The sequence below is a fragment of the Pygocentrus nattereri genome, chromosome 13 (genome assembly GCF_015220715.1).
Source record: "Pygocentrus nattereri isolate fPygNat1 chromosome 13, fPygNat1.pri, whole genome shotgun sequence".
Taxonomy (NCBI): Eukaryota; Metazoa; Chordata; class Actinopteri; order Characiformes; family Serrasalmidae; genus Pygocentrus; species Pygocentrus nattereri.
In genome coordinates, this window is record NC_051223.1 from 11549413 (window position 1) to 11621501 (window position 72089).

The 72089-nt window shown below is 40.4% G+C and overlaps 3 protein-coding genes across 7 annotated transcripts; 1 reads left to right on the plus strand and 2 right to left on the minus strand.

Moving 5' to 3' along the window:
- Nucleotides 1-1530: 1530 nt before the first annotated feature.
- Nucleotides 1531-26135, minus strand: tmem273 (transmembrane protein 273). Of its 2 annotated transcripts, XM_037544395.1 has the most exons (7): nucleotides 25982-26135; nucleotides 14730-14883; nucleotides 14145-14192; nucleotides 3106-3159; nucleotides 2116-2232; nucleotides 2003-2033; nucleotides 1531-1898 (listed from the first exon to the last, which is right to left on the minus strand). In XM_037544395.1, exons 2-7 carry the CDS (start codon nucleotides 14788-14790, stop codon nucleotides 1871-1873), a joined length of 339 nt encoding a protein of 112 aa, XP_037400292.1. In that variant the 5' UTR covers nucleotides 14791-14883; nucleotides 25982-26135; the 3' UTR covers nucleotides 1531-1870. The 2 variants fall into 2 exon arrangements, with proteins under 2 accessions (XP_037400292.1, XP_017569832.1); XM_017714343.2 differs by lacking the exon at nucleotides 25982-26135 and having other exon boundaries at nucleotides 14730-16133.
- A 10-nt stretch (nucleotides 26136-26145) lies between these two features.
- Nucleotides 26146-34522, plus strand: LOC108437316. Of its 4 annotated transcripts, none has more exons than XM_017714341.2 (3): nucleotides 26146-26502; nucleotides 26643-26729; nucleotides 28173-34522. In XM_017714341.2, exon 3 carries the CDS (start codon nucleotides 28259-28261, stop codon nucleotides 33971-33973), a length of 5715 nt encoding a protein of 1904 aa, XP_017569830.2. In that variant the 5' UTR covers nucleotides 26146-26502; nucleotides 26643-26729; nucleotides 28173-28258; the 3' UTR covers nucleotides 33974-34522. The 4 variants fall into 4 exon arrangements, with proteins under 4 accessions (XP_017569830.2, XP_017569829.2, XP_017569831.2 ...); XM_017714340.2 differs by having other exon boundaries at nucleotides 26646-26729; XM_017714342.2 differs by lacking the exon at nucleotides 26643-26729.
- Nucleotides 34523-35822: 1300 nt separating this feature from the next.
- Nucleotides 35823-40109, minus strand: LOC108437308 (bone morphogenetic protein 4-like). The gene is made up of 6 exons (XM_017714323.2): nucleotides 39891-40109; nucleotides 38771-38935; nucleotides 37923-38050; nucleotides 37218-37334; nucleotides 36417-36591; nucleotides 35823-36253 (listed from the first exon to the last, which is right to left on the minus strand). Exons 1-6 carry the CDS (start codon nucleotides 39988-39990, stop codon nucleotides 35823-35825), a joined length of 1116 nt encoding a protein of 371 aa, XP_017569812.1. The 5' UTR covers nucleotides 39991-40109.
- Nucleotides 40110-72089: the final 31980 nt, after the last annotated feature.

Below are 72089 nucleotides of genomic sequence, written 5' to 3' on the forward strand. Positions count from 1 at the left end.
ACATGCTAAATTGCCCCTGGATGTGTGTGAGTGAGTGACTGTGTCTGTCTGTCTGCCCTGCGATGGACTGGCGACCTGTCCAGGGTGTATCCTGCCTTCTGCCCAATGACTGCTGGGATATGCTCCAGCACCCCCCGCGACCCTGATGGAGAAGCGGCTTGGAAAATGAATGGATGGATGGATGGATGACGTCCCAACTTTATTGGAAATGGGGTTGTAGTTCTAATATTAAGGTCTTCTAAATGGACTTTTAAAATTCTATTTCTTACCTCCACTTGAGTAAAAGTTCTAAAGTATTTACCTTCAAATGTACTTAAATATCAAAGTAAAAGTACTTAAAGATTATTAACTTGCTTTAAACTCAGGATCACACATTTAGTTTAGTTAAATCCTTTACTATACTGATCTGTAGGCCTCTGTTCATAAACATAAACCAGCCCAAACTAATTTACTTTAAAATGAAATGGTGTTTGTATAAATTCAGAAAAAAGCCGCGTCAGTCACGACTTCATATGTGGACATATTTCTATATTGTGCTCTTTTTACACAAAGTTAGGTTAGTTCATCATTTATGTTGAACAGACTCTCCCGAAATTTTATGCTGCTGCGCTGACGTTGAACCGTGTGCTGCACTGGGTCGGTATGACCAACAGGTCAAAACAAGCTCTAAACAAAGTGACCGCTGTGCCCTGATTGGTGCTCTTGCTTTGCACTTCTTTCGTTTTGACATGTTACGTTTTTATATACACAGAAACCAAAGGAATTAAAGATTTCTCAGAGTGGAGGTGTAGTGGAGGAAAAAGGAAGATGTTTGACTTTGAAATGTAGTGGAAGTAAAAAGTCACCCAGAATGGAAAAACTTCAGTACAGATACACAAAAAAAACTACTTAAGTACAGAAACTAATTACATTTACTTAGTTACAGTCCACCACTGATACACATATATACTTACAAACATGCACACACATTCAGCTTCTTTCTACCAAAAAGTATGTGTGTCAATAGTAACTAGGTAATATTGCATGCAGTACAGAATAACGTGCCTCCAAGGGCTCCCCATCAACCACCCCCATCAGCCACCACTACCTTCATCCCGAAGTTTACCTTATACAGATCACTGCACCACTACTGGAAAACTTTCATCAAAGTTGTGTTTTTTTTCTGCATCATTTTCTGCATCAAATCTTCCATTAATGCAGTGATGCAACACACTGTTACACAGCTTGAAATCACCCATAAAACATTGTATGATATGCTATTCACAGCAGCTGTGATTGTCTCATTTGGGTGACAGAACAATGATATTACTCACATAATTCACAGGTTACAGTCATAATAACTGGGTGTTGTGGACATAGTTATGTACAGTTGGCAATACAGCCTGGATCACATCCCTTTAGAGCCTGTATCATAACAGTTTGAGTAATTGGATACACAATATTAAGGACTTTTTTTATCACAAATAAGACCAGAACATTTCAAATTTGGTTTAACTCAGGTCGATAACAAAAGGCTTCACCTCTGCCGTGTGAGCTTCTTCATGACATCATCTTTATTTACAGAGGGTCAATTCAGAGGAAAAAATCTCCCGGCACATTCCCACTCAAGTCAAATCCAGCAGAAACATAAAATGGGAACCTCTCAATCAAACGACCCAACATTCTTTATTAAACAGCCAATACATTCAGTGGCTAATCGCACCAAAAAGATTAAGTAAATAAGTCCCTTTCACAGGACTTTTCCAAAACGTGGAATGGTAGAAAGCTTCAGTCTCCATGGGTTTACTAAAACCTCAGAACGAGAGTCACATAATGTGCCCTGAGCTGTGGGTTGTCCTTTCTGAGACTGATTGGCTGCAGTAGATTTGCTTCATCTCCTGCTTTCCAGCTCAGTGCATCTGGAAGGTAAATGGAAAAGCTGTTAGATCATTTTTACATTACTGTAATCAGCATTAGGATCATGTAGACGTGTTGAACAAGACCTTTATATATGCACCCTTACTGCATGGTAGATGGCCTTCTCATTGAATCCTCTGGAAGGTAAGAAATTCCGATGTTAGGACTGAGAATGGTTCTGATAGGTAACGTGTTGTTAATGGCTTGTAATTAACTCACCTGATGGTTCGTTGTCAAGCATGTGTCGTCTAATCATGCAGAGTTTTATCGCGATGAAGCATGCGGCGAGAAACAAGCCAATCCCTGTTCCTATTACGGCATATTTCACTTCTGAGGCTCAAGGAAAATGTTGAACATGTCAAGAAAGATATGAGCAACAACAATAGGTCACTGAACATATACAGCACCGAGTAACCACCCGTCATTTTAATATCAGGTCAAAACAGCCACTGAGTACACATTGTTCATTTTCAGTGCCAGAAATTAGACATTTCATAGCAGAAGCCTCAACAGTAAATCTGCTCTCCACTGTGTTGGTCAGTGAGTCTTTGTTTCTTCTCAGGAAACTCACTCTCAGCTCCTTAAAGAATCTGCAGACACGCCTCCAAAGCTCAGTTTTAGAATCTGGTTGATGATTTTCTGAAGTAATCAAACCCATTCAGCGGTGCTGAGGTCTGGACTCTGGGGTGGTCAGTACATCGTTCAGCTTCTTTGTTTGATGTGTCAATCTCCTTTTCTCAGTGAAGTTCTTCTTGTACAGCTACACACCCTTTGAGACCCACAGCGCTGAGTCGTCTTCTCACAGTGGAAGGATGGACAGAAACACCTGTGGATGTTTTCAGATCTGAAGCAGCTTGATTTTCTCCTTTCAGAGATCAAAGCTTTTTAAGTGCTCTTTATCTGATGGGGCAGTTTTGGGGTCGGCCGGCTCTTCCAGGTGATTGTTAGAGAGCCACATTTTTTCTGTTTCTCCATTTAACTCCAGCTTCAGAATTGTCTCCTTCATTATGTCAATGGCTTGTCTTATATGTAAGCTACTTTATAATTTCTCCTGGAAAAATGTAGACCTTGTACTTAAAGGCTGTTTTTTTACTGGAAATGAAATCAATTAGGGTGGTCTTTGACTTTTGCTCAGTCCTGTATATGAACATGACTGTAATGATTACTACTAGTGGAATAGAATTTTGGACTGATAACAGTTTTGTTTACCTGGTTCATCTCCAGAAGATCCACCATCCCCTCGTACACACCTCAACAATGTGTCTGTAAAAGCCCATATCCACACATTATTCAGCATTTTAGTAAAGTCATTTAAAGTATTTACTTGACCACTGTTTATTTTGACCCTATTTCATGTTGCTTTATGTACATCTTTATCTACAGCAGGAGTGTCAAACCCAACCATTAAAAGGACTATAATAAAACATCTCAACAAATCTGTGGGCCAGAGAATACCTATGAATTGAACATTTTGCAATAACCTGAACTGGTTTCTTCAAAATTTGACAAAACATCAACAGCAAAATGCAAGTAGTTGTGTTTAAAGAATAATCAAAGAATATACCACTGTTGTCGGGACAAAACCTCATATCTCCAAAATGATACATTTACAGGATAAAGGAAAAACATACTTCACTTTTAATGCAAGTCAAAGGAACCAGATGTCTTCTCAAGCAACTGTGGGCCATTTCTTCTGGTCCATTTAATCATTAAAAATTATACACACTGCAAAGGACAACAGGCATTTTCAATCTACGCCCAAACATGAAAAATGGCAAAAATGGAGATACAAGGTTTTGTTCCGACAGCAGCTACAAGCAAAGAAGACGATTTGCAAAAACAGATATCCAATAATACAGTAATTAACGATGGATAACTGTATATAACTGATTAGTCTATGACTGTGAAGCAACAGCTAATGAATGTCTTATGAACTATTTTTATTATGATCACTAATAATATTTTGTCAAACCAATTGAATGCAGATTTGATTGTTGTCTCTGGTCAGCCGCCTCTGTTTAGATGTTCTGAGTCTCTGAACCAGAGATGTGCTTCAGCACAGTGATTATCTCTGCTAGTAAAATAACTACATGCAGCATTTAGTGTTTCTAGGTTTTTTTGTCTTCTTTGTGGTTTCTGGTGGTTTATGGGTTATGACACATCCATCTGCTTGGCGTGAGGTGAGAACATTTGGTAGAGAACTAAGCTGAGCTTAGATGCTCATGAATGTGGTGCATCCTGTTTAGATCTTACAGACCTTAAACCTGAACCTGCTATAACTGGCCTGTATCTGAGCTCATGCTCAACGGGTAAAAGCAACTCCTGGGCTTGTATGAAGGGCTGAGGGGGACTGAATTTTTTACGCATTGCTTGTGACCCTGTTGCTTACGCTGCTGTCACTCATTTCAACCACAGAAACAGGAAGTGGTCTTATTTTCATGCAGAGAGGAAGGGAGATAAGATCTCTGATATGTTGTTCTACTTAACGGCTCTTCTCTCCTCTTACATGCTGCTGCTGCTGCCCTAATTTAATCCCTTTATAGCCAAGAGTCACATGTCGATTTTAGTTGTGTTTGCTTTAGTTCACCATCACAACACCAAACACGGTCCTGACAATTACTGGAAATTCTAACGTGTGTCTGTTCTATTGTTGAACATGACTGACATGGTTATGTCAGTGTTGTGTAGCAGGCCTCAAGTAAAGTTTAACATATTTCTGATTTTCGTTAGATTGCGTTAGGTATATTACATGATTATCTAACATTTTTCTAGTTTTTGCCTACTTACTTTTAAGCCAGGGGCTCTTATTCTATGATTCTGCAGATCATTTTGTTTGTTTCAAAAAAGAATGAAAAACTGGCTGCCAGAGGAATAAGACACTTTCAGTAGATGAAATAACTTAACAGATATATAAAAAGAAAGCTCCGACAGTATGTATGACATATATGCTCACTGACCATGTGATATAAACACATATATAATACAAACATGCATTTACTATATATATATATATATATATATATATATAATATGAACTCTTTGATTGTATATGCAATATATATTACATATACACTCAGTAACTATATATATCACTGCTGTTGGAAGAAAACCTTATATCTCCAAAATGGTAACTTGACAGGAGAAAGAAAAAACTTTCTTTACTTTTAATGTAAGTCTACAGAACCAGACTGGGGCAGTCGTGGGCTGGAGGTTAGGGAACTGGCCCTGTGTCCGGAAGGTTGCTGGTTTGATCCCCAGCACCATGACAGGTGTCCTTGAGCAAGACACCTAACCCAATTGCTCCCCATGCACCGTGGATAGGGCTGCCCACTGCCCCAGGCAAGTGTGCTCCCTGCCCCCTAGTGTGTGTGTATTCACTAGTGTGTATGTGGTGTTTCACTTCACGAATGGGTTAAATGCGGAGGTGGAATTTCCCTGTTTGTGGGATTAAAAAAAAAGTATCACTTACTTTACCAAGTCATTTTGGGCCATTTATTCTAGTCCATTCATCATGAAATTTACACATAGTGTAAAGAGCAATAGATATTTTCAAATTCTTTCAAAAATTGAAAAACGACAAAAATGTAGATACGAGGTTTTCTTCTGATGGCAGTGATATGATATATACGATATAGTGTATATATGACATATACGCTCACTGACTGTATATATGGTAAATACAAAACATACACTCATTGACTATATATATGATATATGATGTTTACACTCACTGACTGTATAATTGATATGTATGATATACACACATATGTGCAGCCACTGTTGCTCTCAATAAATGTCACTGATGAAAACGGAAAACTTTTCACTTTGTGGAAATCATATTATATTCATATTCAGATTCAGCATTTAAAATACTGTTATTGAAAGTGACACCTGTATTCTGATTAAGGTTATTCTGTCCATAGGAAAATATGCTGTTTTCCATGGTATGGCAAATGCAACTGACTGTGATTAATTATGGAATAATGTGATTAGTAGTGATTTTAAACATTTGGCAGCTCTATTTAAAATACATTCAACACTATAACCTTCGCTTTATGTGCATATTGTGCTTTTTGAAGCGATGTGTAAAGCTTAAGCCCAACAAACCTCACAAACTCAATGCATGTGCATCTTTAATAATAGACTGCATACAGTTTGCCTGGCCAGCTGACTTGCTCATTGTGGTTTGCCTAAATCCACATCATGTTTAACACTCCACCTCTTCCTTGCCCTGCAGGAGCCACTTGTGTAGCGCAATGTTGTGCAATGCACTTCCGAGTTGTGGGGTAATGCCGACAAGAGCGTTTTAAAAATAACATTAAAGCATGGTGTGAGTATCTTTACTTGTGAGGCTCTGTCTGGCTATTTTCAGTCCCAGCTGCCCTCTGTCTGCTTTCTTTAGTTTTCTGCCTTATCTACAGTAAGTCAAATGCCCAATAAAGAATATTTGCCCTAAAACAAACTCTATATCTCCTTAGCAGTATCACTATCTTGCTACAAATTGAAATACTATTTCTATTCTAGTCTATTGTTGAGGCATTTAACTGGGCATGGGCAGTTTAAAAGCCTTGCTCTACTTTACAATTCATCTCTACAAATGAGCCCATTCCAGCCATTCATGAGATCAGCAGTTTGGGCCATAAATATCAAAAACTCAGAAAAATCAACTCTATGAAAATGTTAATTTCTCAAAGCTGTCTTATAGGATTTTGGTAGTATGTTAGCGCTAAGCTAAAGGTAATTCACTTTAATATTTTTTGACCATCTGGATTCAACATGGACATGTGAAGAGTTCCATATATCCATATGAAGGATTTCAACGTTTCATTTTAAGCTTGTATTGACACTGTCGGGACAAACCTCATTTCACCAACTTTACAGGAGAAAGACAATAGATTCCTAACTTTGAATGGAAGTCAATGGAACATAATTATTTTCTAAAAAAATTTGGAGCAGTTCTGTTGGTCTATTTATATATGTATTTACAGAGTTTTTCAGTAGAGAGTCCTGACATAGAGCTGCCGCCATTGTTTTCCATTCCTAACAACTAACCAGAACCTGCTTAGACTACAGCTCATATTCAGTGATGTATCTAGAACGTCCAGTAGGACTCGAGTGACTTTTTTCTCATGGAATTGGTCCCCACCCGTTATAAATCCAAAAATGAGTGGTTGATTCCTCTGTGACTGTCTAATGATGTTGTTAGTCAGTATAATGTGTGAGGTCTTCAGTCCAGCTCCTGAAGTCCTAACCAATGGGAGAGCAGCTTGGCTATAGTACAACCTAAGGGTACCTCACTATATGAGATGTTATGCTTTGAATCATGAGCAGTTTCTCGACTTCATGCTTTTGCAGGTTTGTAAAGCTAAATCTCCTCTGACCAAAAACACAGCAGGCTTTTATGTAATGCGAACATTTTAACCTGGACTTTGTGTTCTTGAGGCTTGGCAGTGGTTTGAACCCTCTGAGGTTGTGCTGGGTGGTATTTATCTGTTCATAAAGTCATAAAGAGTTTTTGTTTTTGTTTTTAGCTACTACTCTGTGCTTCAACAAATGGTCTGCTTTTTGCGATTGTTGAGCTCCTGGCATTGTTCCTTCATGACAATATTTAAGAGTTTATGTTACTAAATCGTTTATTCTGATATTTCAGACTCACTGACTCTTCTTTGGTCCTCATTTTGAGACCCAACGGCTACAAACTCCACATGCAAAAGACATCAACTCAAGACTTCTTGATCGGGGCTGCCCAAAGTGAGGCCCATGGGCCCAAAGTTGGCCCAGAAGGATATTTGTTTTAGCCCCCGAAGATCCCCCAAACTCCCTCACACTTCACTGTAGGGTGGTCTTCCTGAGTTCCTAAACCTACATAAGGCCTTCATGACAACTGACGTAGGTCCACATAAATACTTATTCCAATAAGTGTTATTGATCACCAGAGGTGGGCAGTAACTTGTTGCTTTCACTGATATAGATGTACTTCAGTAAAACACTGATGGATTTGTACTCTGAGGTTTTTGAAATCATAATATTTTACTCTTACTCAAGTATATCAGTGAGTAAAGGAATCCACTTTTTATTCAGTTACATATTATATATCTGTTTTGTTGGTGACGGCATCTGAGCTGCTTAATTGTTGGTCACATCTCCATTTTTAGATCTTTAGCATTTTATTTTAGACCAAAATAATCAGAAAAAAAAAATCGAGAGTCTAGCAAACTTTAATTCATATAATAAGAGATGCTGGATTTACAACTAGAATTTATTTATAGTTATTCTGTACACGTCTAAATAAGAGAGTTCTTCAGGGGTTCCTCATTAATGAAAATGGTTCTATATAGAATCATTAACAGTCAAAGAACCATTTGCATCATCAGGGCCGGCCCTTCCATTAGGCGATATAGGCAAATGCTAGGGTCTAGACCGTCTGTCCAGGGGGGCGCTCGCATGCATGTTTTTTAAATTTTTTTATTTTACAAATGAACAATTAATAAATATGAAAAGAAGCAAAGTCCACATAATCATAACTTCATTGTTTAATAATATTAGTCAAATTAATAATGATTATAATAACAACACACAACATCTATCACCCGCACCCCCCCCCCCCCCCCCCCCCCCCCCCGCGTGCTCTGCGCACCTCGTTACTGTTTCTCTGTGAGGAAAAAGACAACGCCACAGAGTGAAAGGCGGCAAAAAAACAGAGGTAATATAATATGGTGAATTAACCATGTGTATGTTGTACAGTAAAAGTTCCCTTCAGAAAAATAGTTACTAGCTAGCAACTGATAGCATCAGTTACCCCCTTCCCTAAACTCATTAAAGAAATTTGAAAAGACCCCCCCCCCCATTTTGACTAAATAAGCAGGTCTTAATCCTCGTTGATTAGAGACTCTCTACAATAAGCAGAAAGTTGTTCTCTGCACTACTTTAAGTAAAAGAGTTTTAAAATATTTTTTGTGCAACACCTTTATATTTATTTATTGTTATACGGTTATATTTATAATTCATTTACTTTTTATTTGTTTCTTTAATACTGATTTTACTGTTTTACTGTTCGTTCTAAAATAATAAAAAAAAAACTCAAAAACATAAAGCTTTGCAGTTTCTGTGTGAGTGTATAAACCCAATGATTGATGATGTAGGGGGCACCAACAAAATCTTGCCTAGGTCACCACATTGGTCAGGGCCGGCTCTGTGCATCATGAAAGGGTTCTTCAGACTGATGCAGAATGTGCTGTATGGTTCTGTATAACACCAAAAAGTGGTTGGCAACTGTGACAATGTCAAGTTGGTAAAAATAAAAGAACCCTAGAACCCCTTTAAAAAAGGTCTATACAGAACCATATACACCATCACTAATGTGATGCAAAGAAACTTTTAACCAGGCAAATGGTTCTTTAAATGTGTTCATAGTTCTTTTATAGAAACATTTTCTTTGCCAAACAACCCTAGAAGAACCATCTTTTAAGAGTGTTGAGTAGTTTATTTATTTATTTATTTTTTTGACACAGTTCTTTGGTACCTCTACGCAAGTTGCCTCTTGGGAAAATATCTTTATTTTATTATTTTTTTATTCATTATTATTCATTATTTTAACGAAGAATCAATACTTTTGCTTGAGTCTGCATTAAGGCTCCTCTACCCAACTCTGCTTATTGTTTAATCAGCTTTGATGTCAGGTTGAGACAACATTTCATGACCTTTGAAGTCAAGACCTTTGAAGTCAAGTGAGTGCAGGCTGTCACGACATTTTCTGTGGTGAAATGTCACAGACTTTGTAGCTCAGTGTGTGTCAGTGATATAACGTTGATAAATGACAAAGCAAACCATTTTCTGTCATTTGCGAGCTTCATTATAACATTTATAAGACACTGCGGTGAACAACCAGTAAACTACCATTTGAGCTATTTCATTATTTTTGGAATTTCATGGTTTGAGCCATGTTAAACCAGCCATTAGGGGTGTACTTTGTGTACTTCTGGTGCCTGTCCCAAGCCCGGATAAATGGTGAGGGTTGCGTCAGGAAGGGCATCCAGATCACAAATATGATTGCCATACCGGATTGGTCGAGGCCCAGGTTAACAACGACCGTCTCCGGTGCTGTTGACCAGCAGGGTGCTAGTGGAAATTGGACTACTGTTGGTCGAAGACCATCAAAGAGGAGAGGAGGAAGGCGGGTTAGACGGCAGCGAGAGAGAAGGAAAGGCAGGAGTGTGGAGGTTAGAGTAGGGACTCTGAACATAGGGACAATGACTGGTAAAGGCAGAGAGCTTGCAAGCATGATAGAGAGAAGGAAGGTAGATATTCTGTGTGTCCAGGAGGCCAGATGGAAAGGAAGCAAGGCCAGGAACATTGGAGGTGGATTCAAACTGTTCTATCATGGTGTAGAGAGGAAGAGAAATAGGGATAATCGTAAAGGTTGTGAAAAGTGTTCTGGTAAAGAGAGTGTCAGACAGGATCATGAGCCTGAAGTTGGATGTTGATGGTGTAATTTTGAATGTGGTCAGTTCATATGCACCATAGAATGGTTGTCAGTTAGAGGAGAAAGAGGAATTTTGGAGAAAGATGGATGAAGTGGTAGATGGTGTCCCTAGAGAGGAGAGATTGGTGCAGACTTCAATGGACATGTTGGTGAAGGGAACAGAGGGGATGAAGAGGTGCTGGGTATGTATGGTGTGACAGAAATGTGCAGATTTTGCAAAGAGAATGGAAATGGCTGTGGTGAACATGTATTTTCAGAACAGGGAAGAACACAGGGTGACATACAAGAGTGGAGGAAGGTGCACACAGGTGGATTATATCCTTAGCAGGAGATGCCACCTAAAGGAGATTGGAGATTGTAAAGTGGTGCCAGGGGAAAGTGTAGCAAGGCAGCATAGATTGGTTGTCTGCAGAATGAGATTAGAAACAAAGAAGAGGAAGAGAGTGAAGACAGAGCCAAAGATTAGATGGTGGAAGCTGAAGGAGGAGGATGGTTGCAGGCAGTTCAGGGAAAAATTGCAACAGGCCCTTAGGGGCAGTGAGGAGCTACCTGAGGACTGGGAAACTACAGCTAAGGTGGTGAGAGAAACTGGCAAAAATGTGTTGGGTGTTTCATCTGGTCAGAGGAAAGAAGACAAGGAAAGTTGGTGGTGGAATGAGGAAGTTCAGGAGAGTATTCAGAAGAAGAATGCAGCTAAGAAAAAGTGGGATAACCAGAGAGATGATGGAAGTAGGCAGGAGTACTGTGAGGCTAGTCGCATAGCAAAAAGAATGGTGGCAAAGGCAAAGGCTCAGGCCTATGATGAGCTGTATGAGAGGCTGGACAGTAAAGAAGGAGTAAAGGACTTGTATCATTTGGCTAAACAGAGAAATAGAGCTGGAAAGGATGTACAGCAGGTTAGGCTGATAAAGGATAGAGAGGGAAATGTACTAATGAGTGAACAGAGAGTGATGAGTAGATGGAAGGAATACTTTGAAGAACTAATGAATGAGGAGAATGAGAGAGAGAGGAGGACAACGGGGGAGAGATAGTGGATCAGGAAGTGCAGAGAATTAATAAGGTGGAAGTGAGGGCAGCTTTAAAAAGGATGAAGAATGGAAAGGCAGTTGGTCCAGAAGACATATCTGTGGAGGTATGGAGATGTTTAGGAGAGAAGGCAGTGGACTTTTTAACCAGGTTGTTTAACAAAATCCTGGAGAGTGAGAGGATGCCTGATGAGTGGAGAAGCATTGTACTGGTCCCCATTTTTAAGAACAAGGGTGATGTGCAGAGCTGCAGTAACTACAGAGGTATGAAGTTGATGAGCCACACCATGAAGGCATGGGAAAGAGTTGTTGAAGCAAGGCTAAGGTGAGAGGTTCAGATCAGTGAGCAGCAGTTTGGTTTCATGCCCAGAAAGAGTACCACAGATGCAATTTTTGCGTTGAGAGTGTTGGTAGAGAAGTACAGAGAAGGTCAGAAGGAGCTACATTGTGTCTTTGTGGATCTAGAGAAAGCATATGATAGGGTGCCAAGAGAGAAACTCTGGTACTGTATGAGGAAGTCAGGTGTAGCTGAAAAGTATGTTAGGGTGGTGCAGGGCATGTATGAGGATAGTGAGACAGTGATGAGGTGTGCAGTTGGAGTGACAAATGGTTTCAAGGTGAAGGTAGGGTTACATCAGGGATCAGCTTTGAGCCCCTTCTTGTTTGCAATGGTGATGGAAAGGTTGACAGATGAGGTTAGGCAGGAGGCTCCATGGACCATGATGTTTGCAGATGACATTGTAATCTGTGGTGAGAGTAGAGAGCAGGTGCAAGAGAATCTGGAGAGGTGGAGGTTTGCACTGGAGAGGAGAGGAATGAAGGTCAGGAGAGACAAGACAGAATATATGTGTGTGAATGAGAGGGAGGCAGGTGGAAAGGTGAAGATGCAAGGAGTAGAGGTCGTAAAGGTGGATGACTTCAAATATCTTGGGTCAACCATCCAAAGCAATGGACAGTGTAGAAAAGAGGTAAAGAAGAGGGTGCAGGCAGGATGGAGTGGGTGGAGACGGGTGTCAGGGCTGATGTGTGACAGAAGGATAGCAGCAAGAGTGAAAGGGAAGTTTTACAAGACAGTAGTGCGTCCTGCTATGATGTATGGTTTGGAGACTGTGGCTCTGTTTAAAAGACAGGAGGCTGAGCTGGAGGTGGCGGAGATGAAGATGCTGAGATTTTCATTGGGAGTGACAAGGATGGACAAGATTAGAAATGAGCAGGTCAGAGGGACAGTGAAGGTGGAGCAGTTTGGAGATAAAGCCAGAGAGGCCAGGTTGAGATGGTTTGGACATGTTTTGATGGGGAATAGTGGATATATTGGTCAAAGAATGTTGGAGATGGAGCTGCCGAGTATAAGGAGAAGAGGTAGACCTCAGAGAAGGTTTATGGATATAGTGAAGGTGGACCATCTCCATGATGGTTGGTGTAAAAGTAGAGGAGGCAGTAGATAGGGCAAGATGGAGGCAGATGCTCCGCTGTGGTGACCCCTAAAGGGAGCAGCCGAAAGAAGAAGATGGTTTGAGCCATATTGAAGATTTTACCACCAATGGCTGATTTTGGTGCAGCTGCAAGTTATATATTTTCACAAGAAAGGTGGCTGACTAATATCTAGATATCTAGATAGGTATTCTGTGAAATTTTAGTGCTGACTAATATCTAGATATCTAGATAGGTATTCTGTAAAATGAAAGTACTGACTAATATCTAGATAGGTATTTTGTAAAATTACAGTGCTGACCAATATCTAGATAGGGATTCTGTATAATTACACTGCTGACTAATATCTAGATAGATATACTGTAGAAGTACAGTGCTGACTAATATCTAGATAGGTATTCTGTAAAATTACAGTGCTGACTAATATCTAGATATCTAGTTAGGTATTCTGTAAAATTACAGTGCTGACTAATATTTAGATATCTAGTTGAGTATTCTGTAAAATTACAGTGCTGACTAATATTTAGACATCTAGTTGGGTTTTCTGTAAAATTACAGTGCTGACTAATATGTAGGTAGCTAGATAGATATTCTGTAAAATTACAGTGCTGACTAATATATAAATAGGTATTCTGTAAAATTACAATGCTGACTAATATTTAGATATCTAGATAGATATTCTGTAAAATTATAGTGCTGACTAATATAGTGATTTTTGCTTATGCAGCAAATACAAATCCCAACATGAACGATCTGAATCTTATGCAACCATTTATTAGCTAATGTACACTCTTAAAAATGATGGTTCTTCATGGGTTCTTTAGTAACAAAAATGGTTCTATATGGAACCATGAACACTTAAAAAACCCTTTGCATGATTAGCCCCTTAACATTCCATAACATTTAATTTATTACACACTAAAGCTTATTATTCAGTAACTACAGTGACTTTCATGCAAGCTAATGGAGCTGTTCTTAGGTGTGTAATGAAACATTGGGCCCACTGGCACACCCATAGCTTATTAAAATGTTAAAGGGTTCTTTACATTGTGAAATGATTCTTTAGATTGATAGAGAATGTCTTGTGCATTGTTCTATATAGAATATTTTTGAAAAGGGTTTTTTTGATTGTGATGCTGTCATCCTTTTTCGTGCTCTATGAAACCATTTTTAAAAGATCTTACATAGAACCATTCTCAATTAATCTGAGGAACCAGTTCACCAGGCAAAGAATGTGTTCAAAGGTGATGGACAATAAGTCCACTAACATGCATGTTTTTTAAACTGCCAAGGCAAACTAGTTTACTTACATTCATGTAGCTGTCCAGCATCTACATGGAATAGGTGAGTATTATGGCCTGTAAAATTCCACCTCCATAATAAGATTCAAGATCATTCATAGCATGGAATGACATAAGTATAGGTGAAGCATGCCTTAGTTTCAAAGCACTTAATGACCAAAGGCATAAAGTGAGGTCTTTTTTTATTTTGGCTCTCCAGAAATACGATATTTATTGAAAATAATATACTTTTTCAAAATAAAACATAAAGACTTTTATTTTGAAAAGTGTTTCTCAGTAAAATGGCATTGTAATCCACCTTAATATCATGTAAAACATGAATATTTTATAAATGTTGATTAAACATTCATGAACATGTTATGTAAGTGTTTATGTAAAATGTTATAAATGTGTTATGTAGACATCATTCAAGTAAAGTGAGTTAGACAGATATGTACATGATCAATATCCAACATCAGCATTGGCTCATGTCCCCCAAATCGCTACATCCCCAGAGCAGACCAGACATCTCAGCTTACCCAGCTGAAATGAGCAGAAACATGTGCTCTTAACTATGAAACAAGCAAGATAGAGCAGAAGTTGATAATTACTCACCAACCGTGAAGAGAAATATAAGAGTAAAGCGATGTCTTTGCTTTTCAGGTGTTAGAAACATACTTCAGCCTCTCTTCTTCTTGGGTGGTGTTACGTGTCTGAAATTGTGTCTTCAGAAATGGAGACATTTCCTGTGCTAGCAGTGTCATGGTTTCTAGATAAGATACACAGATATCGGTTGTGTGTTGTCATAGCGTTACACATTTAGCTGTAAACAAAAACCTTATAAAGGAGAAGTTGCTATTGTAGGACGTTTGTCACTCACGCCAGATCACTTACTGTAATAATGTCTCACTGTAATAATCTCTTACTGTAACAATCTCTCACTGTAGTAATCTCTCAGTGTAATAACCTCTCACTGTAATAATCAATTATTCTAATAATGTCTCACTGTGATAATCTCTCACTGTAATAATCATTTACTGTAATAATGTCTCACTGTAATAATCTCTTACTGTAATAATCTCTCACTGTAGTAATCTCTCAGTGTAATAACCTCTAACTGTAATAATCTCTTACTGTAATCTCTTACTGTAATAATCACTTACTGTAATAATTTCTCACGGTAATAAACTCTTACTGTAATCTCTCACTGTAATAATCACTTACTGTAATAATCACTTACTGTAATAATCTCTCACTGTAATAATCTCTTACTGTAATCTCTCACTGTAATAATATCTCACTGTAATAATATCTCACTGTAATAATCTCTTACTGTAATCACTCACTGTAATATCATTTACTGTAATAATCTCTCACTGTAATAATCACTTACTGTAATAATCTCTCACTGTAATAATCTCTTACTGTAATCTCTCACTGTAATAATATCTCACTGTAATAATCTCTCACTGTAATAATCTCTTACTGTAATCAGTCACTGTAATATCATTTACTGTAATAATCTCTCACTGTAATAATCTCTGACTGTAATAATCTCTTACTGTAATTTCTCACTGTAATAATAACTTACTGTAATAATCTCTCACTGTAATGATTATTCCAGTAACACTTTCATATTGTGAGTTGAATTGTGTTGGTGATTTTGACTGATAGTTTGTGAGTAAACAGTCCACTCTTTAAAATGATGTTCTTTCTGGGGTCCTTAGGAAAGAAAATGGTTCTGTATAGATCCATGAACTCTTAAAGAACCTTTGGCAAATTAAATGGTTTTTTGTAAACATTCTTCAGATTGACAGAAAATGTTCATTATAGAAGCTTTTTTTGAAAAGACACTCTTAAAAATGATCATCCTCCATGGGTTCTTTAGAAAGGAATATGGTTCTTCATGGTGGCATGAACACTCAACGAATGATTTGCATGGTTACATGGTTCTTTGCATCATGAGACAGTTCTTCAGATTGATGGAGAGTGTTTATTATAGAACCTCGTGAAAAGGGTTCTATTTAGCACCTAAAATGTTCTTCTATTATGACAATCATAACAATAGAAGAACCCTTTTGGTTCTATATAGAACCTTTTACAAAAAGGTTCAATACAGAACTGTATATGGGTATTTCACTGCACAGTGCCATCTTTTTAAAGAGTATACATGTACCGTGGACCATGCTGCGTCCACTCACTACAAACATCATCCAGCTTTTGTATGGAGAACCTTAAAGAAGGACTTCATTCACTTCACTGGTGGATCTGCACACAGGGAATGCTGGGGGTGACCTGCCGAACAGATGACAGGCAGACAGATGAGCTGTTCTGAATGCTCAGTGTATGTGTGCTTTCGCTTGGTGGTTAGCTTGAGTAACTGGAACCCAGAGAGATCGTGGAGGGGAACATGATTTTGATTAAGCTGAGTGGCAAGAGAACTGCATCAGTCTTGTGACTGGTGAGGATGCTACTTCGCCATCTCTGTGAGCTATGAGAATCTGGGTGTTGTTCATGTGAGCTTTTGAAAACTTCATTCATTTTAACTTTTTTACTGTTATTATTTTATATCATTTATATATGTGATTTAGTAATTGTTCTACTTTTTTCAGTAATTTGTGGCATTTCTCTTTGTGTATGCTTTGTCCTGCTGTTGGCTTGTTACCCACTCGCTCAGCACAACACTGAAAATTAATCCCATGCCATAAGATGTTGTGGCAGCTCCCGGGGGTCCAGCAGGGGTCCAGTGGGAGTGCAGATCTCTACCTGCAATAAGCAAATAAAATAATACACAAAAGTGGCAAAAGAATCAAATATCTATAAGCATGCACTGTTACACACTTAGTGAGACTTGCACAAAGGTAAAATTATAAAATATTGACCACACTTATGAGTGTGAAACATTTTATTAACCCTCTGGGGTTGACAGACCTGCCAGTGTGTCAAATTGGATGTTTCTCAATGTTTCTATTAATGTCTTTGTGATGATCCACCTCAGAAATCCAGTTCAAATCCTTCCTGAATCCATTGTATCTCATCCTGAGATCATACGAGGCTCACATCCGGAGTTATGAGCCTATGAAGAGGGGCTGAGATACATGTCACCTGCCTCTCACTGTGTGGAGCTGGTGGATTTGTGTGTCTGTCTACATTCTGTGTGAAACTGACCGACGGACACTCAGAAAATCACTAAGGACTGACCGTCACGCTGGAAACCCTTCATTCTTCACTCAGAAGCTGCAGCGGGTTTGGAACGTAGTAATGAGGAAACATTTATAAGTTAATGTTTTATTCATACATTGCACAACTTTTGTGAATGTAAGACTTTGGTGAACACATTTGACACAATGAAACAATTCATCCACATTTGCAAAGCTGGGGTTTGATGAGAGATATTAAGAATTTGTGAAACTAGACTTCTGAAAACCAGATTCTTCTGAACATTTTGATATATAATATCAAATGTAATGTATCATGTCATATCTAAGTGCCTTTAAAGGCACTTTACTGGACCTTCATGAGGAGATGACCAGTCATCAATTGCAAATGGGAGTACTTTGTGCTTCTCAGTTTGGCTTGTAGCTTACGCTGATCTAAAATGCCTCAGGTTCTTCGTGACTCACTCATCACCACACTGTGACTTGCAACCCACAGTGTGACAACTGCTGCTGCTTTAGTTATTTTTGTTTCAGTAATCTCTAACCTTCTACTTCTACTTCTGCCAAAAGGCTTCTGTGTTTTTGGGCCATCTGGTTTACTCTGCCAGCTTTAGGATGGTCACCATTTTAACGGAGTGGCTACAGTTAAAACAATGGACTTTAAATGATCTACTGTTACCATTCCAGTACTGCTCAGTAAACTATCAAGTTTGTGCAGTTGCCATTAGCAAGAGGGTGTGTTATATGTCCATTTGCTTTGCTATGCAAGCACTGAAAAAAAAAGTTTGGACGATTCATCAATCCATGCTCTACCCACAAATATGTCCTTTGAGACAAGCTTTATAGAAAACTGATAAAATCCCAACCTAAAAAGAAAATGGTAGAAAATGATTCTATATAGGTTTATATCACAATACCTACATTAAGAGCTGGTTATTCATTCAGCCTAATGAGAAACTGTAGAACAGACTCAGTTTATATCACAATACCTACATTTAGAGCCGGTTATTCATTCAGCCTAATGAGAAACTGTAGAACAGACTCAGTTTATATCACAATACCTACATTTAGAGTCGGTTATTCATTCAGCCTAATGAGAAACTGTAGAACAGACTCAGTTTATATCACAATACCTACATTTAGAGCCGGTTATTCATTCAGCCTAATGAGAAACTGTAGAACAGACTCAGTTTATATCACAATACCTACATTTAGAGTCGGTTATTCATTCAGCCTAATGAGAAACTGTAGAACAGACTTCAAATTAGCAAAAGTTAGCAGCATTACTTGTTTATCTTCACTCAATAAGGTGTCATTAACTGAGCCGCTAATGTGTGCAGCTCTTGTTAATTGCAAAGGCCAAGGTTGGGACAATGGTACAGCTTTGTATCCCAGCTGCTTTGCATACTTTGGCCCTTCCACAAAGCCTGCAGGGTCTAAAAAAGACTGGCTACTGGAGGGAGGGCTGATAAAGGAAGGCAAAGTGGCTCTAACGCATGTTTGGGATATTTCTGAGCTGTTACCACCGATTAGAGCTGACAGGCTGCATGGTGTTTTGGTACTGATAGATAAATAATGTCAAAATCAGCTGTTATTCTGCATGGAAACTGTAGGCAGATCAAGGCATTAATAATAATTAAGTGCATGTCATTCTGATTCATTGCTTCTCTTACATAACTCAACAATTCTGGCTATTAATACTCACAATGAACAGCATTACATTTATGGCATTTGGCTGAATTCTATTGGAGTCACATGTTTAATCACCTAAAAGTGTGGATATCTGTTTAGTTTGTCCAGCAGTGATCCCATGTCACTCAGTATTCCGTGTCTTTTACTATTACATAAACATTTTGCTTGCCAGTTGCACTTGTGGAGTTCTAAGAATTGGCGTGGTGAGTTGCCAGGTCTGAGCCACATGTCGCAGCGTCTGGAGGCGCAGCTGGCGTCTAAATCTAAGTTATTCTCCGTATGCCCAGGGCTCCATTCAGCCATTTAGCACGCACATCCATCTGCAGATATTGGTTCATCAAAACTCGATAGAATAACTGAGTCACACGATGGTTTGTTTACGTCTACATCTGCTGAAGAGAGCCAAGCAGGGCTCATGCATTCGAGCTCCTGTTTCTGTTTGTATCACAGTTGGCTGTGATTAATCTGTCTGCCTGTCAAAGCAAGAGGAAGAAAACATAAGTGGGTATTTTGATTTTGTATGATGTAGACACTTTTCTGTGTTAGAAGTGACCACAGTGGCCTTAAAATAACTTGAGCAGAGTAACTGAGAGGTGCTGTGGTCCCACTAGACCATCTAATAGCTCTCATGCTTCTAGAATCTGCTATTGTAGTTTATAATCCAAGCAACATTTTAGCAAAATATTATCATTTTGAAGAGCATGTAACATTTTTTCTAGTGATGGTAGAAATCTGATAGAGGGTTATTAGGTTGACAAAATGCTGGCTGGGATATTGTGGTACAGCAAATCATGACTATTACAGCTAGGCCTTCAATTTGGGCTGTAAATGTAAAATGTAAAAACTCTCTATTATAATGCTACCTTCAGCTAGCGACCCTATGGGATACCGTAACTTGGAACTAAGCTAACTAAGCTCTAGCTATGTGCTTTGGTGGTTCTAGATTAAATCCAGACATTTGGAGATTCTAAAAGACATTCCATGTGTTACTTAAAGCTTATGAGGGAAATTTGATATTATATTTTTCCTTGTAGCAGTTACACATTGAGTCTTTCAGTAGTGAGCTCTGGTACAGAGCTGCTGCCGCTGTTTTCAATTTCTACCAACCCAATAAATCAGACTTCCTCTCTTCTGTGTTGTATCTAGAACTTCCAGAAGGCCTAGAGTGACCTTTCTTCACACAACATTTGTCCTGTCCACTGGAAATTCTGTCACTTCCTAACTATGCTGGTGCTTAATCTTAATCAGCTCCTGAAGTCCTAACCAATAGGAGAGCTCACTCAGCTACATCTATCTGAATACCACCAAGAAAATCAATTCCTGATTGGCCAGTTTTTGGCTGAATTTCAAGAGTGTATCACTTTTGTTTCTATAATAATGAAACATGAGAAATAATGTAATTATATAATTTAGATCCAAGCAAGATTCTACTGAATAAAACATTGTTAACAAATTTTCAAGTTGCCAGAAATCTTTAGACCTTCTCTGAAGGCCTAGAAGGCCCGGTGCATTCCCCTCTGGGATATCAGAGGGAGAAAAGGAACAAATTCAACTAATTTCTTTAATAAATGTAGCCTGATAAAGTCAAATAACTGCTCATAGTGCCACAAGCAAAGCAGTTCATGTGATAATAATGACCACATGAAAACAGTAGCCAGTGTTATCATGAACACAGTGAGGCTTTTAAAGGTTAGTTGGCAAATAGTTTTCAGTATTGGTATCAGAAAGAAAAGTGGGGTCACACTATATCAACAAACCTGACAAAATCTTTGAGACATAAAATATTTTTTATTTCAAAATAGAATTAGAAATGTATTTTATTTTTATCTTATAAAAGCATCATATGGAACAACATAGAGAACATGATCCAGATCCTTTGAAGCATATATTCACATGCATAATGCCAGACATGCTTAAGTGCCCAGTAACTGTGTCCTTAGTTCACCTTGGAAGTGAATTAGTGTATCAGATTTATCTGGCTAGAATCTCTTTTCAGCCTCATGTAGTTTAACACTTTAGAAAGAGCTAGTAAGTATGAAAGGGCAAATCACTGATTTATTAAGCACTTCAAATGCAACTAATTATGCCTCAATACACCAAATGGGCATAAGAAGGAATCTCACACCAATCTTTTGGCCAGTCATATGACTGTTCCAGGTTGTTACTGTGAGAAATGTTAGGTAGTTCAATGTTCAGTCTCAAATACTGAATGATTTAATGTTTTTACTCATTTAAGAACCAGCACAACCTTTGTTGGTAAAAACATTTGGAGGCTGCATACATACAGACTTCATAACACATGAATAAGCATTGAACATTATATTTGCTGAATATTCATGAAGAGCACGCTCCATTTATAACACCGTTATATGCATCACTCCCATGTTGTTGCACTTATAGTGCAGGTCTAGCTAAGAGCACCACATATCAGTTCTAAAGAAGATTTGGTATTTGTGGTTCATACATATGGTATTAAATAGTACAGTGCTGCTGTAAAGCTTGTGCATGTGTTATGATGTGTGTAGCCTAACAATTTAAAAACTGGGATAAATTGTTGTCATTATTTGCACTATGAATATATTGTTGCTTTAGAACAAAATCATCCCAAGAAGTAACTTTAAAGAAGAAGGAAAACATTTTTATGCAATTTTAATGACTGTTGCCATTCATCTTGGAAATTTGACACCATAGAAGTGGCAGTTGGCAATTTTAAATTATGTACAAAAATAATAATGTAGATGCATAGTTTGGCATTTTCTTATATAAATATATATATATATACGCTCACTAATTACATATATATATATATATATATATATATATATATATATATATATATATATATATAGTACTGTGCTAAAGTTTTAGGCATCTAAGCAAATTTTTAAACAATCTACATCAGCAGTGAGTTTATCACAATATCCATTAGAATAAAGTCATATTCATAATTCAAATAAACATAAAAATAATAAAAAAGTAACAAGAATTTCTTGGGTCCATATTTTTTCCTTGACACCTTCACAACCACCACAGAGACTTGTTAATATCATCAATTACATCATGAGCACAATTTGCTGAAGCACTGATTGGTCAAACCAGGAGTTGCTTTTTAATTACATATAATACTGTTATACTGGGCTTCCTCGAGGAGAGGTTTGAAAATGGTTAAACAAACACACTAACATCCAGAAAATCACTATTTTATATATATATATATATATATATATATATATATATATATATATATATATAAAATCATTATTAATTAATATTCTATTATATATAATAAATAAATAAACACAAATAAATAGATTTTGAAAATATGTCTTGGATGCCTTTCACAGTATTGTACAACCCCAATTCCAATGAAGTTGGGACACTGTGTAAAACATAAATAAAAACAGAATACGATAATTTGCAAATCCTTTTCAAGCTATATTCAATTGAATACACTACAAAGACAAGATATTTAATGTTCAAACGGATAAACTTTATTGTTTTTTGCAAATATTCACTCATTTTGAATTTGATGACTGCAACATGTTCCAAAGAAGTTGGGACTGGGCCAACAAAAGACTGGGAAAGTTGAGGAATGCTCAAAAAACACCTGTTTGGAACATTCCACTGGTGAACAGGTTAATTGGAAACAGGTGAGTGTCATGATTGGGTATAAAGGGAGCATCCCTGAAAGGCTCAGTCGCTCACAAGCAAGGATGGGGCGAGGTTCACCACTTTGTGAAAAACTGCGTTAGCATATAGTCCAACAGTTTAAGAGCAACGTTTCTCAATGTACATTTCAATGTCTGCACTGCATTAAAAACTGACATTATTCTGTAACTGATATTACCACATGGGCTCAGGAACACTTCAGAAAACCACTGTCTGTGAACACAGTTCGTCGCTCCATCTACAAGTGCAAGTTAAAACTCTGCCATGCAAAGCGAAAGCCATAAATCAACAACACCCTGAAACGCCGCCGGCTTCTCTGGGCCCGAGCTCATCTGAGATGGACTGACGCAAAGTGGAAAAGTGTCCTGTGGTCTGACGAGTCCACATTTCAAATTATTTTTGGAAATCATGGACGTCGTGACCTCCGGGCCAAAGAGTAAAAGGACTGTCTGGATTGTTATCAGCGCAAAGTTCAAAAGCCAGCATCTCTGATGGTATGGGGGTGTGTTAGTGCCCATGGCATGGGTAACTTGCACATCAAGGCACCATTAATGCTGAAAGGTACATACAGGTTTTGGAGCAACACATGCTGCCATCGAAGCAACATCTTTTTCAGGGACATCCCTGCTTATTTCAGCAAGACAATACCAAGCCACATTCTGCACGTGTTACAACAGCGTGGCTTCGTAATGAAAGAGTGCGGGTACTAGACTGGCCTGCCTGCAGTCCAGACCGGTCTCCCATTGAAAATGTGTGGCGCATTATGAAGCGCAAAATACGACAATGGAGACCCCGGAATGTTGAGCAACTGAAGTTGTACATCAAGCAAGAATGGGAAAGAATTACACCTACAAAGCTTCAACAATTAGTGTCCTCTGTTCAAAAACATTATTGAATGTTGTTAAAAGGAAAGGTGATGTAACACAGTGGTAAACATGCCCGTGTCCCAACTTCTTTGTCAAATTCAAAATGAGTGAATATTTGCAAAAACAATAAAGTTTATCCGTTTGAGCATTAAATATCTTGTCTTTGTAGTGTATTCAGTTGAATATAGGTTGAAAAGGATTGGCAAATCATTGTATTTTGTTTTTATTTATGTTTTACACAACGTCCCAACTTCACCGGAATTGGGGTTGTATATATGAATATATTTCAGACAGAGTTTAAGCAATTTTTTGTATTCATTTTGGACAGTTTCTTTAGGTACATTCATCATGAAATTTTGACACAAAATGAGTGGCAGCTGGCATTTTCAAATTTTGTTAAATGACCAAAATGGTCATTGCTTTAATCTTTGCCAGGCTTTAATCTTTTCATGATCTGTTGTTAGCTGCTACAGGACAATATGATCATTTATTCTTTTCAAATGGTCAGTGTTCCTGATTTGCTCTTGCGTAGTTACTGGGTTACTAAGAAACCATAATCCTGATGTGGTAATCAATAAACAGTGGAAAGTGGACGGCTGAGCCCGGGCCCCCAGGAGTCAGGGTTCTCTGCGGGCACCACTTGGGCCAATGGGTCAGGCATGCCAGTACATGCTTGCCAGCAACCACAGTCAGCCATTCGTCAGTCTCCAGCGGCTGCGAATGATGGCATGCCACTTCTGCTGCGCTGCCGGCCCATGTGTGGATGTCCATCATCTCAAATGCACCATGCACATCTCTGCTACCACCCAGAGCTCTAGGGGTGGAATTTGCTGTGGTGCTCCAGTTGTCCTATTATAGCCTTGCCTGCTTGTTGGAATAAGACGCTGTGGGGACTTGACACAAGAGCCTTTTGGAACAGGTCAGACTCGGTTGCTAAGGGTGGAGGGCCATCTGCCTACACCCCTGACCTTCCTGCCTGGGAGGTGAGCGCTAGCAGACAGTAAAAGCTCTCTAGTTAAGTCCCATATTCTCCCTGCTGACACAGCCCAAGAGGGAGCGTTACACTCCTCATGCTATACGGGGACTTTCCCCAGTGGAAGACATGGTAGTGGTAGTGAATTAAGTGCAGGAATAGCATGGAGGGATTCATATTATTTCACTGCATTTCTGTGGGATCCAAACCATTATATCAGCTTTCTATAGGTCAAATCTTTTACTGAGAATCAGAGGATAATTTCAGCACCAGTAGCCTAGTTTTGCTCTTGTGTTCAGCAAACTTCAGCAAGTACAGTCATACACTCCTAAAATAAAGGCTCATTAATGTCATACATACCTGTATGTGTTCTTATGTGTTCTTTAGTAAAGAAAACTGTCACATAAAGAAAATATAGATAATATATGAACACTCAAAAAATGCTTTGCATGATTTCTTACATCATGAAATGGTTCTTCAGACTGATGGAGAATGTGCTGCTTTTTTTTGTGCTGACTTTTTTGGTGCTATTAAGAACCATATACAACACCATCTCCATCAATCTGAAGAACCATTTGAACATGAAAAGATCCCTTTAATTGTGAAAAGGTGTTCATGACACCTTCTATATAGAACCATTTTCATGACTAAAGAACCCTTGAAGAACAATTATTTTTAAGAGTGTAGCAGAATCACTTTTGGTTTCTCAAAAAAGCTAGAAAAGTTCTAAATTGGAACCGCACACTTCTGCATTATATAAATGTCCTTCAAGGTTCTTCACCTTCACAAATCTCCTGCAAATTTGTTTCAAAAGATTTGTGTGGGTGAAAAGCCTTGAAGAACCTCCACATGATGCAAAAAAAGGAACTGTTACAGGTTTTTAAGCCTTAAAAAAGGTTCTCGTTAAACTTTTCAGGAAACCAAAAGTGGTTCTGCTATGCCGTCAGGTGAGGAACCATTTTCTCATGTTCATTCTCAAGATTTTATGGCTGTCATCAGTTACATCAGTAGTATTAAATATCTTGATGACTAAATGAATAATCTGAGAAGACCAAACAATTCAAATGGACTGAATGATAACTAACCGTGCATCGTTTGCAATTAGTCCAAAGTTCAAAAGAAAAAGATAAACTAGGAATCCTTAAATAGGCTTTTAGGCACCTTTTTTCAGGGGGTCAGTGTAGGTCCTTAAGAACCCTTTTCTTGGCCGCCTTTACTTTTAGGACTGCACTTATACTTGCCAGATCAGCAGCGAGACCTTTCTGTGCTCATTTTGATCATCTGAGCTTTGCCCTGCGATAGATTTGCTGACATATGAAAGGTGTGACAGAAAGGAGAGCAGGCCATTACTGTAAGAAATACATGATGCTGGAAATAGAGCAGCATAAATAACATGGCATGGTACAGTAGAGTTAGTAGAGTTAGAGCAAGTGGGCTGGAATCAGCTGCACAGTTGGAGAGAGTTAAAATATATATGAAAGAAAAATGAAGACGGATATAAGTACTCACAGCCAAGGAGCTTATTCATTAACAGGCCAGTGACAGGAGTAAGGAAAAACCTGAAAAGCAGAACTTCCATTCATTACAGCCAAGTAGGTTCCAGCCAGAGAGGTTTATACTAACAAGCATGGCTAGGGTGAGCGCTAACCAGGCCTAGACTCTCATGGTAATCAGATTCCATTTGCCTCTCATTCTGCACTTAAAGTTGTGTGACACTTGTTGGGATGATGCAAGGGGCTATATTTGACTCGCCTGTTTGCAAGAGACAAATGAGTCACTTGCCCAGCCACCTACACAAAAACAGCCCCGGTGTCCAACAGGGAAAACAGGCAACCGGCTCTGGCTCTGAGCGAATAGCTGTTGTCGTCTCTTTTGGGGGCCGTGTGGTAATACGCAGACAGTAATAGCGCTTATGCGCCCAAAAACCAAAATAGCAGATGACCGTTTCCATTTCATCTGCCTGCCACCGGACACCAACTGCGCTTCCCAGCCCCTGCCCATGCTACTACTGTGTTTGTGCTTCTGTTCCGGTAGGCTGTGTTTTTGTCCGCTCTCTTTTGTACCTTTCACTTGCGCATGGATTTTTACCTTAACTTTTAATCTGCCACATTCATATGAAGAGATCTTCTGTAGTTTATTGGTCAGTGATAACTCAAAACAGTGTCTCCAGCAGGGGGCTTCTAGGAGAGGAACTGTGAGGATTTCACCATCAATGGATTTGTTGCAGAATGGAATATGGAGATCCAAGTTGTAAAAGGTAAATCAGACATACTTATCTTTATCATATAATGAACACCTGATTGAACACATTTAGCAGTTGTCAGTGCCTATGTTTATACTTTCTTCTAGCAACATAGCACTTTGATTTGAGCCCTTCAATTAGGCACTAGATAAGAACTATATTTAGTCTTGAACTGGATTTATTGAAAATGGGACAAAAATGGGATTAAACCTAGTCTTGGACAACACTTTCCTTTGATTGGAGAATCTCTATTCACAATGGTGTGTAGTCCAGGACTAGGCTTAATCTCTGCCCATGGTCTGTAAGTACATGACTCCAAAAACTCTATAAATATGGTCAAACTAAATATGGTATGACTAAATATAGTTTTAAAACCAAACCAAACCAAAATGACATGCAGTCCAAGAGTTTACATTCTGTGACAATTCCATAATGAATGGACTACCAGAATTTGACCTAGAATCAAATATTTTTCCATTATCTTCCATTAGACTTAAGTAATTTTTCCTTCTCTTATAAAGTCTTGAAAGGTCTTTGAGAAATATTTATATATATTCCAAGATATTTTTCAAAGGCTTTTATTGAGGGTTTGCAGGACTTGTCACCATACTGTAGTTCTTAGTTACATGCAAATAACAGATGGAGGGAAATCATCCAGACAGCAAGTTGATATGAAATTATGAGCACTGGAAAAAATGGTGGTGTCCAAATCATCTTGGCTACTTGCTTATGGCTCATGGTTCATAAATTTCTCTAGGGGTTTGTCCTTGGTCAGCACTGGGGTACTGTCAAGTTATCTAACAAACAAAATACCATCTCAAAGCCAGGCCCTGCACATTGGAGAGCTATATATTTTTTCTTGGGAAGTTGTGATTAAGTTACAGGATGAATATGGGTTAATAAGTTATAAAGAAAGTTTGGTTTTAGTAGGCCATAAACTCAGTAGCCATGGAAAAATCTGTTTGGGTTTGTCATGTATCTCTTATTTTATATCTCGTTTAACCCAACATGGTTAGATATTCAGAGAAGATTTATTTCATTTGTGGGCAGTTTTCAGAGGCAGTGGTGCACACAACATAAAAAATTATTCACATATGTTCAAACACTGACATCCAGCGTCAAGAAGTGATGCTATTTCAGATCACAGGACTGAAGAATGGGATTTTTGCCTCTACACCGTGTGAACCTTGAGCTATTTTGGTTAAGCCCAGGGGTTGAAATTGTTTGTGCTTATCTTCATCCTTGTAGTCATGACTGGTGCACATGGCTTGTGTGTTGAGAAAAGCAGAAAGGCATCCACCCTCCTCTAAAAATAGCTTATTTTTGGCATGCCGTATTTCTCTGCACTGTACTTATCCATGACAGCTAACCACATACCTTAAAAGAAGGTTAGAAGTTCTGAAAAGAAAGCTTACTTAAGCAAGTTACTTAAATATATCTCTATGTCTTTTTTTGTAGGAGAATCATGGTAGTGGTAAATGTTTGGTCATGGCAACCTGAGATGTTCCCAGCATTAGCCTGAAGAACAGGACTATATATTCATCATGAACTGTCTAGAAAAACGACATTTGAGCCATAAAGCAAACATGCAGAGCCTTGGCTACCTGGATAGCTTTATGGATGAAACGGATCGAGAGGTCATGAACCTCACAGACCGTGCCTTCAAGAGCCTATGCATCGGTGATGAGGCCATCTACAATGACAGTGAGTTCTCACCATCACCAGTGAGCTGTCACAAGCCGCTAGCTGAAGAAATGCCAAAAAAGACTCAAGAGAACTCTTCTTTGGCTGTCAAGAAGCACGGAGCTCACCCTCTCAATGGTCTTAGTAAAAGTACATCACTATTCGCAGCATTCATGGCTAAGAAAAACGGAAACACCACCAAGACAATAAATGGGGACTCGTGGGACAAATCAGCACTGCTTAGCATTCAAAGAGAACTCTCAGACTTTTCTTCAGATTTTCAGATTTCCCAGGTCGAGAATCATCTATACCCATCAGAGCAGAGCAACAAATCTAGCAAGGACACAACTACTCAATCAGGGAAATCAACCAAAGGCAAACACAACAAATCCAGTAAGCTAAAAAAATTGAATTCCAAAAACTTCTTCCTGCACAGCGAATTCAGCCCATTCCAGTCCTGGAGGGACCTAAATAAGTTTCCTTTTGGATTGGAGAACATGGAAATTTTCCAAAGCGATAGCCCACCTGAATGGTATGATTCCCCACTTTACAAAAAACTAACCCTGTCACACAGATCACATGTTCCACAGTCAAACAAGGAGGAGACGTGCCAGAACACTTCACTTCCAGCCATTCAAGATAAACCTGAACCCGACATATCACAACAACCAGCACAGACTTTGACAACAGTGACTTTGAAAGCAGAAATCCAAACTAAGACTCAGCCTCAAGTTTTGCTGCCATCTTCTGGATCTGAGCAGAGGTGTCAGTCTGAAGGGGACCATTGTGCCCCCTGGAGGAAGAACCGTAACAGGGCAAAAAGTGCAGTCCCTATTGGTCAGGCCCTTATGAGCTCATTTGCTTGTAAAGCTGGAGAAGAAGGTGTACTACCAAATAAGAAGGCAGTCAGGACAATGGAAGAACAAGCCTCCTTAAGTTCAACTCCGTTTAGCATTTTACACCTGCTAACTCCGGTCATACCCTCCAGGCAGGGGACAGGAAGCTCAGAGGTCCTTCAAAGTGTTTTCTCACCATCTACCCTTGATTTACCACCACTTCCTGAAACAGAGATGCGCCCCTCACCTGAGATCAAACGGGAAGGCTACAAATCCATGGCATCAAGTCTGCTGTTCAATCTCAAGGACAACAGAAAACGGGTCAAGGCGATGTACAGTCCTCCGAGGTTCAAAGGCTTAGATTCAGCAGACCAAAGCAAACTGTCTCCTCTGATTGAACAGATCATCACCAAAAGTGCTCAGGAGGTTCCAGAGATTCCTGAAGCTGAAATCCCATCACCTGTTCACCAGAAAGTCCATGCATCACCAGTGTGTCTTCTTCCAGAGAGTGCAGACCAACCAAACTCTCAGGGTGGACATATAAATGGGGGTTTGCCGGATGACTTCTTGGCACTAAGTCTGCTGCAAGCTGGAAACAGAGACTCTCCTATTAAACCGCTGAAGTCCAACAAGGGCCGTGCAGTTAACAAACCCACTTACCCATCTTTAAATCTGTACCGGAAAGCTAGTTCTGACATTAAAACCATGGGTGTCCTTGATTTTCATCCTCCCACAGATAAAAACACTAAGGAAGGACAGGGCATAGATACAAGTCAAAAGGATGGTAAAGAACTGCCAAGAAAGCCTAGCATGATTCCACCAGCAACACATCAGAACAACACTGACAATACAAGTGAAGGCACCCATATAAACTATGCCAAGACTAAAATAACTGCAGGAGAATTGCAGACTGAGAATGCGGAAAAGGAAAAATATCCCCTTGCAGTTGTAAGAAAGCACAATGCAAGATTGGATGCACTGACACATTCAGGTAGCAGAAATCAGGACATGGGAGAAATGAAAAAGGTAGAACAAAAACCTGTCAAAGATCAGGAATGTTCTAGAAAGGATCCAAAACACAAGCATTCGTTTTCAGCCAGACAGAACAACTACATAAAAAACCAGAGATATATGAGCACAGATGACAAGGGGGAAGATGGTTATGGTGAAGAGGGGGTAGCATCTGCAGTGGCAAAGGTAAATAATGGTGATGCACTTGTAAGGAAGTCAGGAAGTTCAAATGTGAGGGCAGATAGGAAAAGTAAAAAGAATGTAGGTGTGCATAAAGGTAAAGAATTAGTAGATGGAAAACCAGATGGCTTAGGTGAAAGTACTAAAAAGGATGTTTTCAGCATAAAAGACTATACAAATGTTGTGGCTACTTACCGTGAACAAAGAATGGCCAAAAATGACACTCAGTCTATGAAGGGAAACACATCAGCGAAAAGAGCTCTGTTTGCCGCAAAGGAACAAATGCTCACCAAGACAGCTGCAGCTCTGAAGAAGGAGAGCATGGAAATGGATAAGTATGAGCTAGCAAAGGCTGCACTGGAGGAAGTGATTGCTGAGCGTGAACATAGAAAAAAGCAAAGTCAAAACATTTTGCCCACCAGTGAAGGTGATCTTGAGGAGCAAGAAGCTTTAATCATGCAGGAAGACTACAAGCAGGTGAATATGTCATCAGCAAGTCAGAAGGACACAGTAGAAGATGTTACAGGAGACAGGAGAGGAGGTCATAAGGGCATTTCTGATTTTAAACATATAAGCCAAATTGTTCAAACAATGTCAGAAATTGATACCAAACATGATGAAAGTCATGTGGTTGAGGTAAATTTAGCCAGGCCCTGTAAGCAGGAAGATGCTGCCGAGTACCGCCAGCATGCAGCTGGACCGATAAAATATTCTGAGAGAGACAGATTTGGCAGATATAGACGACAAAGTGAGACTGATAATATCAAGCCACTGGAGAAGGTAACTGAACATAATAAAAAAGAGCCTGAGCCTAAAAACATAAGCCTTGACAAAGAGAGTACAAGAGTTTCTAATACCAACAGTAACACTAGGCAAGGTGAGGAGTCATACGTTCAGAAAAAGAGCACTTTGTCCAGACCAGAGATTCCTCCTAGAAGAGGGAGAGCAAACTCGCAAAGTGAGGAAAGTTTAGTATTTGAAACAGCAGGAAAGGAAGCTGAAAAATCTGTTAAAAATGAAGAATCAGTAAGCAGTGAGGACAAGGAGGTGAAAGCAAATTTACCAAAGGATAGAGGACCCATAAAAGGGCATGTGTCAGCCCTTAAGGAAAGATTTGATGTAGAAAGAGGAGTGCAAAGCATAAATATTCAGAATAGTTTGACTCAAGCAGAGGGTCCCAAGGATGACCCTGAAATGGATAAAATGAAACAAAAGGTTTCGGATGTTTTGGAGAGTGCTCCTGTATTTGAAAATACATCAACAAGGCATAATCTTAAAGGAGCAGGGACACGTTTAGAAAAGGAACCTGACAAAAATTCAAAACTACCAGTGAGGACAGACAGAAATACAGACAGAAAGTTTGATTATGTTCAAGATTTTGAAAATATTGAATGTGACATAATGGAGAAAAAGGATGTGAATAAAAAGGAAAGTGGGCTTGCTTTGGAGGTTTTGCAGGAACCACATGCCAATCGAAACCAATCCAAAGATCACAGTACAAGCTCTGTCAAAGAGCTTTCAAGTGGCCCTATTGGAAAGTCAAATGCAGAAAAGATAAAACCTGAAAGTGAATCTCAAAAAGAAGTCTCCACAGAGACATCAAAAACTTCAGGATCAGTACAAAATGATGCTAGTATGTTGGACAGCATCATAGTTTATGATATTCTTAACCAACCTGAATCACTGGTAGATGTTACAGATTTAGACCAACTTTCAAATTCTTCAAAGGGATCCTCCTTTTCACACAAAGCAGAAGAGTTCCAATCTCAGCAGAAAGATACTTCGACAAGACAAGCAAGCAAATGTGAAGAGAACCTGGGGCAAACGAGTGAACCATGTATTTCTGACAGAGTGGCTTCACCCCCAAGGGATGTGGCAAAAGGAGGGTGGGTGCGCTCTTTAATAGAATCAGCTAGAAATCTATCACCAGCATGCCAATCCAATCCATCTTCTCCGACAATGGGGAAGCCTGCTTTATTTAAAGTAAAAGACAACAAATTTAGTGCATCCCCTGTTACCAAAACTGTAAGACCTGTGCTGCACAAAACTGTATCTGAAATCTGCCAACCATGGTCTCCAAGGGGAAGCTTAAGTGGGTCTGAAAAGGGTGAGGATGTCTTCAAGGACTGTATAGAAGTGCAAAGTCCAACTGTACTTTCTCCAACTCCACCTTTGACACCTGCCAGAAGCTCCCAGCCCAACCAGTTGTCAATGCTTCAAATACTCCCTCCTACCTTTCAAATCACCACAGACAGGAAGGAGATGGATAGTCTAACAGTGCCTGACGAGGATGAGAAGCGATCTGCTATGAGCTCTGTTTCCGAAGGGATGGAGAGTTGTGGAACAAGCACAGGAGATACCGTGGAAGAGACTATATCCAGCACCGCACCTGCAGAAGACACAGAGGGTTCTAAGGCACCAAGTGAGAGATCAGAATCCGTCTGCAGTGGCACTGATAATCAATCTCAGAGCAAGCCTCCAGCTGTCCCTCCAAAAACAGAGAAAGCCTTGCGTCGTGCCATGAAGCTGACCACAAGGAGGATCCAGAAAGCAGAGTCCAAAAGCAAACCAGAGCACAAAGGCCGGAGCAGTGAGAAAAGTACTAATCACAAACCTGAGAGGAGACATCACAGCAGTGACAGCAGATCAGACCACAGGGCGCACAGCATTGACCAAAGCCCTGGGGAAAACAGCAATGACAAAATTCTGTCAAAGACTCACAGAAGCGAAAGGCATGCCAGACAAGAGAACCACAGTAAGGAGAAAGATAGTAGTAGGAGACAACATGGCAATCAAATTAAGAATGTACAAGATGCAAAAAACCACATCAGTGAAGAGCAAACTGACGTGGAATCCAAACACAAAGGTCAGCTTGATGTCCAAAGGAATGTAGATGCAGAATTTGAAAGACCGGGTCGTACTGGTGTCAAATTTCTGTCTCATAAGCTGGATCGTCGGGCTCAAAGTTTGGATAGATTCCTGAGTGATAAACCTGAAATTAGCACTGTCTCCAGAATGAATGATGCATCTTCAAAGAATGTTCGCGCTTCAAAGAGAGCACCTTTGCGTCAAAACAGCCTTGAACATGCGTATCCTTCTACCAACATTGTAGCACAGTCTTTCCCAATGACCCAACGGAAGCTTTTGCAGGATCCGGATTCAGGACAGTATTTTGTTGTGGACATGCCAGTGCAAGTCAAGACAAAGACCTTCTTCGATCCAGAGACAGGAAGTTACGTCCAGCTGCCAGTTCAGTCTCCTGAAGGCTCAGTACCGAAGGCACAGTCCATGGAAGTTGTGAATGCACCCTCGCTTGTGCTATATCATGGATTTGTTCCAATGTCTGTCTCATCCTTACCAGCACAGAAATCCACAGTCAAATTAGGCTCCATTGTTACCCCTAACAACTCAGAGGCTTTTGAATCCAGTGAAACTGAAAGGCATGAGGACGTTTATCAGAAACACAAAGCAGTTGGGCGGCCCTACCTTGAGCCTGCACATGTATCACAGAAGCACTTAGCAGAAGATGGAATTGATGGTGTTAGTTGAAAACAGATGAAGAAAAAGACATTATAGACCAATGAATGGTCTTGAAGTTGGTGTGTCTGTATTCAGGCATTTAGACTTTCTTTTCTGATGAACATAGTTTTTAAAAAGTGTTTTCACAAGCTGCGGCATGCCGTTATGAGATGGTGTAAATGTTCACACTTCATGTGTAAGGATCTAATGAACACAAACAAATTTGTAAATGTTTCATTCTCATCAAATTAAGGTGACACTAGTTTCCTCACCGCCTGAGGCACTGACTTTTTTGTAATGATATTGTGAGGCTTAGACTGGGCTACTGTGCAATCATAAGAATGTTTAACAATAGTGCTTTGCCAGTTCATTTTGATACAGGTTGTATTTTAAGTACTTTTGCAGATGACAGGATGCACCAAAGAAATACATGCAAAATAGTTGCTTTGTATGTCTTAAACGGCATATTATAGTGGCCATAAATGCTGTTTTTTGGAGTGTATTTTGGAATGAATGATAAAGGAGTTGTTGGCTTCATACAATGTAAACCATTCCAATAAAAACCTCTCAATGAATATAGACAAAGTGTTAAGCGGTGCCAAAACTGTGTTGATCCCACTTAGATCTACAATGCACTGTGTATTTTTTCCGCAAGCCATTTTGTTTAGTATATAATTATTAATTTCTGAGGAACTTTGAACATTGACTAACTGCACTCAGTGTATAAGTACATATCGCTGTGGTTGGAAGAAAACCTTGTATCTCCACTTTTGACATTTTTCAGTTTTTGACATAATTTGAAAATTTGAATAATTTGAAAATAAAACCTGTTTCCCTTTACATTGTGTGTAAATTCCACAATGAATGGATCAAAAGAAACATCCCAAAATGACTTTGAGAAAACTCTGGTTCCATTGACTTACATTAAAAGTAAAGTATGTTTTTTCCTTCTCCTGTAAAGTTACCATTTAGGAGATACAAGGTTTTCTTCCAACAACAGCAATATGCACAATACACACCCTGGGAACTACTAGTGAACTCTTCTCTTATGCAGTGGTGAACCATGAGTGTTGGAGATAGGCCTTCAGTTCTGACCATAAATATCAAAAACCCACTGGTGCACATGCACATATTTTGTCCCCTCTAAATTAAATATGGATGTTTGAAGTTTGTAAAAAAAACATTCCATATGTTTTATTTATAGCTTGTAGTAGACAGTTAACAGATTCATGTGTTTCTCATGAAATTAGACCCTCATTGTAAATTAAAACGTGGTTGGTTCCACTATTAGTTCCTAACATTCACCAAACGTTCTTAAGAAGTACGTTTCTTCTTAAAACTCACTTACATAGTTTTCACTAAGATTCTGATATTCACCAATGTTTTCTTATGTGGGGTTTGTTCTTAGGTAAGAACAGAAACTACACACACTCAAGAGCACAAAGTTTAGAACAGTTCTGTGATATTGGTGAATGAGGCCCAGTGTTGTTAGTTAATCTAACCTGTAAGGCCTTCTGTCCAGCTCCTGGCCTCCTAACCAATGAGAGAGCTCACTTGTATCTACCTCGATGCCAGAGAGACAACATTCTTAACTGAATAGTTTTCTATATGGCATTTCAAGAGCTTAACCCTGACCAAAGATTAATAGTGAAATAATAGTACTACTGCAATACTTTAAGAGCTTACATAAACAACTGATTTTATTAAATAAAAATGAACCAAAAATTGCCAAATATAATTATTGTCACATAGTCTTTCCAGTGATCACACTCGGAATGCTTTCTGTTGCGATAAATGTCCTTTATTCGAAAATCAATCAATGTGAACAGACAGTTTGGATACAGTGTGGGCAAAAAAATTATATTTTACAGGTGACAGTTCAGTGGCAGCCACAGTTACCTGCCACCATGTCATCGTACTGTTTGAGCACAACATTTTCTTCATCGTCGAAGTACAACAGGCTTATTGGGTGAAGTATGTCAGGCACACAGCATGGTTGCTCAATCTTATTTGACAGTTTTAATGCATCCACTATGGACTGGACGATGGCGTGGTTAGTCGCTCGCAAAGTCCCACCCAGAGGAAATGGGCAGGATCCCACACAGTGGTAGGCGTTGTAGCCTTTAGGTGATATTATCCAACCAGACCAGCCAATTCTAGCAAAATCCACATAGAGAGGTGCTCTCTGGCATGTTACAAACTGCTCGTGGTCAGGTGAAAATCGGGCTGTGCTCCTACGTATACGCCCTGCTGTCTGCTGAGAGAGTTTGGATTCTAAGACCAAGTCCAAGGGTGAAGCACTTTTCTGACCTGAGTGTTAATAGACATATAAAGTTCTATAAGATCCATGCAATTAAAACACCAAACAAGCTTTTTTTCTGTGGACAGCACTGCATAAAAACAGCAGCACAATCAATAATGCATACTAACTTATAACGGCTATGTTGACAAACATCACAAACAGGTATAAGACCTTTAGCTGAGCCTCTGCGACCATCGTCCGAGTAGATAACCAGATAGGCATCGTTTTCTTCTGACTTTGTTAGTCCTCCTGTTGATACAGTTGTCTCAAACCACTGCCCCGACGGCAAAGTTGAAACAACCAGAATGCCGTTATTGGTGCTGCTGTTGAGAATCCATTTGGTTGCCTGTTATAAATTTGGCACAATAACAAATAAAAAAATCATTATTTTTGTCAACTTTGTTTTGTGTTTACAGTTTTATGATTCATATATATGCACATAAATGATGAACATCTCCTCATCCTTGTAGTCCCAGCGTGTAATGTCTTGTCAGGGTCTGAAAAACTGAATGTTTTAAAACAGAACAGTAGAATAAAAGCCTGGAGGCGAGGCGGGGTGTGTGGAATCAGTAAAGCTTAGAACATATCATTTCAGTGGATTATGGTTCAGATGTGTTCCCTGACTAAAGGTACTGAGATGGAGACTTGAGGGTTCCACCCCAGTGACAGGAGGGGAACTGACCCAGAGACAGTCTAGAACCTTTATTTCTAGAGTGTGTAGAATCATTTTCAAAATGTAGAACCATATACAATCTGAAGAACCATTTCACCATGCAAAAAACATTTAAGCATGCAGCTGGTTCTTTGAGTGTTCATGGTTTGTATATAGAACCATTGTCTTCACTTAATAACCCTTGAAGAACTGTCTATATTTAAAGAGTGATTGCTATAGGATTCATACATTTGAAGGTTAGTGTAAATTTAAGGGTTTGGGTGAGCAAAAATAAGCTATGATGTCTCTCAGCAGCTCACTGTGTTTGTGATGTTGAACACCTCCCATCCTGTGGTGTTCATAGGCAACAACCTTGATGTTATCAGGTTTCCTCGCCATGGTTTCACTCGGCCATCCAGCATCTCATACAAATCAGCCTGCAGTTCAGGAAACAGTGACAAATAATCAGAAAAGCTGTTGTACTGTACTGTCTGTAAACAGGCAAGTCACTCCTAAGGCATCTGGACTTCACCACTGCCCTCAATTTAAGTTGACTTTTAACATTAATCACAGAATGTCACTTCCACCTGCTTTGGAGGAGATCTCATGTTCTTCAAAAATGTTGATGGAAGGTTGATGAAAGTATGTCTGACCAAAACAAAACCAAAAGCAAACTTGGTTTTCATCTGTATAGAAGTGCTGTTGTGTTTTTCACAGCAGGGTGCCCCCCCCCCCCCTCCCTTTTCACCCTCATTACTTGCCAGAAGCTCAACACAGGTGAAATAGCCTGTAGGGCCTGTAGAAGGAGGCTAACTCCAATAAGCAGTGCGGAAAATTGACATAATTTTGATTTGACCTGATTACATTTTTTTCACAGTGTAATAAAATTGTGTTGTTCTAAATTAAAAAGGTAAATTTACTCATTCACACTCAAACTATTTGTTCACTGCAAGCAAAACACCGATGTACATAATCTGAACAGTGTAAAGAATAAAAAATGCATGGCAGAATGTATTAAAGGTTACTTTATAAAAATGATGTCCCATCCAAAACGGTTGAGTACGCCGAAACCAGCGCAGCTCTGCTTTGATGACCTTTTCACCTCGGCTAAAGGACGTTAGGTTAAAGAAGTGAAATGCCCCGTTAGAATGCGCTGCAGAAAGAAAGAACCATTAGATCTTTTTAATCAGTCTGTTCATAATGAAATGTTCACACAATCCACATTTAAGCCTTTTGCTGCCATAGGAAGTCTAAATAGAGAGCTAATAGCTGGTTTTGCAGTGTGTTTGTGCTGTATTTCTGGGTTTGTGTGATGTTAGAGCTGGTTTCTCTCACTCTGGCTAGTGATGGCAGGTTCTTCTGAGTATTCTGATGTGAATCGTGTCGCTATTTTTAACCATTTGTTTATAATATGAAAGCTAAAAGCAGAGATGTAGTATAATGATAGCGAGGGGGTTGTGGGTGATTTTGGAGCTGGACTGCTGGCTGATGGACAGTCAGAGGGGATGAAATCACTCTGGATGGTGGGTCAGAGTCTGATGAGTGAATCATGTCGCTGTTTTACCCCTTTGTTGAATGATGGAGGCTAAAATCAGAGCAATAATATCAGGATTTTTGGTAATTTTCCGAGTTTAATTACTCGCTGATGCTGACACTACCTAGTGTGGGCTGGGTCTGATGAATGCTCAGATATATGGATTATGTCTATAGCTTAAACCGTTCTGAAATTATGACGGCCATAATTCAACTATGCATTTTGTTTCTAGGGTTAATTCCATTTATATACATATGATATGTGCATACTGTGCTTATAAGAGGAAATTAAGAATAATTGCTTATATTTTGGGCCAGCACTCGTGCTGCTTTCACATACCTGCATAACTCCTTACCACGTTTCCATCCAGCTTGTTTTGCTCCTGTATGGTTCCACCCGAGTCCACCATGGCTGCATACAGCTCCTTCATGAACTGAGGCACCTTACTGCGCTGCAGCTCCTTCAGACGGAGAAGCTCATTCCAGCTGAGCTTCTTAGATGCTTCTGAAACCACAAACCAGACTCGAGTAGTACTAGAGAGAGGCACCAAATAAAGCCCACAGAGCTGCAGGGGAACGTCTTAGTCTATCCAGCACATCAGCTCAGGAGCTATATAGATTTCATGTGCCAGAATGTAACAGCTGCACCAATTAAGATGAATTTGAGTATGAACCAAGTGAACAAGAAGCTGTGTTGGAAGTTTGAATGGCTCTGTTCTTCTCTTTGGAACCTTTAGTGTAAAAAAAAAATTAAAGCTCCAAATATATATATATATATATATATATATATATATATATATATATATATATATATATATATATATATCAATGTTCATTGTATATATGTATAAAAGTTAATTTAATATATAAATGGGACTATATATTGATATATATGGAAGGAACTTGAACTGGCATGTTCATTTCATATATATCAAAGTTATATAAATTAAACATGTCCTGTTCGGCTTGCCATATTATATATATATAATTCCTTCAAAGTTTTTATTTAGGTTGAATAAAGCTAATTTACTTGTTACCACATGAAGCAATGTTTTAGATTGATCTCATGAGCCACTTTTCACAGTGTAATTTGTTAAATTCAACAAATAAACAAACAGCATTTGTACATTTCAATTAGCAGAGCTTCTCTCTAGAGAACGTGTTAGCATATTTTCACCTATCCCTGTAAAAAGTGGCTCATCAGATCTACCTAAAAAATGACTTCATGTGGTAACAAGTAAGTTAACTAGTTTTACTCCACCTAAAAAAACACTAAATGAATGATTCTTTCAGCAAGTGGAATATTTTGAGTTGAATAAAACTAGTTTAATTGATTGTTACCGCATGCAGTCATTTGTAGGGAAATCTGATGAGCCACTTTTTACAGTGAAGAAAATCAACAAAATATGAAACTTGACCAAACATTCCTTACAATTACACTTAGTACAGCTCTGACCCACCTCTGTCGGTAAACATGTGTGCCTCCACCTCTCCTGAAGCAGCATTGTGGAAAAATCTTAAGGCAAAAACGGCCAAAATAGATATGGTCAGCAGTGTCATTGCTGGCCGCAGAGATGCTGAAGGTAGTGACCATGAGCTCAGAGCTTTCACTGATGCTGTGTGAGATGGTGTGATGCTCGTTTGCTGTGGTGGGCAGCATTTAAAACACCTATAAATTTGTCTTCTTTATTGCACACGGGTTTGTGTGCTCACTGTGCACTGACTGACAAAGGCAGCTTCAGACTCTGAACTCTCACTGTGTATTTTTACTGTGTTTACTGTGGATTTAGACTGATGTCCTAATTTAAAGTAGAACTGCACCCATTAAAAAAAGGCATACGATTCAGGCAAGAACAGTTCACAGTGGTGGTGATAGGAACCAGGCGTCTCCCTCTAAACGTTCCCTCACAGAAAGTTCCTACATGAAATGGTTATGAATTCACTGCCTGATGACCGAGAGACTGTTTTATGATAGTTTAGAGAACTTACACTTCATTCATGGTGGAGGGATACATGCAGGGCATTGTGCGGCAAAATAGTCCCCAAAGAAAACTTATTATTCCAGATTTTCCACTATTTTCCATCATCAACACTCCATATAAACTCAGGAGAGTCATGTAGGTTCTCTGGTGGTTCTGGATGGTAAATAAAATGTCTATATCTGTGCTGTAGTAATGGCGACGCCTGGTTCCTATCACCACCACTATAAAGACATCCGAAACATTTTACACCAAACCGCTTTGAATCTCTCTGATTACATCTCACACACTGAGTTATGCAGGAGTACAGAAAATTTGTAAAATTACCATATTCATTTATTTAATAATTAGCCTGGAAACTACAAACATTTTCAACATAACCCTCAGAGTATAATAATAATAGAGCAACAATAGAGCAACTGGACTATTAATAATTAAAATTAATCATGTTATCCTTATTTATTTGAATTTCTGTCTGCTTACCTATTTACAGGTTGGTTTTACCAGTACCTTACAGTGCCATACATCACCATTAATCTAATTTTTTCCTTTGCATTTGACTGAAAATAAATACGTACAGGTTGTTTATCAGTGCTTGATAACAGAACTCATTCTACTGTTTGTATACAGTGCGGGGGTGGGGGTGGGGGTTGGGGGGTGAGCACTAAGAGCTGACGTCAATGGATAGTGAACACATGTGCGTGAGCTGTGGGGTCGAGTCGATGCTGCATTTGGCCGTTTGCTGTGTGTTATCTGTGTGCAGTCAGGTTCCCCCTCAGAGTCTTGGGTAAACTCAATGACACAGCGCTGACGCAAAACAGCAGCAGGTTCATCCACAGAGCTTCTTAGTGGGATTTTCCCTGCAGTTCCAGCTGTGCAGCTTTTAGAGGGAGATTCGGTTCTAGACAGAGTCACTGGTCCTATTAACCACCGCCACCACTTAAATAACCAAACCAGCTTCTAGTTCCACTTCAGCCAACAGAAACACTTATCATGGTAAGTAGAAAAGCACTGACCAATAGAATGAGACACTCTGGAGCAACTGCTCATGATCCTAAGGTCTCCATGTCCAGTGCCCAGCTTGGGCTAGAGGGGTAGCCCAGCATTGGGCTGTGGAGCAGTGGAGCTGTGCTCTCTGGAGTGATGGAACCGCAATCTAATAGCTTTAGGATGAGTTGGAGTGATCTAGAATTGACCATTACACGTCAGCACCTGACCTGACTAATGGTCAATCAAATCCTCAGAGCAATGTTCAACATCTAGAGCTGTTACTGCAGCACAGACCCACTACTAACACCTTCATTTCAGGAGAAACTCTGGAGTCTTTAAGGTGTTTTTCCACTGCACAGGGTAACAGAACCTTAGGCACCACACAACTAGAACTGCCTTTTCCATTGGCAATCAGTCCAGGACCGAAGGGTCCAGCTTTATGTTTTGGTGCTTGCTCATAATTGGTACCAACAGGACTGAACAGTACTCCAGGGTGGTCTCTTCCCAGTGTAGGGAATTCTTTACTCATCCAGGTGAAGATAAAGTCACAAACACTATTACATCACCACTGACAGCTCCAGAGTGTAACTAGAGCGGCACGTTAATGCGTCGATTTATATTGTGTAATTATGAGTTTGTAAAGATAAATAGATGTTTATTCAATATTCACAGATATTCACACTCTACAGGCTTTTGGACTTTTAGCATCAAAATAGAATCATTTGATACGTGAAACTTTTGAACACACACACACACACACACACACACACACACACACACACACATATATATATATATATATATATATATATATATATATATATATGTGTATATATATTAAGACACTCCTGCACTCTCCACTAGATGGCGGCATTGATCAAGAAACAGCTGCACTGCACTTCATCACTGCCTGTTCTCTAATACCAGTACTACACTAACTGTAACAGTAACTATACCTATATATACATATGCACCAATCAGGCATAACATTCTGACCACCTCCTTGTTTCTATGCTTATTTTCCATTTTATCAGCTCCACTTACTGTATAGGTGCACTTTGTAGTTCTACAGTTACAGACTGTAGTCCATCTGTTTCTCTGATACTTTGTTACCCTGTTCTTCAGTGGTCAGGACCCCGATAGACCCTCACAGAGCAGGTAGTATTTGGGTGGTGGGTCATTCTCAGCACTACAGTAACACTGAAATGGTGGTGGTGTGTTAGTGTGTGTTGTGCTGGTATGAGTGGATCAGACACAGCACACACACACACACACACACACACACACACACACACACACACACACACATATATATATATATATATATATATATATATATATATATATATGCTGATGTAACTCATCTAGCCAGGCTACACTCTTAAAATAAATGGTACTAGCTTGGATGCACAGTGCTAGGAAGAACCTTCAATAGGCTTTAGAACCTCTAAGACCACATGTCATCAATTCTAATCACAGCTCTGTACTGTTGTCTGTCAGAGCCAGTAGAGGTTCTTCTGTGATGTCACTCCAGAGTTATAAGATTTTAAGTCCGTAAACGCAGAGTGAGTGAGCAGCACTCGTTCCAGAGCCCTTACCTCTTTGTTTCGGCCTCCTCTGCTGGTGGAGCGCCGGACACATGGAAGAAATTAAAGAGCAGCAAGCGTTGCTGTTGTTCTATTAGATATGTGGAGGGAAAATACAATTACTGCTAAAGTGGAAACACACCACCAGGGGATTATGTGAGCCAGGGTGTTTTACGTTTTTGGACTCGGAGTGATTGGGTTTTCTCTGACCCTGGGGGCGCGGTGTTTAGCAGGGTGTCAGGGTTAAACACCAGGAGGAAAGCGCTGCGAGCAGCTGTGCTGCCGCTGCTACCTGCCTGTGATACTGGATTCTAATTTCTTTTACATCTTTGATGGTCTTTTTCATCTTTGAGTACTTTACACAGCTTTCGCACCAGATGCTTAGTAGCACCTAATGATCTGATAGCGTCTTGATTTAGTGCACTTTTTAATATAGTAAAAAATAAGGTGTGCTTAAAAAATATGCCTTATTTTAACGTTTATGTGGATATATATGTTCATTTTCTGATTGCAGTGTATTAGAGCACTCAGCATTATTACACTACTATATTAGAGTATGTATCTTTAGATGTGGCTCAGTGGAGTTTCTTACCAGCTGTTCTTTAAAGTGCTGCCAAAGAGCTGACACACTCGTCATTACACAACAATATAATACCGAACAATATGGTACATTATTTTTCAATAAAAGATAATACAGTACTGTATGATACATTATGATGAATTATAATACACCTTGATGCATTATGTGACAATAAGATACAATGCAGTGTCATAAACACACTTAAAATGATGATATATAACCATGAATTGAATGATTAAAGGGTTCTTTGCATTGTGAAATGGTTCTTCAGATTGATGGAGAATGTGTTATATATGGTTCTACACAGAACATTTTTAAAAAGGGTTCTTGTAGTGTTACAGTGTCAAGCTTGTAACAATACAAGAACCATTTATGGTGCTACATAGAACCCTTTTCAATATACAATGTGTTATTGTATCAGGATACATTATGATGAATGATGATACAATATGTTACAATGAGATACAACATGGTCCAGTGTGACACTTCATGATGAATTATGAAACAGTACAAATTGAGGAATCATGATATAATGCAATACAAAATGATACATTATGATGTCCTCTCCTTCGGTCACCACCTTATTGTGGTGGAGGGGTTTGCGTGCTTGAATGATCCTAGGAGTTATGTTGTCTGGAGCAAAAGCTCCTGGTAGTGTCTCTCAGGGCAAACTCGTCCTAGGTGACAGGTCAGACAAGTGTGATCCATAATTACCCTTATGAAAGCAAAAATAAATCAGGACTTGTGTACCCTGCACAGATCAGGGTTACCGGGGCCCCATCCTGGAGCCAGTCCTGGGGGGGGGGCTCACCAGCGAGCGTCTGGTGGCCGGGCATTTACTCATGGTGTCTGGCCGGCCCAGCCCGAAGGAGCTACATGAGTCCCCCCTACCATCGACCCACCACTGATGGGAGGGGCAGTAGTAGGGGTTCGGTGCTTTGTGGATCGGGCAGTGTCCGAATGCGTGGGTCTTGGCATTCTGATCCTCGGTTGCTGAAACTGGCTTTTGGAACTTGGAATGTTACCTCACTGGCGGTTAAGGAGCCTGAGTTGGTGCGTGAGGTTGAGAGATACCGGCTAGATATAGTCAGGCTCACCTCAACACACAGCTTGGGCTGTGGGTCCAATCTCCTTGAGAGGGGCTGGACTTTATTCTTTTCTGGAGTTGCCCATTGTGAGAGGCGGCAGACAGGTGTAGGCTTTCTCATAGCCCCTCGACTCGGTGCTTGTATGTTGGGGTTTTCTCCGGTGGACGAGAGGGTAGCTTCCCTACGCCTTCAGGTTGGGGAACAGGTCCTGACTGCTGTCTGTGCTTATGCACCGAACAGCAGTTCAAAGTACCCAGCCTTCTTAGAGTCCTTGGGAAGGGTGCTTGAAAGTGCTCCTCCTGGAGTCTCTATTATCCTACTGGGGGACTTTAACGCTCACGTGGGCAATGACAGTGAGACCTGGAGGGGTGTGATTGGGATGAATGGCCTCTCTGATCTGAACCCGAGTGGTGTTCAGTTTTTGGACTGCTGTGCAAACCACAGTTTGTCCATCACGAACACCATGTTTGAACACAAGGATGTCCATAAGTGCATATGGCACCAGGACACCTTAGGCCGCAGTTCAATGATTGACTTTGTAGTCGTGTCATCAGACTTGCGGCCATGTGTTTTGGACACTCGGGTAAAGAGAGGAGCTGAGCTGTCAACTGATCACCACCTTGTGGTGGGTGGGATCAGGTGGTGGGGGAAGATGCCGGTCAGACCAGGCAAACCCAAACGTATAGTAAGGGTTTGCTGGGAATGTCTGGCAGAAGAACCTGTCAGATTGATCTTCAACTCACACCTCCATCAGAACTTTGACCAGATATCGGGGAGGTGAGGGACATTGACTCAGAATGGGCCATGTTCTGCTCCTCCATTGTTGAAGCGGCTGACTGTAGCTGTGGCCGCAAGGTAGTTGGTGCCTGTCAGGGCGGTAATCCTTGAACCCAGTGGTGGATACCCCAGGTGAGAGACGCCGTCAAGCTGAAGAAGGAGACCTACCGGGCATGGTTGGCCTGTGGGACACCAGAAGCAGCTGGCAGGTATCGGCAGGCAAAGCGATCTTTGGCTTCAATCGTCGCCAAGGCAAAAACCCAGGTGAGGGAGGAGTTTGGTGAGGCCTTGGAAAGTGACTTTAAGTTGGCTCCGAAAAGATTCTGGCAAACCATCAGGCGACTCAGAAGGGGAAAGCAGTGTGCCACTAGCACTGTGTATAGTGGAGATGGTGTGCTGTTGACTTCGACTGAAGACGTCATTGGGCGGTGGAAGGAATACTTTGAGGAACTTCTCAATCCCAAAGACATGTTCTCCAGTGAGGAGGAAGAGTCTGGGGACACGGGAATAGGCTTGTCCATTACTGAGGCCGAAGTCGCTAAGGTAGTTAAAAAGCTCCTTGGTGGCAAGGCTCCAGGGGTGGATGAGATCCGTCCGGAGTTCCTCAAAGCTCTGGATGTTGTGGGGCTGTCTTGGCTGACACGCCTTTTGAACATTGCATGGACATCGGGGGCGGTGCCACTTGATTGGCTGACTGGGGTGGTGGTGCCTCTTTTTAAAAAAGGGGACCAGAGGGTGTGTTCTAACTACAGGGGAATCAAACTCCTCGGCCTCCCTGGTAAGGTATATGCAGGGGTACTGGAGAAGAGAGTCCGGCTTATAGTTGAACCTCAGATTCAGGAGGAGCAGTGCAGGTTTTGCCCTGGTCGTGGAACACTGGACCAACTCTTCATCCTCTCCAGGTTTCTGGAGGGTTCATGGGGGTTTGCCCAACCAGTCGACATGTGCTTTATGGATCTGGAGAAGGCATTCAACTGTGTTCCCCGGGGTATTCTGTGGGAGGTGCTTCGGGAGTATGGGGTACATGGCTCTTTGCTATGAGCCATTCAGGCCCTGTACAAACAAAGCTGGAGTTTGGTTCGCATAGCCGGCAGTAAGTCAGACTTGTTCCCAGTGAGAGTTGGACTCCATCAGGGCTGCCCTTTGTCACCGATTCTATTCATAATTTTGATGGATAGAATTTCTAGGGGTCAGGGGATGGAGGGTGTCCAGTTTGGTGACCTCAAGATCACATCGCTGCTGTTTGCAGATGATGTGGTCCTATTGGGGACATCAGGCCATGAACTTCAACTTTCGCTGGATCGGTTTGCAGCCAAATGTGAAGCAGCCGGGTTGAGAATCAGTACCTCCAAATCTGAGGCCATGGTTCTCAGGCGGAAAAGGGTGGAGAGCCCTCTCTGGGTCAGGGATAAGCTCTTGCCTCAAGTGGAGGAGTTTAAGTATCTTGGGGTCTTGTTCATGAGTGATGGTAAAAGGGAGCGGGAGATTGACAGGCGGATTGGTGCTGGGTCAGCAGTGATGCGGGCTCTTTACCGGTCTATTGTGGTAAAGAAAGAGCTGAGTTATAAGGCAAGGCTCTCGATTTACTGGTCAATCTACGTTCTCACCCTCACCTATGGTCATGAGCTTTGGGTAATGACCGAAAGAATGAGATCGCGAATACAAGCGGCCAAAATGAGTTTCCTCTGCAGGGTGTCTGGACTCTCCCTTAGAGACAGGGTGAGAAGTTCGGACATCTGGGAGGTACTCTGAGAGTAGAGCCGCTGCTTCTCCACATCGAGAGGAGCCAGCTGAGGTAGTTCGGGCATCTGATTAGGATGCCTCCTGGACGCCTCCCTCGGGAGGTGTCACAGGCAAGTCCACCCCGGAGACCCCGGGGAAGACCCAGGACACGCTGGCGTGACTATATTGCCCGGCTGGCCTGGGAGCGCCTCGGAATCCCCCCCCCCGGGAGCTAGTGGAAGTGGCTGGGGAAAGGGAGGTCTGTGCCTCATTGCTTAGGATGCTGCCTTCACGACCCGAACCCCGGAGAAACAGAAGATAATGGATGAATGGATGTATGGACATTATGATGTAATAACATACAGTACAGCATGAGACACTATGATACAATACAGCTTGAGACACTATGATACAATACAGTATTGCATAATACACTATGATAGTGTGATACAATATGATGCAATACTTTATGATACAGTACAGTATGATACACTGTGATACAATACAGTATGATGTGATACATTATTATGTAATGCCATGCAATATGCAATAATATGACCATTTCTATACAATAAGAAACAATATGATACATTATCACACAATACACTTTGTGATACAATATAATGCATTGAGATATGTTATGATTTTGCAATAGAGTATATTATAATGCAATACAGCGCAGTACAATACAATGCAATACATTATGACATAATACAGCACAATACAACATATTTTACAACACGATATATTATGATCCACTATGATATGCTATATTGTTAAATCCCTAGAGACCTAAAACTATTTGAAAATCTTTAAATGCTGATTAGTTCCATTTACAGAAGGTCTGTTTCTCATGGCTTTGTAATGCCCTGAGTGTTTTCAAATGCTAATACTTGACTCCAGTACATAAGTGCATACAGTAATCTACACTATATTAACAAACGCTTTCACTCACCCATCCAAATCATTGAATTCAGGTGTTTTAATCACTTCCATGGCCACATGTGTATAAACCCAAGCCCCTAGGCCTGCAGACTGCTTCTACAAACATGAAAAGAATGGGTCGCTCTCAGGAGCTCAGTGAATTCCAGCGTGGTACCGTGATAGGATGCCACCTGGGCAACTAGTAGTGGAGTGGTGTAAAGTGTCGCCACTGGACTCTAGAGCAGTGGAGATGTGTTCTCTGGAGTGACCAATCATGCTTCTCTGTCTGGAAATCTGATGGACGAGTCTGGGTTTGGCGGTTGCCAGGAGAACAGTACTTGTCTGACTGCATTGTGCCGAGTTGGAGGGGGGATTCTGGTGTGGGGTTGTTTTTAAGGATACTTTCTCTAGATTGACAAAGCACTTCTTGTAAGTCGCTCTGGATAAGAGCGTCTGCTAAATGCTGTAAATGTAAATGTAAGGAGTTGGGCTCGACCCCTTAGTTCCAGTGAAAGGAAGTCTTAAAGCTTCAGCACCAAGAGATTTTGGACAATTTCATGCTCCCAACTTTGTGGAAAAATTTGGGAACGGCCCCTTCCTGTTCCAACATGACTGCGCACCAGTGCCCAAAGCAGGTCCATAAAGACATGAATGAGCCAGTTTGGTGTGGAAGAGCGTGACTGGCCTGCACAGAGTCCTGACCTCAACCCGATAGAACACCTTTGGGATGAATTAGAGCAGAGACTGTGAGCCAGGCATTCTCGACCAACATCAGTGTCTGACCTCATAAATGTGCTTCTGGAAGAACGGTCAGAAATTCCCATAAACACTCTTCTAACCCTTGAGAGTTGAAGCTGTTATAGCTGCAAAGGGTGGGCCGACATCATATTAAACTCTATGGATTAAGAATGGGATGTCACTTAAATTCATACGCGTGTGAAGCCGGGCGAGCAAATACTTTTGAAATTATAATGTATTTTCTCATCAGTTTCATCGTAGTCAGTAATATTTAGTTCCTATTTCTGTTTTGGGGGTTTAATTTCTTCTGTTGTGTTGGCTCAGCTACTGTTCTGCTTCACTGTTAATCAGTTCTCTCACTTTGGAGCTTCTGCACTTTATTTTAGACCAACAAGATCCAAAAAGAGAAGAACAGAACCGTACAGTCTTCAGTTCCTGTGCTAATAGATGCTTAATGGAGCAATAGGTTCCACTGACCTGTTGATTTAGGCGTTTTTGTGTTACTGCTCCTTGTATTTGAGCAAAAGGAAAGTTTACCTGACTGTAAACACTTAAAAAGGATGGTTCTATATAGAACAATGAACACTCAGAGATATAGCACCAAAAGGGTTCTTCTATTGTTACAAGCTTGATATCACAACAAAACCAGAGCCCTTTTTGGTGCTGTGTAGAATGCTGTACAGCACATTCTCCATCAATCTGAATAACCCTATCATGATGTAATGAACACTTTAATTGTGTAGAGTTAGCTGAGTGTTCATGGTTCTACCTAGAACCATCTTCAATTTTGTTGTGCAAGTGTACGAGTACAATGTGCAATCACAGTAAAGTTCATTCATTTATTTCTTTTCTAAAGAACCTTGAAGGACCATCTTTTTTAAGAGTGTTTAAGGTTTAAGTTTCCCACTTCTGCTCAGACCTTCTTCTGAGCCAGATAAGAGAGCGAGGCTGGGGACAGTGTGGGCCAGACAGCCCCAGGCTCAGTACCCCATTAGAGCCCAGAACCCACACACTAGAACACACTCCTCTGACCTGCTAAAACAGGACATTGAATCAGTGCATTATAGTAAGATGATATTTTCCCTTTAAGGCCTGAATGTCTGCTGAGTTCTTTCTGAGCATGCCTGGCATCCAACAGCTCTCCTCACCCTGGAGCTCGGTTAGTGATTAGAGCCACACGTTTTGTTTTACTCTGAAAGTGCGATGCACCGTCCAAAACCTCTCAACACTTTCTGTGCGCTGGAGCAGACGTGCAGTGCGTGAGTCCATATGTCCTTCCTTTACTGACTCACTGCTGTAGACTGGTCTACTTTTCTCATGTAGGCTATTAAACACTGTAAGGCAATGCGGGGAACAAGCTAACATGGGGAACAATTTAGCACAGATGTTTTAAGCTGTAACAGAGGGACGGTCAGTGTGAAATTCTGGCCACATCACCACATTTCCAGGCCGTGGCCTCCCACCAAAATTCAAAGAAATTGGTCAGCATTTTAAAGAGATCTGAGCCAAAGAGTGTTTTCAGGGCACGCCGGTCACTTATTTCAATACAGGTTTTTTCGGTTACTGTAAATCACAAAATCCAGCCTCATATTACTGTGATCACCACCTTGTTTCTACAGCGCAGCACCATTTTGAAGCAGCTGACCAGCTCACAGCTGGGCTTCAGTCCAGCCTGCACATTGCAGGGTCAGTCCTCACACAGCGTTACAACTCAGACACCTTCAGTACACAAAGACTAATAAAGGACATTATTAGGTCAAAGGTTCTCCATTATTTTGGCCCAAAAATTGAAATGTTCTCCATCATTTTGGCCTAAAAAGAAAAATGTTCTCCATTTTTTGGTCCCAAAAAGAGAAATGTTCTCATTATTTTGTTCTCAAAAGAGAAACTTTCTCCATACTTTTACCAGCAAAGCAGTATTAGTTTCATTACTAATATTAATATTAAGTTCTGCGTCATTTTGTATTTCATGTTTATAGTTCATATTTTGCTTCATACTGAAATACCATAACTTTTAATAAGAACAGGTCAGGCTATCTGGTCCTACTGGATTAGCGCCTCACAGTTATGAAAGTTTATTAAAGGTGATGACACACATGTTCCACAGTAGCTATGTTGACCACGAGTCTGGGTTTGGTGGGTTTGAAGCCCACCCAGGACTGTTTATTTACCGTGTGCCAATCAGTCAGCACACAGTATGACTCGTTTGTGTATTTGTGTGTTTGAGGGCAGCTGGAGGAAGGAGGAGGTGTCAGGGGGATTCATTTACAGAGCGTTTTCTGCCGTCAGAGGAGACAGCAGTGCTGGGGGACCCTCAGGAAGAAGCTGAGATAAAGTGCTGACAGGTGGGCGCATGGAGCCAGGAGGTGCATCCAGACCCGGGCTTTAACAGATGGTGGATGAACGAAGATGAAACACATTCTAATACCTGAATATGACACTTTTGTTTACAAGTGCTGAGACTAAAACAGCTCAGTGAGTGAAAGCAGCATACAGGCTCCAAACTGGGGAAAAATGAGTTTTCACTTTGAAATAAACGAGTTGCTGGACCCTTACTTAACCTGATTTTTGTACCTTACTCCACTGGCTTGCTTAAATGGAGAACATTATTGGGCCGAAATAATGGAGAACATTTCTCTTTTTGGGTAAAAATAATGGAGAACATTTCTCTTTTTGGGCCAAAATAATGGAGAACATTTCTCTTTTTAGGCCAAAATAATGGAGAACATTTCTCTTTTTAGGGCAAAATAATGGAGAACATTTCTCTTTTTGGGCCAAAATAATGGAGAACATTTCTCTTTTTAGGCCAAAATAATGGAGAACATTTCTCTTTTTAGGCCAAAATAATGGAGAACATTTCTGTTTTGTGATCAAAATAATGGGGGACATTTCTATTATTAGGCCAAAAGAATGTTTGGTTTTTGGGGCAAAAACAATGGATAATGTGTAATTTTTTGGTCAAATCAAATGTAGAACATTTCTGTCATTGAGCCAAATTGGTGGAGAACATTTGTTTTTTTGTAGCAAAATAATAGATAACATTTCTCTTTTTGGGGAAAAACATTGAAGAATATGTATCTTTTCGAACAAAAGTAAAAGAGAACATTTCTCTTTTAGAACATCATTGTGGAGAACATTTCTCTTTTACAAGATATTAATAAAGAACAGTTCTGTGTTTGGGCCAAAATGATGGCAAACATTTCTTTTTTGTAACAAAATAATGGGGAACATTTCTGTTTTTGGGTTAAAACCATGAATTTATTTCTCTTCTGGGGCAAATGAGTGTCATTTTTTCATTGTTAGATTTCTGTGTTTATCTGATGGTTATATACGCTAGAATGAGTGCTATTAAGACACTTATGCAGCCTTTATTAAATAGAGTTGACATTTGGAAGGAAGACCACGCCTGCCCTCCTCCCCTCCTCCAATTACACAGTGTACATACTATAACCACACTTTTCACTACATGCTGTCCTTTCATATACTCACACACATTACTTCCCCCACTCCCTGTTTTCTATTTATTTTTAGTCTTTTAGGAGGTTTTAGCCACAAAGCTACCCAGACACCACCCAGAGCTCCAAGCCGAAACCCTTCCACATCTCCTCCTGTCCACAGAGAACACATTGCTGTTTCAGTAAATCTATTTAATTTCAAATGTGGTCTGTACTCATTGTTTGTTGGCTACATTGTGACCTCAGTGTTCCTTTAAGAGAGCACATGAGTTGCTCTTTAAGTCCTTTGCTGTTCTCAGTACATCCTACAGTCATGATATAAGGCTCTTCAGGCTATACTGACTTTTCCATATTTCCCTTTTTATGAGTTCTAAGAGGCCTGTCCTCATGTGCCTCTATGAAAATCCTGTAGCTAAAGGGCCATTTTTTGGTTTCTCAGGGCAGACAGCATGTCAGTGTCTTCACTAGATGGCCAAAAGTATCTGGACGCCCAAACATCACATGAAAATGTGCTTGCTGAACAGCTATTTCCAAAACTAAGGGTATTAATATTTGAGGTGTTTGTCCCATTTTGCTGCAGTAATAGCTTCTACTCTTCTGGGAATGGTGAGTTTAGTTGGAACGTGCTTTTCTTCCATTTAGCCACAACAGCATTAGTGAGGTCACTGATGTTGGGTGATAAGGCCTGTTTCTCAGTCGACAGCCAGTTCACCCCTGAGGTGCTGAGGTCAGGGATCTATGCAGGCCAGTCAAGTCCTTCTATGACTTACTTTATAAAGCTTTGTACTTGGCAGCAAAGGTTCTTCCTCAAAGTTGTCCGCAATACTGGAAGAACACAATTAGAATGTCATTATAAGCTGCAGCATGATTTCCCCTCATTGTAAATGAAGAACCCAATTGATGGAAAAACAGCCGCAGCCCATTATTCCTTCTCAACCAAACTTTACTGTGGGCACTCAGTATTCAGATAGTTCACAGTATTCAGTTAGCAGGCACCACTCTAGCCGACGCTTTGCATTGCACATGGGCTTGTGAGCAACTACTTGACTTGATGTTCAGTCATGAATTGGCAGAAGGTCACGTACGTCTGATCACATAATGTATATGCCATTTATATTTATTTATAAACATTTTGGGTTGTTATAATGGTTTGGAAGCATTAGTGAGATCACTGATGTTAGGAGATAAGGCCAGGTTTGCAGCTGGTGTTCCAGTTCACCTCGCACATCATATAACATGACAATGTTATTTATACACTCTCAGAAATTAAGGTTCTAAACTGTAACTCTTGTCCCTGGGGTGGAACCCTTAGGGGAACATAACTGAACCATAATCCACTGAAATTATATGTTCTAAGCTGTACTGACTCCACACACCCTGTCTCGCCTCCAGGCTTTTACAACCCCAATTCCAATGAAGTTGGGACATGGTGTAAAACATAAATAAAAACAGAATGCTATGATTTGCAAATCCTTTTCAACCTATATTCAGTTAAATACACTACAAAGACAAGATATTTAATGTTCAAACAGATAAACTTTATTGTTTTTTGCAAATATTCACTCATTTTGAATTTGATGCCTGTAACACGTTCCAAAGAAGTTGGGACAGGGGCATGTTTACCACTGTGTTACATCACCTTTCCTTTTAACAACACTCAATAAGCGTTTGGGAACTGAGGACACTAATTGTTGAAGCTTTGTAGGTGGAATTATTTCCCACTCTTGCTTGATGTACAACTTCAGTTGCTCAACAGTGCGGGGTCTCTGCTTCATAATGCGCCACACATTTTCATTGGGAGACAGGTCTGGACTGCAGGCAGGCCAGTCTAGTACCCGCACTCTTTTACTACGAAGCCATGCTGTTGTAACATGTGCAAAATGTGGCTTGGCATTGTCTTGCTGAAATAAGCAGGACATCCCTGAAAAAGACGTTGCTTGGATGGTAGCATGTGTTGCTCCAAAACCTGTATGTACATTTGAGCATTAATGGTGCCTTCACAGATGTGCAAGTTACCCATGCCATGGGCACCAACACACCCCCATACCATCAGAGATGGTGGCTTTTGAACTTTGCGCTGATAACAATCCGGACAGTCCTTTTCCTCTTTGGCCCGGAGGACACGACGTCCATGATTTCCAAAAACAATTTGAAATGTGGACTCGTCAGACCACAGGACACTTCTTCTTTGCATCAGTCCATCTCAGATGAGCTCAGGCCCAGAGAAGCCGGCAGCATTTCTGGGTGTTGTTGATATATGGCTTTCGCTTTGCATGGCAGAGTTTTAACTTGTACGAAAAACTGTGTTCACTGACAGTGGTTTTCTGAAGTGTTCCTGAGCCCATGTGGTAATATCTGTTACAGAATGATGTCAGTTTTTAATGCAGTGCTGCCTGAGGGATTGAAGGTCACAGGCATTCAATGTTGGTTTTCTGCCTTGCCGCTTACTTGCAGAGATTTCTCCAGATTCTCTGAATCTTTTGATGATATTATGGACTGTAGATGATGATAATCCCTAAATTCCTTGCAATTGCATGTTGAGAAACGTTCTTAAACTGTTGGACTATTTGCTCACACAGTTGTTCACAAAGTGCTGAACCTCACCCCATCCTTGCTTGTGAATGGCTGAGCCTTTCAGGGATGCTCCCTTTATACCCAATCATGACACTCACCTGTTTCCAATGAACCTGTTCACCTGTGGAATGTTCCAAACAGGTGTTTTTTGAGCATTCCTCAACTTTCATAGTCTTTTGTTGCCCCTGTTCCAGCTTCTTTGGAATGTGTTGCAGGCATCAAATTCAAAATGAGTGAATATTTGCAAAAAACAATAAAGTTTATCCATTTGAACATTAAATATCTTGTCTTTGTAGTGTATTCAATTGAATATAGGTTGAAAAGGATTTGCAAATCATCGTTTTAGACAATGTCCCTACTTAAGTGGAATCTGGGTTGTATTTTACTGTTCTGTTTTAAAACATTTATGAATGGTACAAATACCAACTTTTCACCCGGGAAAACTGATTTAAGTTTCAGTCAGACCTTAAAACCACTGTTGGAGCTTTGAGGGAACATTTACACTGTTTATGCCTTTAAGAACAAAAAATGTACCTTTATTTCTAAAAGTGTATTATTTAGAAACCTTTGTAGTGTATTACTGAAAATAATCTACCATGGCAGCCTATGACAGTTCCCATTAACTGTTTGTGTCATGTTTATGTGAATTTTATGTAGCATGGAGTTCAATTAAGGTGTCACTGAGCCTCTGGACTCAATTAGCAGGTAACACTGTTGTTATCAGCTTTTTTCATTAGAAATTTTGATTGTTGACATGCAATGATTTTTCCCCCCCATAGGAAAGAATGGCTTTATCATTTCTGTGATATCATGGCAGTGACCAGCAACCACCTAGAAATCCTCTAGCAACCACCAGGAATACCATAGCAACTGAATAGCCACATCCTTGCCATCCACTGGGATACCACAGTAACATCCTAGAAACCACTTGGGATACTATAGCAACATTCTAGAAACTACTTGGGATACTATAGCAATACCCTAGCAAGCACCTTATATACTATAGCAACACCCTAGCAATCACCTGGGATACCACTGCAACACTTTAGAAAACACCTGGAATACCATAGCAGCCAAATAGCCACTCCCTAGCATTCACCTGGGATACCACAGCAACACTCTAGGAACCACCTGGGATACTATAGCAACATCCTAGCAACCACTTGGGATACTATAGCAACACCCTAGCAACCACATTGTATACCATAGCAGCCTAGCAATAACCTGGGATATGGCAGCAATACCCCAGCAATCATCTGGGACACCACAGCAACACCCTAGCAATCACCTGGGAACCGACAGCAACACCCTAGCAATCACCTGGGATACCACAGCAACACCCTTGCAATATCCTGGGATACCATAGCTACTGCATAGCAACATATTAGCCAGCTTAAACTGTGTGATCACTGCACTTTCTTCAGAAAATGCACTTTTCTAGTTGAATGTGCTCTTTACTGGGTTCACTGTCTGGAAGTTGAGGAGATTCATTTTATCCTGCATAATTTAGCCAACAACTGTCTCGTATGAACTTGTCTGTATGCGTGTGGTCTGGACTTCAGACTTCACTGGACTCCATTCCACTCAGGAGTGACTGTTTCTGCATAGACACAGAAAAGACTTGGAAGGTCTAAGTGCTTAAGCAAGCATGCTGCCTTGCAGAGGCAGTCGCTATATTCTTCTGTGTTTAACTAAAACAACTCCAGGGATATGGTTAGTGTAGGTGCTAAATGAAACGGGACGCTGCTCCAGACTTTCTAGAACCGGCTGGAAGGCATTGTGTAAAACAGCTCTGCTGAACTGCAAGTAGAACACAGCAAAAGGCACTGTGGTTATGCAAGTACAGTACATTAGTACAGTTGTAACTTAAATCTGAGGATTACAGTAGAATGCAAGCATAATTTAATTTGAAAATGTTCACAGTATTTCTGGTAGTGGAAACTTCACAGATCCTTATCACACAACAGTCTGTTAGCAGCACGTCCACCTCCACCTGAAAATATGGTTTTTTAAATATGTCTCATATATGTTAATGACAGCTGGGATAGGCTCCAGCACCCCACCACTACCCAGTAGGATAAGGAAGGAGAATTTTAAAATTTCGGCATAATTAAGTGGTTGAGATGTTGTTCAGGGCAGTTTGCTATGAGGCGCTCCATTCTAGATAAATTTACAGAGTCAGGCCTGTTCACAGTAGCGGTAATAGGAACCAGACATTCCCCTCTAAAAGCTCCTCACAGAAAGTTCCTACATAAAATGGTTATGAATTCACCGCCTGATGACTGAGACACTGTTTTATGATAGTTTAGAGAACTTAAACTCCATACATGGTGGAGGGATACATGCAGGGCGCTGTGCGGCAAAATCGTCCCCAAAGAAAACGTATTATTCCAGATTTTCCATTATTTTCCATCATCAACATTCCATATAAACTCAGAAGACTGGTGTAGGTTCTCTGGTGGTTCTGAATGGTAAATAAAATGTCTATATCTGTGTTGTAGTCATGGCGACGCCTGGTTCCCATCACCACCACTGAAAAGACGTTTGAACCATTTTACACCAAACCGCTCTGAATCCCTCTGATTACATCTCACTCACTGGATTATGCAGTGGATTAATTAATTCAGTAGAATTCCTCTTTATTGGATTTACTAGAAATGCTCTTAATTTACCAGCCCATCACAAAAGGTGGACCTATAAATCTTAAAGCCCACATCTGTTTGCAAGTAAAGGCCCTGATTGTGTTTAGTGTCTTCGCTCAGCCAGCATCAGTATTTAAGCCCTCTGTTGTTTTATCGCTATTCCAGATTTGAATCTATTTGACTAATTTAAAGTACATAAGGAGACGCAGACAGATAGAGAGAGAGACTGAGCTTCTTTTCTCATTCCCTGGCCTTGTAACTCACCTTTTTACCACTTTAGAGACCAGACGTTACTTCATCTGGCACATAATCCCAACTCAGATGATATTTCCGATTGCCAAAATTCTCGCCGGCTGCTTTTTTTAATCTTCAGAGTCATCATTCAGAATTATTACATATTTCTAATCGAGTGCCTAATTTCTGTGGCGGGTGGGTGGCGGCAGTTGCCACTGCTTGTTAAGGTGGCACTCGGGCAGTGTCAGGTCAAACAGAATGTCTGCATTAAAGTAGCTTCAGGCAGGCTGGGGCTACTGCATGAGTGGACGGGGGTGTGGTGGGTGCTGTCCGTCATCCAGTACAGCTGTGCCAACATCCACAGTGCAGCAGACATACTGACACAGATTAAAGTGGAAAACGCAAACACAGTCAGCGGCACATTATTCATCCTGTGCCCACTCTCAGGTACATGGTATAAATGTTGGCCTGTGGTGAAGGACTGTGCTGTTCTTCTATCTTTAAAATGACTCCTTGAAATGAACAGAGTGAGATGGATGGTCCATCAGAGCCTGAAGAGGCTGCGTTTTCACTCTCAGAGGGGCTTCAACACACGCCCCCTTACATGGAAGCCGAAACCCCAGAGAAAAGTTCTCTGATGCCAGTAAAAATATTACAAAATGTAAGGTCATCATAGGCAAAGATGCTTTCTTGCATCCACAAGGCTTTCCACCTTAAACTCTTTCTGCAGTGCCCCCTATTGGTCAGTCCAACAACGGAATGGAAATCGACTCTAATATTTTGAATTTATATAATCAAATGCCACATTTTGTCTCTGCAGCTCTGTTAGCAGAAGAACTTGGACTCTCTTTGCGTGAAATGTTAAGCTGCTGGTGAGCAATGAGGAGTGAAAGGGGAGGGATGAGAACCCTTTGCTGTGAAAAACCAGAAAAGGTGACCATGTAGAGATAAAATGGTCAACTACAGCTTTTTTCCAGTGGTGGAAAATTCAGGTCCAGAAAGTAAAAATCCTTCCCAGGATTTTGTTCCAATGGCCTGGCCTCTCTAGTTAGATCAAACCACCAGCAGAGCTGTCCAGGCAGTTGGAACAAAATCCTGGGAAGGATTTTTATTTTCTGGACCTGAATTTTTCACCACTACTTTTTTCACATGAAACAATCATGCACAACTGACACAACAACAAGCAGCATTTCAACATGATAAGCAACAAGAATTTAAAACTGATAAAAACACTTTCATAAATAACCTGCAGTCCTGGGCTGGAGGTTAGAGAACCAGCCTTGCGACTGAAGGTTGCTGGTTCGAACCCCTGAGCTGACAATACGTGACTGAGGTGCCCCAAAGCAAAGCACCTAACCCCCAACTGCTCCTTGGGTGTTGTGGACAGGGCTGCCCACCACTCCGGGCAAGTGCGCGCAGTGCCCCCTAGTGTGTGTCTTCACTAGTGTGTATGTGGTGTTTCACTGCACGGATGTGGGACTAATAAGGGTCTCTTGATCTTAATCTCACTCAGGTAAGAATGTGAAAATCCTGATCACTTAATCTTGAAGGAATTGTATTTTTAAGATCTCAAAGATATTTTGATCAAAAGTCTTAAGCTTCAAAATTGTTTTAAGACAAATATGAATATTCAAATTAATGCCGATCAGTGCTGGACAGCATTTGCTTGCATGGATCAATTATTAACAACTCAACCCTAATTCTAAATCTCACCCTGGCCCTAATCCTAACCCTAACCTTAACCAAAGCCTATCCCAACTCTCACCCTGAAACTAATTCTAATCTTAACCTTAACGAAACCCAAATCCCAACCCTCACACTGGACCTAATCCTAAAATTAACTTTAACCAAAACCTAATCCTAACCCTCACCCTGCACCTAATCCCAACCCTAACCTTAACCAAAATATAATCCCAATGCTGACACTGAAACTAATCCTAATCTTAACCTTAACTAAAATGAAATCCCAACCCTCACCCTGGACCTAAACTTAACATTAACTTAACTTTACCCAAATCCTAACCCACCCTCTGGCCCTAATCCTAACCCTAACTCAACCAAAACCTAATCCTAATCCTCATCCTGGCCCTAATCCCAATCCTCACTTTAACCAAAACCTAATCCTAACCCTCCCACCAGCCCTAATCCCAATCCTCACTTTAACCAAAACCTAATCCTAACCCTGGCCCTTCATATAGGTGTAGAATCTGTAGTAGACCCTGCGTTCCAGTGTTAACCCCCCCCCCACACCACCCCCATCCCACTAATGACATCAGCAGCTGTTTGCCAATGACAGCGCAATTCTCATCTCCCACTGCGGCCCACAGCTGCATGCCCGAGGGCGGAGGGCGTGCGGCCTCCATATGGAAGACATAGACTATAAAACTTCATTTTTCATCTCTGCTCGGCGGTAACGGCCCTGATGTAGTGCTGATTTCCTAATGGGGCCCTTGTCGGTCGGACTGTAGTTTATACGCCATGTGCTGTGCTCGCTTGGATCCTCATCAAACTCCCACCTCTCACACGAGGGACAGGGAAGCTGGCCCGTGAGTGAATGAGGGCACGTCTGAACACATCAGCGGCGTTTTTACGAAAGAGATTAAGCAACTTCTGTAGCCTGAGAGCAAAATCTAATCATGAGGAATACTGAGCCTGATAGGGGCACAACGATCTTTTATAATGCGGTATGTATTTTAGGATTCATAGAACATTCCTGACACAGAAGTAAAAGAGAAATCGCAGCGTTCATTTTGCTTGTTTTTTGGTCAAATTTCAAAGTGCAAAAAGGACAAAAAGGAAAGAAAAACTGAGATTTAGCATTTTAATTTGCTTAGAAGACAAATTTATGCTAATGCTTTGATGCACACTTCTTTCTTTAATGTTTGTCTCTTTGATCCATATTATGGAGCGCTTTAAAAGCACGTAATAATACATGTATAAGCACTGAATAAAACTTTCATAAAACAATATTTAGACGTTATAAACAGTCAATGGCAGTAATTTTACGATAACATGATATATTTTTTGATGTAAACAGCACTGTATTTACAAAAAAAGCTTTAAAGTAAAGTGCCAGACATTTGTAACACATATGATCATTTATAACACTGTCATGAAGCATCAATTCCATGTAATAGCACTTAAAAGGCACTTATAAGGCCTAATTAAGAGCACCAAATGACATGAACGTTAATCCCTCACAGTGCTTTTACTTTTAGGGACATTTTAAAAGCGAGTCATTTTGTACTGAAGTGGGAAAGGAGCCAACACACAGCATTCTATTACTTGGTAATGATGCTTAATAACAGTGTTATAAATTTATGTGTGTAGCTTATATATAGCATATAGCTTTACTTTATGTCGATACTTCATAAAACAGCTTAAGTCATCTTGATACAACTGCCATAAGCCACTTATACATCTTTAAACTTTGCTTTATAAATATGTTAATCAATGCTTATGCATGTGTTGTTGTGAAGACCCTTATATATAGGCATAGATTAAATATATATGCAGACACTTTGTTTTATTGTCTGCTTCTTAACATTTAGTTAACTATTAGTAATCAATAGTATTACCTTCTTAATTATGAACAAATAATTTGTAAGTAAGATTAGAAAAGTGGTATAAATATATTTATATGAATGTCTTCCACAAATTGGCTATAAACTGCTAATGTTTATTAACTATGGTCTTTCGGTTGTAAGCATGTTAATCAAGGAGTATCAGCAGGTAATAATTATTCAAATTAACACAACCAAACTTAATAAATTCAATGTTACAAGCATTTACACACATTATGTTATGATTACATTAATCAGAACTCATTGTGTATTTATAACTGACTACAGTCAACAAATGGACCTGAAGTTGGAAACTTTATTAACATGTAATATGAGTAAACATATGCATACATTTCTAAGCTAATTTACCAGCTTAACTGGGGCAGTCGTGGGCTGGAGGTTAGGGAACCAGCCCTGTGACCAGAAGGTTGCTGGTTTGACCCCCTGAGCCGACAATACGTGACTGAGGTGTCCTTGAGCAAGACACCTGACCCCCAACTGCTCCCCAGGTGCCGTGGATAGGGCCGCTCTGGGCAAGTGTGCTCACTTCCCCCTAGTGTGTGTGTTCACTAGTGTCTATGTGGTGTTTCACTGCATGGATGGTTTGAATGCAGAGGTGAAATTTTCCGGTTGTGGGACAAATAAGGGTCAGTTATGTGTTTACCAGTTATGCGTTTACATTTACAGCGCCACTATAAATTGTTTGGCTCCTTCAGAAGCAGACCTTAAAATGAAACCAGTAAAGTGAAGATCAGTCCTTGCGTTGTAGTGCACAGATTTAAAGAATGATAGTTTTTATAGGTAAAAAAACAGCGAGAAAGAAAAAAAAGTGAATGAAGAACCGTCCAATGTTTATTGTGACCAGTTGGCTGACAGGCCTGTCGGCTCCAGCCCGAGATGGCCAGTTAGGATGCTATCACCTGAAGGACGGATTAGCAATTTCCTGCTAAACAGCCCTGAATTCCAGTTTGGCTGGCAGCGTCTGCTTCACTCTCTCTCAACCCTCCCCCCCTGAAATGAAACGTATATTTTCCTTAGTGTAGACAAAGGCAATAACTCATACAAACGAATAAAAAAAAATCACGATCCAAGTGGCCAGTGGATTGTGGTTCCTTAATAAACCTCACGAAATGTCTGAGATGGCCTCATTTTAAAATAAGCATGGAGAGAACTCCAGGCAGCGGAGCTCGCCTGCAGGCCTGCCTGGCTCCATATGAAGGATTTATAAAGTGTTTATACGAAGCTGCACCGACCAACATGGCCTAAATGAGCGGAGGCTCTCGGATTTCATGCCGCGTGGCTTGTTGAGGGAGAAGCCGATAACAGCTCGGGTAGCTGCAATTACATTTTATTAATGATCCAAGAAGCCTCAAAGGAGTGCTTTTCCGAGCGCACCTACACAGTGCTGCCAAAAGGGACGCTGACCGGCTTGTGACCATCTCACTCCTGACTCCGAAAAGGAAGGAAAGGAACACACCGGTTTATCCGCTGCCATAGTAACTGTGCCGAGAAAGCAGCAGTGTTTTATGAGACTCAATATAAAGTCAATTCTCCATGAAGTGCATAACCTCACCCCTCGGCTGGGCCGGGGTTTGTGTAGGGCCCCTGTTACCTGTGATTGCTTGGCTCCATAACAAGCGGTAGTTGTAATCCTTCATCCAAGGGAGGAGCCGAAAGCTTTAAACAGCATGTAAATATCTGCCTCCTCATCGGCCAAAACCAGCACAGAGCAGGCCTTCACATCCTCATGCTAGCAAAGGAGATCAGCGGTCTTAAATAAGAGAGGGAAAGGAAGGCTATGATGTCAGGACAGAGCAGAGAAAGATTCGCTGTGGGCCCTTCAGGAAACGTGTTTTAGCCTTCGCCAGCTGTAAAGACTGAGAAGGATAGCAGTGCCTGGTTCATTGCAGAGGACGCAGGTAGCCTTGGTGACCTCTGTGGAGAAGGAAACTTGCTCCCACTTTATATTAAGTGTCTCTAATAACTGTGTAGTTACACATGAATAACATGTGCAACAACACTGTAACTACTGATGATTGAGTCAATGTTACAGACGTACAGGCTTTGTAATTACACATGTGTATCAACTTCAAATTTTCCTTATTTAATTACACAAGTGAATGTTCTTCACAGGAACTTTCCTGTAGTTTTAGTGCTAAAGTAACTCTAAAGTAAAGTAAGTGGGCAGTTTCTATGTAGTTACTGTGTAATAACAGGGTGGTAATATAGATGTCACTTTCAGGTCATTTAACACATTTAATTAATGTAATAACAGTTCCATGTTAATATAAGGGATGTCTGCTGTTCTGTCACATTACAGACTGGTTTAAAGCTGAAACTGGTTACAGTGAATGCAGCAATAGCAGCATAAATGCTGGCTAAATGTGAGGAAAACCAGCAGATACAGTGTAAATTGCCTTAATCTAAGTTATAACACACTTCCTTTTACTGCTGGAAAAAAAATCAACTTTCCAGTGTTCTAATGATTACAAAAACAATTATATTTTTGTTATTACCATTGTGTAATTACATGTTACAACTATTAAGATACACTTGTTTAATTACATAAAGGTATACAAGGTATATTTCTGTAATCCACCTGTAACAGTGACTAAATCATTAGTAGTTACATTATTGTTGCATATGTTGTTTACATGTAACTACACAGTTATTAGAGACACTTAATATGAAGTGGGACCGGAAATTTTCACTGTGAAACTCAATAGAGGGATGTGATCTCTATGTAGAGGAATTCCCGCCCCATTGAAAAGCATTCACGACAATGTCAGAGTGTAAAATGCAATGCACACATCAATTTACTTTTCCTTAAAGATGTTCTGAAAGCATGGCAAAAAGAAAAAACAAAATCTTCTTTCATATCGTTTTCACATCTCCTCATCTTAGGGCTGGGCAATATGACAACAGTTTCATTAGTGTGATAAACGGTGTCACTTTCATGTGTATTATCAGTGCTTGTGGGTGCTGATCAACGACATATTTCATTATAATGAGTGTCAAATCTTGAATAAGAATCATGTGTTCATAGTTTTGATAGTTTTCTTTTTAATGTAGCCCTACCATCTCTTTTTTCTCTGCTCCAACTCATCACATGTCTGAAAAAATAAATATTGTGACGTATGTATCCTGAAGGTATTGCAGCATTATATTTTGGCCATATCACCCACCTGTCCATCAGCTCTTTACTGAAAAGAGCCAAAATGAAATGTCAATTGTATTTGTCTCAGTGAAATGCTACCAAAACAGTGAAATGCATTTAACATTGTTTAAAGAACCACACAGTGGAAAGCAGTTTAGCTGTGAATTTATTACATATTACAGGCAGATTATATTCAATTCTGACATTAATTTGGTGTTTTGTTTTTTTTAAATGCAAATGCATGTGATTGTCATGATTGGCCCCTCCTAGTCCTGTCCACTTGCTTTTTTTTTCTTTCTTCCCGGTCCTGCCCCCTTGTTTCCAGAACCTGCCCCTGACTGTTACCACCTGTTATCCACCTGTCCCTCATTATCTCTGTGGTATTTAAGCTCCGTGTTTGTCCTGGTTTGTTGCTGGTCTTTCTGTAACGTTGTGGAGCGATGAGGAGGCAAAGACAAGCAAGATTTATTATGGGCAAATCCATACTCAGGGTCAAGACGGTCCAGGGTCAGGTAGCCAACATGGAGAGATTGGGGTACAGACATGACAACAAAGAAACACAGGATAAACACAACAGAAGGTGGAAGAAACAAACACCAAACAATTCAAACACTTCAAACAATACACTAAATTTCAAACAAAGACCAACCACAAATCAGGACAAACACGGAGCTTAAAAACCACAGAGATAATGAGGGACAGGTGGATAACAGGTGGTAACAATCAGGGCAGGGTCTGGAAACAAGAGGGCAGGATTGGGAAGAAACAAAACAAATGCACATGGACAGGACTGGGAAGGGCCAATCATGACAGTGATGCATTGTTTCTCAGTAAAGAGATCAAACGACATGACAACAGTGTAGAGGAGGTTTTGTTTTCCATTTGAATTTTTTTTCTGTTTTTCACTATGGAACATTAATGTCATGTGCACAGCATTTCACGTTTTTCCACTGTAGGGATGGCTTTACAATTTAAGTTCCTCCCCATGGAACATTTCATTACTGGTACTGAAGTAATTCACTCAGTACTGTAAAAAGTACTAAACATCAATATCCAGCCCTAATGATGGTCAACTGAAAACCACTAGATGACACAAAGATTTTGGGCATGAGTTCTTCTCTGTGGTTCGAGTCTTCAAATGGAGTTTCCAGCCAAAGGAAGGAGCTGCATGTTGGATTGTCAGCACTCAATCCTCGATGAGCTGCCTTCTTCTTCACGAGGTGCCTCCGTCAGTTCACCATCTGCCCTAACAAACAGACTGAGTAGAGGAAATGTTTGGGGGTCGGGTGGAGGGGGGGGGTGTGGGGGGTGCTGAAGGATCTGGAATTCTGCTCATGTCCATGTTCATGTGTAACTGTCAGCAGCTTCTACCAATAACCACCAGCCCTTCCTCACTGTACTCTGGTGTCAAGCAAAGATCTTCAACAAGAGAGTGTTGATGCAGAGAATTATGGCTACAGACAGTGCAGTTACACTGATTAAGGCTGTTTTTAATACGTTCTTCTAGTTATCATTTTCATTTGGTTCGTTTGGTTTTTTGGCAGAGATACAGTTGACTTTTGCCTCCATTAGTGCCAAAAATGACCTAATAACATGTTTAGTATAAACGTTTCCATTGTGTCTCAAACAGTCCTCAGAAATTTACACCTAAATACACATAAAATGACTCAAATGCAGTCACACTTAACATTCAACACAATGAGTGCACTTTCCCTCTTTCCCTCAAAATCACACAACAGGCCCTAAAACACATTTTGACAGATAATAACAATAAATATGACAAATATGATTAGAAAATGAATAATATTTAGCTCTGTCTTTCAGTTTACATTGATTTTGACTATTAAAAATTATTAAATATGCAGCTCAGTCTGAAATTAAAACTAAAGCCTGTCTTGCTGTTTTAGCACTGAGCCTGAATCCAAGAGGACAGAAGATCAAAAAAAGAAAATCAATAAAAAAAAAGATCAATAAAAAACATGTCCGTCTTCTGCTTATTGTTTATTTTTACTCATAATAACCAACAGGATGAATCACCATCAAAATTACTGCACTTTCAGCTCAGAGACACCAAACAGTTTCTGAAAAGAAAACTATGACTGCACTTGTTTTCAAGATCCCTATAATTAAAAAAATACAAGGTTTAGCAGGCACTGGGTAAATTATTGATCAGCTACGACCCAAATTCATCAGATATTAAATTCCTGTCATCATTGGCATATCTGAGCAGTCCAGGGTCTCCTGAAAATAACAACATATGACAGGTGTGACTGTCACATGTAAACACTTTATAATTGCCATTGTAATTGATAGAAAATACCAAAAAATTCATCTAAGGGATGGTCCTTCAAGTTTCCTTTAGTAAAGGCCATCAATTTACGCATGTAGGTGGTGTTAGGAGTCTTGCCCTAGGATTCTTATTGGTATAGTGTAGGGTGCTTGCCCTGGTGGGGGACTGAACCTCAGTCTACAGTGTAGAAGGCAGAGGTGTTACCTACTACACTAATTACATACAATAATTTAACTTACTAAAGTCACTCAAAACATGTACAAGACAAAGGCTAAATCATCCTATAAATAGCTTAACACTTCAGTGCATTTGCTATTATCAGCAGCAGCTCATGCTGTTCATCCCTCTGTATGAGATAATTCTCTCAGTTTGATCCTCTCTTCTTAATCTCTCCTCTAAAGGCTCTTCATAGAACATGATCCTCATATGTTTCATATCTAAATGCTCTGTTATCATCACTACTTTGCAAACCCGCTGCAGCAGCTTCAGCAGCTGTAAACTCTCTGATGCCATTTCACATGAGTCTCCGATGTGGACTGAATGTAGATCAAAGGGTTTCCAGCGTGATGGTCAGTCCTAAGTGATTTCCTGAGTGTCCGTTGGTCAGTTTCACACAGAATGTAAATGGACACATGAATCCAGCAGCTCCACATGGTGAGAGGCCCTCTTCATAGGCTCTTAACTCCGCATGTGAGTGTCGTATGATCTTGGGGTGAGATGGAATGGAAAGGGTGGCTCTACAGATTCAGGAAGGGTTTGAACTGGATTTCTGTGCTGGATCATCACAAAGACACAGAAATGAATGTAGAAATATTAAACTTGAGGCAAGTCTATGAATCCCAGAGGGTTAAAGCAGGCAGATAGTGTGGACAGTACCGTGCTGGTGTGCTGAAGAAGAGAAAAGAATGCTCTGATTTTGCATTCCCTTGTTTGTTATAGCCCATCGGACCCAGACGTCCATTCTGTTGTTAAGTGTGCACTTATACAAAGGTGTATTTCACACCTGTACAAATAAACCAAATCAATGAAAAAGTTTGACTGAAAATGGGGTAGGTGTTTCAAATACAATGTTATAAGCAAAAGATTATAGGTTGGTGTTGACTGGCCATTCTTATTCCCACTTCATCTCTACTTCATTGAATCGATTATTCCATGTTTATCTTCATGGAAAACCAACAAAAATGGTCTGTATCTTGTTCCCCTTCAGTGCTTTTTGCATTCCTCTAAATGATATTACATCCTGATGGCTTTACCAAAGCTCCTCTCCCCCCAATGGCCCTGTTTGCCTGCAGAGCGCTGGGTACAAGAGTCGACATGGATAAGCAGACAGTGAAGAATCGCCTCATATCTGCCAGCGAGATGTTTAACACGCTCCAGGGCAAGACAGGGCCTTTTATTACCAATCACTCATCAGCAGATAGGACCTAGGGGCATATTGGGATGCAGGAGGGTCTTACTGCTGCCAAAATGGGAATGAGGAGGCGTCGGGAGACTCTATTGCCCCGTCATACTCTCGAGATAAACCTGAGAGAGGACACAGAGGGAGACATAACTCTCCCCTCTCTCCTCCTCTGAAGGGAGAGCGAGAGGGAGACAGGCCGAGAGATGGATGGTGGTGAAACAGAAAGCTGGAAATGTCTGCGCAATGTCATCAGAGTGAAATGCGTCCGATGGCCAAGATAAATCCAACACTAAGCCCACAGGACGGACAGTGGCGCTTTCCTCCGCGGATTGTTTAAAGCCAAAAAGACCCAACGAAGGCATGAAATATCAAACAGATCCTTTTCCTTATGATGTTGTAAGCCAATTATGTAATCAGAGAAAGTCCTATGAAGTGCTTGCTGACAGTAAGTCATCCATCAGCCCTCGAAGACGGAGCAGTTTGGTTCAGGAAATCGTACCAGATGAGTAATGCAGTCTGTGTCGTATGTTCATTTCTTTCACTTAGAACAAGACTATAGTGCACGTGTGGAGCGGTGCACTTTTATACCTATGTACCTTTTAAAATATGTAAAAATATTAAAGTATGTTATTTCTGTAGTGCAGCCTTGCATCCCACCTAATCAGCCTCATCAGTTTGACCAAATTCAAGATTTTATATCTTTGTTTATTCATCAATGTTCTCTCATTACAAAACCCTGAATATATTATGCAAATACTTCAAACTACCCCTGTGGTGTCACCCAATCCTGACAGTTAGCCTAGCCACCAAGCTAGAAGCAAATATAACATCCTAAGACCTGCAGCTGACAATGACTTTTGAGACCCTTTTTACTGAGTGATTTTATTAAAAAGCAATAAATCTCAAAAGGGGGAAAGAAATATCAATCTTTTACAGGACAACTGTAATTTATTCCTATGCATGCTGCTCAGATGAACTGTCCCCCTTCCTTTTTATTTCATAGATAAAAAAATTTGATATTTTAATACTATATTGACCACCAAACGGGAAATTTCTTTGGTTTTCTTTTCAGAAATTTGGTCCCTTAGCATTAGCATAACTCTTACTTCAGTCATTGAACAAAGTCAGAGATAAAACAGTGATACTGTCTTTGTTTGACCAAAATGGAACCACTTTTACCCTTTCAGCCAGAGAAAAGGAGCCAAAATGAGCCAAGATATCTAGATAGACTTTTAGCTAAAGTTCTTCATATCTTATGTCTGTGATTTGAGTAATCCTTTCTGTCCACTGTAATCATGAAGACAGGTACTACAGTTATAAGCTTAGCACTAACATGGAGGGGATTTTCCTACTCTTTAAACAAAAATCGGAACTTAGACAGATGCTGAATGCTGATAATGCTTAATTTTTTCAATTTTTGCTCAAGTGTCCCTTCAACATCCATATGTCAACTCAGTTTATTTAGTGCTTTTTACAACAGGTGTTGTCAATATGCAGCTTTACAGAAAAATCCAGGTCCAAGCCCCTATGAGCATTGGCAACGGTTACAGTGGCAAGGAAAAACTCAAGTTCCTCGGTTGTTCCTCAAAGCTGCAGGTGGAAACTAGTCATAAACATAACTGTGCACAGAAGTATTTTTATTTGATCTTTTCTCGTTTACAGTGATATAACCTGCAGGTGGGCTGTGTTATGGTGCTCTCAGCGCCTCAAAATGTCCGACCACTTCAGACACCTTCACAGTAAATTCCAAAATGCGTCTTCTCACTGAAAGAGTACCAGACGTATAATGAAGACAGTTATTATACAGAGGTGTAATGAAGACAAGTCACTATTAATTGTGTAAGGCAGATGAATATGCAGAGATAAGTGACTTTTATTCAGGGCAAATGCAGGTTCATAGTCTAGACAGTCCAGGTTCATTAAGCCAACACGGATTGAACGGGGGCAGACATGACAGAATCACACAATAAATAATCAACACAATCAAACATCCAGACAGTTCAGACAAAGACCAGTCACCAGACAGGGGAAAACACAGGGCTTAAATACATAAGAGTAAACGAGGGACAGGTGGAAACATAGGTGGAGACAATCAGGGGCGGAGTAACCAAAACAAGGGGCCAGACTAGGAAACTAAAACAAACACACATGGGCTAAACCAAAACGCAACATGTACACATGGACAGGACTGGGAGGGGCCAATCGTGACAGTACCCTCCCCCAAAAGCGCACCAAACAAAAACACAACAGACGGACCAAAAACAGACAGAACCAAAGTAGGCAGGGACAGAAGCCGGACCACAAGGAACGGAGGACGGAATATGCACAGACACACAAGCAGGAACAGGAAAAACGGACACAGGAGCAGGAACAGGAGCAGGAACCAAAGGCACAGAAACAGGAGCCGAAACGGCAACAGACACACAGGAACGTGGAACAGGAACCACGGGCACACAAACAGGCACAGAAGCCGAAATGGGCACAGAAGCAGGGACACGAGAACAAGGAACAGAAGACAAGGGCACAGAAACGGGAGACACAACACCAGATATAGGAGCAGACGAAACATGAACAGACTGAGGACTAAACACAGAGGGAGGACGAGGAGGCCCAACACAAAATGACGGCGAACAAGAGATGAACGGAGGAACAGGATGAGAGAAACAAGAACATAAGACAGACCACGCAAACGACAGGGGAACGGGGACCAAAACAGACACAGACAGACACTGGGACAGAAATGGAAGGAGACACAGGAACGGGAACCACAACAGGAACAGGAACGGACACATTCTTAGGTCTTACTTAAAGTCAAGGATGTGACATAACTACCTTATTCTCATGCATTTGTCATGGACATTACATTACCATCTCGTTCTTATGCCTCACAAAGTCAAGGATGTGACATAACTATCTTGTTCTTGCCTTACTAAGTCATGGCCACAACTTAACTAAGTGATAGATGTGACATAACTATTTCATTCACATGCCTTGCTAAGTCACATAACTATCTCACTTTTGCCTTATTAAGTCACGATCATGATTTTACCATCCAATTTTCACACCTTACTTAGTCATGATTGTGACATGATTATATCATTCTCATACCTTAAAATATCATGGACATAACATAACTATCTCATTTTCACACCTTAATAAGTCACGGAAGTGACATTACTATCTCATTCCTGCACTTGAGGCCATACATTTTTTTAACTAAGAATGGACTTCACTGAAAAGGCTCCATACACCAGAGATGGAGAAGGTAGACCTTAAATCTTGAGAAATAAATCTGACACAATCTACCACTTTATATGATGACAGACTGTTTTTGTCATTTCGTTGCTACACTGCAGAAACATCCCAGCAGAGCACCGTGCCAAAGCATAACCCCAAGCAGTGCCCCTTGACAGCCCTTGACTTAAAAACCTATCATTGCTGATGCTGGGCAGTTTAGATGCCTCCCCACACCCATAGCTTCCGTACCTCTCCTTTTGTAAATTCACTGTAGCCGTTCCCTTCATCCAGAGCATTACTCACGGTGATAGATTGTCCCATGACAAATGGCTCATATGCAGGGAGGGCACTGTTAAAGTGATGGTCCTGAGGACATACATAGACCATAACACTACCACAAGGAGCAGCAAAGGGGATCACATGCAACCAACTGAAAAAAGGACAGATGGATGTTATTTACCTTTGCTTTCTCTACAGACCTTCTCTGGGTAGTAGCGCTTTGAGGATGGTGGAGACTTTCGGGATGGAAGCTTGTAAACTTACGTTTTCTGCCGCAGGTGGTAATGAGTCACCAGAGAAAACTTATATGAGGTTTATGTGGGCTAAAGGGACTGTAGCACATCTTACCTTTCAGTCTCTCCTATGGAAGATTTCACGCTTGTTCAGTGTTTGCACTTCTTCACCAGCAAATGCATCAACATTTGGCTGGAGGGACGCCTGG

Bases quoted from the DNA above. Each gene is read 5' to 3' on its own strand.
- tmem273 (XM_037544395.1), bottom strand. From the start codon at position 14,790: ATGTTTCTAACACCTGAAAAGCAAAGACATCGCTTTACTCTTATATTT. The intron at 14,193-14,729 runs GTGAGTAATTAT...GGAATTTTACAG, and splicing joins TATATTTCTCTTCACGGTTG to GCCATAATACTCACCTATTC. The intron at 1,899-2,002 runs GTAAGGGTGCAT...TTTACCTTCCAG, and splicing joins AGAAGGCCATCTACCATGCA to ATGCACTGAGCTGGAAAGCA.
- LOC108437316 (XM_017714341.2), top strand. From the start codon at position 28,259: ATGAACTGTCTAGAAAAACGACATTTGAGCCATAAAGCAAACATGCAG.
- LOC108437308 (XM_017714323.2), bottom strand. From the start codon at position 39,990: ATGACACTGCTGACCATATCTATTTTGGCCGTTTTTGCCTTAAGATTT. The intron at 38,936-39,890 runs GTGGGTCAGAGC...TTGTGGTTTCAG, and splicing joins ACACATGTTTACCGACAGAG to AAGCATCTAAGAAGCTCAGC. The intron at 36,592-37,217 runs GTGAGCTGCTGA...AATTTATAACAG, and splicing joins TGTTCAACATCACAAACACA to GCAACCAAATGGATTCTCAA.